A 72089-nucleotide genomic window follows, 5' to 3' on the forward strand; every position below is an offset into this window, starting at 1 on the left:
TCTGGTCTTATGCAAACTCTTTGCACGGGACACCCCCACTCGCATGTCTTCGCATGAATGAATTAGGATCACATCGTTTGTACTAGCTACAAAGTGGGCCGCATCCATAGTGTCCCTAGAATAAGGTGCCCAACCTTATTCCTATACTATAGACCATTTAGACTGTTAACTCAAACTTGATCCATATTTATGTCTCTTACATAGAGTTTGAGTCTCAGGTAACAGTCTAGGATCCTTTATTTTATTGGATTTAGATCTAGTAAGAACATTTTATTGGATCAATAACTACTTATTGATTAAAACCTTCAATAACAACTTTATTGAAAGATAAAAGTATATCTGGCATTTTCAAACTATGAGTTTCAGGACATAAAACCCAACAAATTTTAATTTAGAATTAACTATATATTATAATGTATCAATATACATATAATCCCTTATGAAATTTGAACAATTCAAATTCTTCCAAAAACTTGATCATCGTTTTACCCGTTATGAGCTAGCAAAGGGACCTAATGGACCTACAGATCAAAAGATCCAACGATGCAAGATTAATCAGTCAAACTCATTGACCGAGTTAATCAAGATTCGTTAACTACACGTCGTTCCAGTAAAGACTCGCAGTTGCACTCTTCTCACTGTAGAATGTTTTCGTGTCCATGGATAGGATACCCACATTGACATGTCTCCACACGAACGACCTGGATCGAGTCGTCTGTAACCTTTACAGAGTGGGCCGTATCCATAGTGTTGCCAGGATAAGGTACCCAGCATTATCCATATACTATAGACCCTTTAGGTTATTCACGGGACATTATCCACTTGTATATCAGGGTATATCAAATATATACCTCGTATATTAGGGGTATATCAAATATATACCCAGTACATATACTATCCCGGTTACACTAAAATAACCTCAGATGTTTAGTTTATTGAATTTTGGACAATGCAATGCTATGAATTCAACAACAAACTTATTGAATAAAACTTTATTGAATATACATTTGTTTTTACATAAATACAAACTACGAGTTTAGGGCAACACACCCAATAAGGTTGTCACGAATTTTCTTGAATTTTAGATCTTAATCATCCTCACAGACGACGCCAATTGTTGATGTAAGAATTTGGCTCCTTATAATTCCTCCAAAAATTTGCATCAATCTCCTATAGATGTGAGAGGGATCACAGTGACCTGCAAAACAGAATAGTGTTGAGACCAGTGTGGCTTTTGTTACATGGGCTTCGATGCTTAAGTCAATATCGGGGTAATCAGATATAAAGAGTAAGGTCTTTCAGGTTTACCTCTAGGGTTTGGTTTGTCTTCCTATTTATAGAAGTTGAACCCTAATCTCTTTAGGAATTACCAAAGTTGAGTCCCAGTGACTGGGCGTTTTGCTGAACGCACGCACTAAGCGTGGTAACAATTATATAGATGCAAGCGCACACCTGCCAGAGTAATATAAAATGGATGGGGTATCCAAGTATCGATCCTCAAGGACTTCTAAATAATTTCCAAACTCTAAAGTTTTAAAGAATAGTGAATGTTGGAATGAGTGATTCTTGTAAAATGGAAAGTGGTCACAAATAATGGTTTTGGATTTGGGATTTGGACTTATAATGATAAAACCTAGCCCGAATTACTTCAAGTTAGCCAACAAAGAATCAAGGACATGCTAAGGACAATATGCATTTTACTTTAGAAACCAACGACTACGCTTCTCACTTGACTTATGTCTAAGCAAGTTCAAAGTCCTAAGACATTCCCTAATATGTCTTTTATGAGATATATCTTAGTTTTAGGATGGAAATAGTCGCAACCTCGGGTTAAGGTCCTATGTCTAGGCTACTTAAGCGGAACCCTTATGTCTAAGGCGCTCCTCTCCTCGGTTTAACCACTCAACAATGCAAATAAGCAACCTTTTCAGTATTGACTTGTTAAGACTTACAGTGGCCTTCTCTAAATCCTAACTTTTTGGGAAAACATGTTGAGCAATGAATGGAAAGCAAAAACATTACTTCTTAGCAACCCTTTTTAGACATAAAACGCTAACTATCCATAACCGGGCTAGAGACGGGAATTTAGAAAGACATATTGAAGAAAATACAGCAAGTAAAATGGTTGAATGTGGAATGCATGTGTGAAAAACAAAAGTTAACTAACGTAGAGTTTTTATCGGGATTGAGAGCTTCGCCCTTCTCTTTCAAGCAAGGGGGAGTGTCACGTGCTCTTTCCTCCAAAAACACAACTCTCTTAACTAAAAATAAAGTAAAGGCAAAGGGAAGATAAGCAAAGTGCTAGATTTTTATATATTTGAATAAGTAGAAAATAACTAAGTACAAATGGAAACAAAACAAAGCTCAATAAATGAATGTAAAGTACTCGGGATTTAAAAACCAAAAGCAACTAATGAAAGCAACTCAAAAGTACTTAGAAAGCAACAAAGAAACACTAAAAATGATCAAGAGAAGGAAGCAAGACTTGATGAATTTGGTGGAGAAGTTGCTGGAATTTATAGTTGTACAGAATTGCTTAGGTAGGTCCTAAAACGATGGTGAATCACCCATTTCCAACTCTTTTGACTGACCAAATCGTGCTCAAACTGATAGTGGAACACTTCTTCTACACGTATGCATCGGTTGGAACCACCAAAACGCATTGGAAGACGCGTTTCATTAAGGGCAAAGTTAGAAGAAAACCAGTTTTTCTGCAGGCTTCCTAGGCGCCTAGCGCCTCCCATGATGTTTTTTCGTCTTTTTGCTTCTTTTGATTAATTTCCATTCCCAAATGGTCCTAAAATGTCATAAATACAATATAAGCCAACCACAAACCATAATATATGAATTTTGCATGAATTGGAACTCAAACGACCGAGAAAAATCCGAAACAAAGTTGAAACATAGTAAAAACAGCATCTAAAACCTTCTTTTTACGCATGTAAACAAGCGTAATCACCCAGTGTGCCCAGGAGATCCGAAAACCTGGACTCATGCGTCTCGTCATGGGCCTAGTGTCAGATTCAGGGTCGAGACAAGGTAAACTCGAGTCAAGCTGTACGGGGGTTAGGAGAGAACCATCGGGGTTTCCAACTTGGGAGGCCAAGAACTCTTCGGCACCAGGTTTGCTTTGGAACCGAGGCCTGGTCGGCGCAGAGCAGTGACCAGCCCTGGTGGCCGAACCTCGGTCTCCTTTCCTTGTGAACCCAATCCTTCCTCGGCCCAACTTCTGTCTCTTGTTCGTTCTCTCTAACCTCGCCTTATCTTCCTATAACAAGTTAAGAATTCAAATGTATTTGTAAGAATTGTGAGAAGCATACGAATGAGTGGGAGTAGACATAACTTTTAAAAACAAAAAGCTAAAAACGAAATCATTATCACTGTTGTGGATAACATATGTCACTTACATACATACCTTCTTTTACCTTTTGGCTAATACTTGAGTTACAGCTGTAAAAGGACTAGCCTATTAGCTATATTAAGCTAGCTAGACATGTGAGTTTTGTACTTCTTTTTCTTTTTCCCATAAAATTGTATACTCCAAGAACCTCAGTTAGCACAGTGGATGTGGATCCTACGGGATTGAACAACTATAATCAAGTTTGTCATTCTTCTTTCCTTGTCCAAAAAGAGCAGATTAAATCTTTGATAAAATCAACAAATGGTATCAGAGCCTTGAAGGACAGAAAATCTCGATCCTTTCTTCAGAACTTCTGATATCAAGATTCAAGAAATACTTGAGAAAATTAGCAAGACTCTATTCTGTACAAACCTTTAGTGATCTTTTTTCGTTCACTCAAAACTGAAGGCGCACCTCGTTCAACTTAAAGTCGCAAGAATTCTTGAAGATCCAGCAAACTTGACAGATCTTACAGACGAAAAGAAGAAGGAATTGAATGAAATGGCGTTCAGCATTATGATTCTGTATCTAGCCGATAATGTGCTGCGACAAGTCAACGATATTGAAATTGCTCTAGAACTTTGGAAGAAATTAGAGAAACTATATCTAAGTAAGTCTCTTTTGAATAAAATTCTTCTTAACGAAAGATTTTTTGGATACCGAATGGAATCTTCTAAAACACTTCAAGAAAATCTGGACGAATTTAACAAAATCTGCTTGGATTTAGCTAACTCCGGAGAGAAAGTTGAAAGTGAAAACCAAGCAATTATTTTGTTAAATTTTTTACCTGAGATTTACAAAGAAATCAAGAATGCTATCAAATATGGCCGAGACTCTCTGACGCTTGATACAATAATTGATGCTTTATGATCAAAGGATTTAGAACTTAAATAAAAAAAAAAAAAAAAAAGAGAAAATGAAGCCTTGTCAATGAGAGGCAAATTTGATTCAAGGAATCAACCAAATAGGTACAAGAAGAATTATCATGAATCACAAATCTCAAAAACAAAAGGTAAAGACAACAAGATTATTCCAAAGAAAAAGAGCAAGAATGCTTTTATTGTCATAAGTTGGGGCATATAATCAAAGATCATCGAAAATTGCAATATAAAAATAAGATGCAAGGGAAAAAGGAACAACGTCACTCATCAGAAAATGTTTTAGATGGCTATGAATCCGAAGACGTATTAATGATCTCGCAAAACAACCCTTGTGAGTAATGGATACTGGATTCGGGCTGTATGTTTCACATGACTCCACACAAGCATTATTTTCAAGATCTAAAAGAATTTGATGGAGGCAGAGTTCAGATGGGTAATAACCAGCAATGTACTGTGAAAGAAGTTGGCTCAGTAAAACTAAGATTGGAAGAAGTGGCGGACAAAATTATGACTTTAGTGAGGTATGTTCTAGAACTTAAAAGAAATTTAATATCATTAGGAACTCTTGATCATGCTGGATACACTTACAAATCACAAAAAGGGGTTATTGAAATCAGAAAAGGGTTGTGTTAAAAATGTCTGTAATTTTGAACAATGGTCTTTACACTCTTAGACGAAACATAGTAGTTGGGTCTGGTAATGTTGCAACTGATATGAAATATAAAGACATGGAATTGTGGCATAAGAGATTAGCTCATGTGAGTGAGAAAGGACTTCTAGAACTGCACAAACAAGGATTACTTGGAAAAATCAAGTGGTCTGGATTATCATTTTGTTAACATTGTACCCTTGGTAAGGCTACCAGAGCAAAATTCAGCAGATCCATGCACACTTTAGCTGGAATAATGGATTATATCCATTCTGATCATTGGGGGCCATCAAGAATATCTACTCTTGGAGGAGCACGATATTTCCTACGCATTATCGATGATTTTGCTCGAAAGCTATGGATTTTTACACTCAAGCACAAAAGTGAAGTATTCAAGCAATTTGAGTAGTGGAAGATACTTCTAGAAAACCAAATAGGGAAAAGGATAAAGGTCATTAGAACAGACAATGACCTAGAATTTTTGAATGAAGAATTTTTGAATGAAGAATTTAAGACTATGAGTAGTCAGTCAGATATCAAAAGGCATCTCACAGTCCCAAACACTCCTCAACAGAGTGGTTTGGCAAAAAGGTATAATAGAACTATACTCGAGAGGGTGAGATGCTTACTTTCTAATGCAAAGATGCCAAAAATGTTTTGGGGTGAAGCTGTGAATACTGCAGCTTATCTCATCAATAGGAGTCCATCATCGGCATTGAACATGAAGACACCCCAAGAAGTTTGGACTGGGAAACCACCAAATTTGAGCTATCTAAAATTGTTTGGTTGTGAAGCCTATGCACAAGAAAGGCGAGACAAATTAGAACCATGGGCCAGAAAATGTGTCTTCATCGGATATCCTAAAGGAATTAAAGGATACAAACTATGGCTATTAGAAGCAAATGGGGAAGAGTAGAGACGTGAAATTTGATGAAACTGATATGCCATGGAAAGAAGCTGGAAGCTTGAACTATCCAAAAAATTGAGATCCAAACCTAAATTCATTTGAAATTGAGTTAGAAAATTGTGATAATCATGCCCCTACTCCAAATAATTTACAAACAACAGGACAACCTATATTAGAAATGAGCCAAACCAGGGATGAACATTTGGAAGCAGAGATTGAATCTCAAGTCCAGACATCAGAAACTTCTCAAGTACAGTCTTATCAACTTGCTAGAGACAGACAAAAAAGGTAAATTAGACCACCTACAAGGTATGCTCAAGCTGATTGTACTATTGAACAAACTGATACTTTGGCTTATACCCTCAATTGTTGTGATGATTTTGTAGAGTCTGAACCAAAAACATATAACGAGGCTATAACATCAGAAAATAAGTGTGAATGGCAGAAAGCAATGAATGAAGAAATTATATCTCTTTACAAAAATAATACTTGGGAGTTGACTGAAAAACCATCGGGACACAAACTTGTAGATTGTAAATGGGTCTACAAACTCAAACCAGGTGTAAAAGAGGAAAAGAATCCGAGATTCAAGGCAAGATTAGTAGCTAAAGGCTTCACACAAGTGTATGGGATAGACTATAATGAAATTTACTCACCTGTAGTCAGACATTCTTCAATTCGGGTGCTTATGTCCATAGTTGCTCATTTTGATCTAAACTTAGAACAAATAGATGTAACCACAACTTTCTTACATGGTGAGTTAGAAGAAGAGATATAAATGTACCGACCACCCGGATTTATACAGCCTGGAAACGAAAATATGGTCTGTCAGTTTAAGAAGTCACTTTACGGATTAAAACTGTCCTCGAGGTAGTGGAATAAGACACCTTCATAACCAAATTTGGTTTTAAACGAAGTCGGTATGATAGCTGTGTGTATGTCAAGGTGGTATCAAACGAAGTTTTAGTTTACCTATTGCTTTATGTAGATGACATGCTAATACCGGGTTGTTCATTAGAGGAGCAGTGATGTTTAAGGAGTAAGATGTAACTCAGGGGTAAAACGGTAATTTGACCCAACTTGAGTTACGAACACTCGTGAAGGATTGACTCGTCATTAATGGTCGTATATCCATAGACACGAAAACATTCTGCAGTGAGAAGAGTGCAACTGCGGGTCTTTAGTGGAATGACCCGTAGTTAACGAATCTAGATTAACTCGGTCAATGAGTTTGACCAATTAATCTTGCATCGTTGGAGCTTCGGATCTTAGGTCCCCTTGCTAGCTCATAACGGGTAAAACGAGGATAAAGTTTTTGGAAGAATTTGAATTGTTCAAATTACTTAAGGGATTATATGTATATTGATACATTATAATATATAGTTAATTATAAATTAAAACTATATGTTATGAGAGAAATTATTTGAATGAGATTCAAATAAAATTAATATGAATAAGATTCATATTAAAACTATAGGTTAAAAATAATGTGCATAAGATGTATATTAGAATTATAGGTTATACGAGAGAAATGTTTTAGAATATGATTCTAATTTTATAAATAATTAAGTGTTAATGTATATATATATTTATTAATTATTAATTAGATTAATAATTAATTATATTAATTAATTTGATTAATTAATTATATATATATATTAATTATTATATATATTTTTTAATTATTATTATATATATTATATATATATATTAATATTAATATTAATAATATTATTATTAATATTAACTCCCCTACAAAATTGCAGGGAATGGGAGGAGTTGTGACGTGGGGAGTTACCCCACGTCACCCTTCTTCTTCCTCTCTAAGTGTTGGAGAAGCAGAAGGAGAAGTGAGATACAGAACAGAACAAGAAAAAGAACTCCCATCCAATTTCTCTCAAAAACTCTCTCAATCTCTCCCTCTCTTCGATCAAGGTGCTACCACAAGCACGATCTCGAGACACAAGAGGATAGCGAGGAAGACGTAGTGGTGGTGTTCGTGGGAAACCGTAGAAGAAAAGTTTTTCAAAGGTAATGGTTTCCTCTGTATTTTCCCTCTTTCAATTTCGATTTTGTATCCCTAAAATCAGCAACGAAAATCCGCTTCTGCTCCGGGAATCACATCCCTTCAGTTGGTAGTTTAATGTACGAGATGACGTGTGCCAGACCTGATTTGGCACACACAATGAGTGTGGTGAGCCGCTTTATGTTGTCCAGGAAAGCCCCATTGGGAAGAAATCAAATGGATCATTATATCAGTTGGAAAGCCTCACTCCAGTCAGTAGTTGCTTTGTCTACCACTAAATCCGAATACATTGCACTATCAATAGCAACTAAAGAAGCAATTTGGCTTAAAGGACTGGTTAGTGAAATGCCTAGGAGATGTGCCTACTCCTACAGTCTACTGTGATAGTCAAAGTGCCTTAGCACTTTCAAAAAATCCTTTGTTTTGACGAACGTACCAAACATATTGATGTAAAATTTCACTATCTAAGAGATATGGTACTTAAGGGGTAGATAAACTTTGAGAAGATAGCCTCAATTGAAAATCCTGCTGATATGCTCACCAAATCCTTGACAAGTACAAGAATTCAGTACCTGTGCAACTTACTAAAGGTAGGTATTGGCTGAAGAAATGAAATTGTTTTTTGAAAGCTGTTGAGGTCAATTGATGAACACATTTAAGGATGTTTGATAAGTGCCAAGAGGATGATTGTTGTGGATAACATATGTCACTTACATACATACCTTCTTTTACCTTTTGGTTAATACTTGAGTTACAGCTGTAAAAGGACTAGCTTATTAGCTATATTAAGCTAGCTAGGCATGTGAGTTTTGTACTTCTTTTTCTTTTTCCCATAAAGTTGTATACTCCAAGAACCTCCTTGATCATCATAAATAAAAGAAAGAACCTCAGTTAGCACAGTGGATGTAGATCCTACGTGATTGAACCACTATAATCAAGTTTGTCATTCTTCTTTCCTTGTCCAAAAAGAGTAGATTAAATCTTTGATAAAATCAACAATCACATTGGGCCTAAAAAATTCAATGCATAAAATCAAGTCCAACAAATAAATGTACAAGATCAATCATCAAATAGTCAATCTAAACATGACTCAACTAAACATATATCACTCATAAAAAAAAAATAGAGGTTCAAACCCCCCAGCATATCGTACATCGGACCATAGGATTGATTTTCTAAACAAAAACTAAAAGAGAAGGTAAAAATGGTAAAGCTAACTACTAAGTCGAATTTAATGAAGTAAAGTGAAATGAATGATGTTTGGGGAAGAGAATACCCTGGACACGTGGAAGACCCCTATTGGTGCTCTAAGATGACTCATGAGTCATGCCCAGCTCGGACCGCCGAGATCACCACCACTAGCGTTGACAGATGCTAAGTATGAGGGCCGAGGTGAACCTGGCCGAGGTCCGACCTACCGGGAAGCTCGGTAGGGGCCGATGTGAGCTACTGTTAGCGGCGTGATTATCGGGTGTAACCGTCGGTCCCGAGATTACCGGGTGTAACCGACGGTCTCGAGATTACCAGGTGTAACCGTCGCGAGATTAGTGGGACTACCACCCATAAGTAGAGGACCTCACTCCACGATCAGGGACGATGATTTCTGACCTCGAACTAAGCTGGGAATCCGACCTATACTGACTTGATCGTCGGAGTGCTCACCTTTTTGTGCAGGTCCGCCCAAGTATTCAGATCGGTTCGGAGGCCGAGTTCGAACTGCAATCTGAAATACATTGTTGTGCATATCCTTGCATAAACATTTGGCGCCGTCTGTGGGGACGACAATCTAAGTCATCCCAATCCTTTTAAACCAATACGCGAGCGAAAATGGTTCAACCAGCAAACTCGACCAATACGGCATATCGAAGGACTCTAGCTGCCAGCGATGCCCACCAGAGGGAGGTCGGAGAAGCAGTGCTAGAGGGGCAAGGTCACGATGGCCTAGCAACAGAACCCCTCCGCAGGTCGGCACGAATCACCACGCCTGTCCTACCACCTGCGCACCCAAGGACATCCAAGGCCACCCGTGGCCGAGGTGGGACCTCTAAGAAGGGCGCCCGGGGTCCAGCCCCGGCTCCACCAAGTGAGAACTTTGACGCACTCCAGAGAGAAATGGAGGCAATACGCACACGAATGCGGTCCATGGAGGAAATATATAACGAAATGACACTAGCTGCAGGCGCAGGGTCCCGATCTGAAAATCGAGTGACGCGCATTGACATACGCGAGCAAAGGGGTTCCCACCTCGGCCCAGTCGAGGAGGAACATCCCGAAGACAACGAGAGCGAGGGACACACTCGCCAGAGGGGAGACCTCCGTGAACACCTCAATAGAAAGAGAGGCTCATCTCTCCGAAAAAGACAGTCACCATCCCGCTCACACGGGAGCTCCAACCAGCAGGCTGAATCCTCTCGCAACCCAGTAACTCCTGCAGGAGTGATTACAAGGGAGGAGTTCGACCAGCTGAGGGGCCAGTTCGACGCTCAGGTGGAGGCCTTAAAAGCCAAATGTGAGCAGAAAGAAGGTCCACTGAACGATGGCGACTTGGGAGAATCGCCATTCACCTCGGACGTTTTGGAAGCACCGATCCCTCCGAAGTTCAAAGCTCCTACCGTGAAACCTTATGATGGGTCGAAAGACCCCAAGGATTATGTTGAGGTCTTTGAAGGCCTTATGGATTTCCAAGCGGCATCAGATGCAATCAAATGTCGCGCCTTTCAGATCGCGCTTACTGGCAGCGCACGATTGTGGTATCGAAGACTGCTAGCCAGGTCGATCTCGACCTACTCTCATCTGAGAAGGGAGTTCCTCGCCCAGTTCTCTTCTCGGCATTATGACAAAAAGACAGCGACCCATCTCGCCACCATCAGACAGAAGGAGGGTGAGACGCTACGTGAATATGTCACCAGATTCCAAGAGGAGCAGTTGAAGGTCGCACACTGCTCCGATGACTCGGCCATGTGCTATTTTCTCACCGGTCTAGCCGACGAGGCCCTCACGGTGAAACTTGGAGAGGAGGCCCCGGCCACCTTCGCCGAGGTGCTTCAGAAGGCGAAGAAAGTCATCGATGGACAGGAGCTCCTCCGAACTAAAACCGGCCGACGAGAACGAAAGATCGGCCGGGGCAGAAGTGGAAAAGATATAGAAAGGGCAGATCTAAAGTCCAAGGACAAGGGATCCTTTTCCAGCGGCCGAGTTGAATATCGGAGGGCGGAGAACGGACCTACCACGAGCCGACCTTACGAACGCTTCACCCCGACCACGATTCCAATTTCCGAGATCCTAACGAACATCGAGGACTCTGGAATGGAAAAACTACTCAAATGTCCTGAGAAGCTTCGGGGAGCCCTGGAGAGGCGCAGCAAGGACAAGTATTGCCGCTTCCATCGGGAGCACGGCCATAACACGTCGGACTGCTGGGAGTTGAAGCGCCAAATTGAGGATCTAATTCAAGATGGCAACTTCAAGAAATTTGTGGAAAAGCCCAGGACCAGCTCGGTAGAGAAAAAGGAAGAGCGGAAGCGTTCGAGGACGCCGTCCCGGCGCACTGACCGACCTGTGGTCATCAATACCATTTTCGGAGGGCCAAGCGGGGGTCAGTCCGGACATAAAAGAAAGGAGTTAGCTCGTGCAGCCAGGCGCGAGGTGTGCATCATCAGGGAGCAGAGGCCGACCAGCTCAATCACCTTCGACGGTGCAGACTTGAAGGAGGTCCACCTGCCCCACAATGATGCACTTGTGATCGCTCCCTTGATTGATCATGTGGTGGTCAGGAGGGTGCTGGTAGACGGATGCGCATCTGCTAACATCCTGTCCTTACCGACCGACCCGCCTTGGGATGGACGAGGTCGCAATTGAAGAAAAGCCCGACACCGCTGGTTGGGTTCTCTGGAGAATCGGTCATCCCAGAGGGTTGCATCGACTTACCGATCACGCTTGGGCAGGACCAAACTCGAGTCACCCAAATGGCCGAGTTCGTGGTGATTGACGGTAGGTCGGCCTATAACGCCATCTTTGGGAGACCCATCATCCACTCATTTCGGGCCATCCCCTCGACACTTCATCAAGTTTTGAAGTATTCCACCCCCAATGGCGTGGGCACGGTCCGAGGAGAACAGACCGCTTTAAGGGAGTGCTATGCCTCCGCACTCAAAGGCTCATCGGTCTGCGCCCTTGAAACTCTCGCCAGTAGGGATGGGACGCTCGAGTTAAAGGTCGACCTGCCGAGGAGGGAATTTGCCGCACCCACTGAGGAGCTCGAGCTTGTTCCTCTGCTTAGTCCCGAGAAGCAAGTAAGCATAGGAACCAAGCTGGGGGCCACCGACAGAGAGGAGCTAATCCACTTCCTCAGGTCCAACTCGGATGTCTTTGCGTGGTCCCATGAGGACATGCCTGGCATTGACCCGAAAATTATGATGCATCGCCTCAGCATAGATCCGTCATTCCGACCTGTAAAGCAAAAAAGAAGACCTATAAACAAGGAGCAGAGTGATGTAATTGTTGAGGAAGTTAGCAAACTTTTGAAAGCTGAATACATAAGAGAAATTTCGTATCCCGAGTGGCTCTCTAATGTTGTATTAGTTAAAAAATCTAACGGAAAGTGGAGAATATGCGTAGATTTTACGAACTTAAATAAGGCATGCCCGAAAGATTGCTTCCCACTGCCCAGGATTGATCAGCTCGTGGACGCCACAGCCGGGCACGAACTACTCACCTTCATGGACGCCTACTCTGGATACAACCAAATCAAGATGCATGTCCCAGATCAAGGTCATACCGCATTCATAACAGACCAGGGTCTGTACTGTTACAAGGTCATGCCCTTCGGGTTAAAGAACGCAGGAGCGACCTACCAGAGAATGGTGAACAAAATGTTCGCCAAGCAGATCGGCCGGAATATGGAAGTGTATGTGGACGACATGCTTGTCAAGAGCAAGCAGTCTAAGTCGCATCTCTCCGATCTGACCGAAGCCTTCGAGGTTCTGAGGACATATCAAATGAAGCTGAACCCAGCTAAATGTTCCTTTGGAGTCTCTTCGTGAAAATTCCTTGGCTTCATGGTGAACAACCGGGGAATCGAGGTCAACCCAGAAAAGATTAAAGCCGTGCTCGAGATGGTGGCACCTAAGACGCTGAAGCAACTTCAGTGCCTCAATGGCAGGATTGCGGCCCTGAACCGGTTTGTTTCAAGATCGACAGATAAGTGTCTTCCTTTCTTCAAAGTCCTACGGAGGAAGGGGCCGTTTGAATGGACAGCGGAGTGCGAGCAAGCATTCCAGCAGTTGAAAAGCTACCTCTGTTCGGCACCTTTGCTCGCCAAGCCCATGCCGGGGGACAAGCTCCAATTGTACTTAGCAGTGTCTGACAGCGCCGTCAGCTCGGCCCTAATCAGGCAAGAGGAAGCGTGGCAAAACCCGGTCTACTACACAAGCAAGGCTATGACTGAAGCCGAGACCAGATACCCTCAAATGGAAAAGTTGGCTCTTGCTTTAGTCACCTTGGCCCGACGGCTTAGACCATACTTCCAAGCCCATACTGTGGTGGTGCTCACTAACTTGCCCCTAAAAAACATCTTCCATAAGCCAGAAGCTTCTGGACGCCTGATGAAGTGAGCAATGGAGCTAAGTGAGTACGACATCTAGTTCGAACCCAGAACTGCGTTGAAAGGACAAGCAGCGGCAGATTTCATAGCCGAGCTCACACCACCTTCCGAGCTGAGCGAGTCCGACCTACCGTGGACAATCTATGTCGACGGATCCTCCAATGAGAAGGGGTGCGGGGCCGGGGTCCTCTTGCTCGGACCAGGAGGCGAGCGATTTGAGTATGCCTTGCGGTTCGGCTTCCGGACTTCTAACAACGAGGCTGAGTATGAAGCATTTATTGCCGGCCTGCGAATCGCTAGAGCATTGGGGGCCTATAGTGTTAAGGTCTTCAGCGACTCCCAGCTGGTTGTGACCCAGATCAAGGAAGAGTACCAAGCCAAAGACTCCCGAATGGAGAAGTATTTGGGCAAGGTCAGATCGTACCTCGCCCAGTTTCGAACATACGAAGTAAGCCGGGTTCCCCGAGCAGAAAATTATAATGCTGACGCCTTGGCCAAGTTAGCATCGGCGTACGAGACAGACCTGGCCCCGTCGAGATCTTAGATAATCCTTCGATCTCAGAGCCAGATCTGATGGAGATCAGCGCTCCAGAGTCCTCATGGATGGACCCGATTGCGGACTTCATTAGGGGCAACTCACCACAAGACCCCAAAGAGCGCAGAAAGTTGGCAAGGCGAGCAGCTCGGTTCGTGGTCCGAGGTGGAGCATTGTACCGACGCGGCTTTTCCCTACCTCTATTGAGATGCCTAACCCCTGAAGAGGGCCTGTACGTCCTCAGAGAAATCCACGAAGGAGTGTGCGGCAATCACTCACGCGCCCGGTCGCTATCAGCCAAAGTGATCCGACAAGGATACTATTGGCCGACCCTCAGCCGGGACGCCAAGATGTTCGTAAGAACTTGCGACAATTGCCAACGTTACGGAACCATAATCCACCAACCTCCCGAGCTGCTCACCCCCATCTCGGTCCCGTGGCCATTCGCGCAGTGAGGGGTAGATATCATTGGTCCTTTCCCTTTGGGCAAGTGCCAGACCAAGTTCGTTGTGGTTGCTGTGGATTACTTCACAAAGTGGGCCGAGGCCGAGGCGCTCTCCCACATAACGGAATCCAGAGTCACGTCCTTCGTATGGACAAATATCATATGTCGCTTTGGCATATCGCAGGCCATTGTGACAGACAATGGGAAGCAGTTTGACAACGCCAAGTTCAAAGACTTTTGCAGCAAGCTTGGCATAAGTCACCTTAGCTCGTCCCCCGCACATCCGCAAGCAAATTGGCAGGTGGAGGCAATCAACAAGATCATCAAGCGAGGCATCAAACTTAGACTGGACTCTAGGAAAGGCAGGTGGGCCGAGGAGTTACCAGAGGTTCTATGGTCGTACCGGACCACCCAAACAGAATCGACGGGTGAGACCCCGTTCTCTCTGGCCTTCGGCTCCGAAGCTATAGTCCCGGTTGAGATCGGCATGCCATCCGACAGAGTAGAGCATTACGAGCCTACGACAAATGAGGAAGAGCTGCTCCTCAACCTCGACTTGTTGGAAGAAAGAAGAGCAATGGCCCAGCTACGCCTGGCGGAATATCAGGGCAGAATGGCCAAACATTACAACGCCCGCGTTCGACCTCGGACCTTTCAGGTCGGACATCTGGTCTTAAGGAGGGTCCAAACCCATGTGGGTACCCTTGATCCGACTTGGGAGGGCCCGTTTGAGGTCAAGAGCATAGTCCGACCTGGGACGTACGTATTGGCCGATCTGAAAGGAGACGTCCTCGCGCACCCGTGGAACGCGTTGCACCTGAAGCGTTATTATCCTTGAAATACCAAAAGGGTTTTCAGTGGATCTGTAAAAAACTGTTTCAAAAGAATTATGATCGGAATAAATGTGATGATTTAATTTCATGATTCCGAGTTCGACCAGAAATTAAATGGCGGCCACGGACTCCCACGCGATCACATTCCAGCAGTCGGTTAAAATTCAATCCTCCAAAACCTTAGGGTACGAGGTGCGATGCCAAAACCACTGATGAACATAAAATTCAAACCTTCAAGGTAAAGGGACGATGTGAAAAGTTCAAAATGATCAAGCCTCTGAACCTGAGGGTACGATCTACGATATGAAGAACAGCTACGAACTTAGGATTTTAGCCTTTTAACGTTTTTAAGTTAAGGGTGCGATGTTAAAAAATCCAGAGTTGGTGCAATGCATTAAATGCTAGACAGAGATTCAAGTTCAAACTTTCAAATTATTTTAATTGAAGACGCGACCTCAAAAGTAAGAGGTGCGAGGTAACATTGGCTACAGTTCAAAGAAAAAGCAAAGAAAGGAAAGATGTTGCCAACAACAAAGTAAAAACAAATGGGAGCTTCTTTATTGAATGGAGAGCAGAGCCAAGGCTTATAGACCTTGCAGCTCTGCTCTGACACTTACAAACAAAAAACAAAAGAGAAGAGAAGAGAAGAAAGACAGCGAAAAGCCTCTTGAAGGGTGGTCGCCTAAAAGCCTGCTTGAGGAGCGCCCTCTTGAGTGGTGCCGACCTGATCCTCTTCGAGGTCGGAGTAGTCAGAGTCCAGATCTCTAACGTACTTGTCCACCAACGCTTGGGGGCCAGGGGTGCTGCTAGGCCCAGACGCCCACTGCTCAGCGTACCTCTTCTTCAGACCACCGAGATCGATCTGAAGGTCAGGCATGTCGGAAGTAATGCCCTTCATGAGAAACTTGAAGCCCGCGTCAGAGAAGTCTTTGGCAAATCCATCGAAGTCAGGATGTTGCCTAAACGATTCCTCCAATAGGGCTCCATTGCTGAGACTCTCCTTCACCGTCTCCAGCTCGGCAGTCGCATGCTTCAGCTCCTCCTCCTTCGCTTCAAGCGCCTGGAGCATGTCGTCCTTCTCCTTGAGGAGTTGGAACTTCTCCTTCTCCAAGCCCTTGGTGATAGCGTGGGCAGCTCGGAGCTGGGCCTTGCGTTTGTCTTCTTCCTTTTTCAGCAGCTCGGCCTTGGTCTCCACCTCGGCTTTCAAAATTTCCACCTCAGAGTGAGCCTTCAGCAGCTCATCCTTCATGGTGGAGGAAGCAGCCTCCAAGGCAGCAGAGAACTCCTCTTTCTCCCTCGCTGCCAGAACATCCCTCCCATCCAGCTCGGCCTTCATGGCCAGAGCCGATTGAATGGAAGCAACGAACGCCTGAAAAAAGGTACAAATAAGAAGTTAGACCGAGCTACCTGTTAGGTAAATTGAGCAAAAACACCAATCTTACCTCAGCGACGTAGTCGATGGTCCTCTGCAGAACGGACCCTGGGTCACTTACAAATTTGGACGCCCTCCTTAGGCAGCGGTCCAAACTTGCGGCCGAAATGCGGGACACCTGGTCCCTCACCCCAGAACTTGACGGCTGAACTCTGAACCGTGCCGTCACATCGGACGTCCCGCCTATCCTGGCCTCAGGATCGTCCACTCGATCTGCGAAGCTCGCAGGCAAGACCCCACGAGCTCCGACCTCCAAGGGGGAGGTGGTCTTCTTCTTCTTCCTCCTTCGCTTCAGAGGGACTTCCTCCCTCACCTCCTCGCCCAAGGGCGGGACGTCCACCGCCTCGGTCTGATCCCTGGGGCGCTTCTCCCTCGAAGGACCCCCAGAAGATTTCAGCTCGATCACTGGGGCTGGATCTTCCGAGGCTGGCCCTACCACAGCAGGGGTGACAGATTTCGAACTCTGGGTGGCCTCGAGAGCATGGGCTCGGCCCTTGGACTTGCGCTTCACGTTGCTTTCAAATCCGCAAACCATGGCTGTAAAATAAAAACAGGGGTCAACACAAGGTTAGAGGAAAAATGAGGGAAGCAAGCTCGGCGTACCAAGTTTGGAGTTCGACCTTGAGGATTCAATGGGACGAACTGAGGGGTTGTAATCTAGCAGCCCGGACTCAAGCAACAGCTTGTCGGTCACCAAGGTTCCGACCTTCCTACCCCTCGGAAAACGTTCCTTGTAATATTTCAGCGTGTCGAAGGAGGCTTGCGTAAGCTCGGGGACTGGTCGGATTGAAACTGCACAAAGACAAAATTTGAGTCAGACCTGGATAACAAGAAAGAAAGTTATCACAAGAAGTAAGAACTACTCCGTACCTAGGTTCCCAAACCTAGTGGGAACGTCAAAGAAGGAACGACCTGACTCGTCCTTTGCAAGCCATTCCTTAGAAGCGTAGAACCACTTCCTCACCCATCCCTTGATGGAGGTCGGCCCCTTAACTATACTGCATGCGCCTTTCCTTGCGTACATATAGAACCGACCAGGCTTCTTAGCTATCCTTTTCGCTTCGAAGCACGCGAGGAGCTGGTCTACGTCTAACAGCTCGACCTCTTCACTATCTCGAGCTCGTAGCCAAAAAAGGATGGCCAAAGCGAAAATGACACCCCACCCATTGGGGGCCACTTGAGCCGGAGCCAGCCCAGTTTGGAAAAGAAACTCTTGGACGAAAGGGTGAAGGGGAAGTCTGAGGCCGTACTCAAACATTTTGAAGTAGAGAGTGACCCATCCCTCTGGAGGATTGTCAGCTCTCTCCCCCTCCTCCGGAATCCTAAGGAGGATGTTCTCAGGGATAGCGAACACCCTACGAAGGGATCCGAGGTAGTGCTCAGGTATCCTAGAAGGGTATTCCAAACCCTGACCCGAGGTGGAGGCATCACTATCCTCCCTGTCATCGGAGAACCTAAAGTTTTCTATCTCCTCGAGCTCGGACTCTAACCTACGAGCTAAATCCTCATCGGATCCTAAGTTGCTGCTCAAAGAGGACGACATGGCTACTACGTTCGAAAGAGAAAGTGAGGGAAGAGACCGACCTACCAAGGGTTCGAGCTACCTTCAGATCGAACTCCAAGAATTCAGGGAACGTAAGGTATGACCTGAAGGATTGGGGGTATTTATAGCTCGTCGAAGAAATTTCCCCACCGTACACGTGTAATCAACGAGCGGCTAGGATCCTCCCTAAGATCCGAAGCGTCGGAATATTTGAATATTCCGACGATAAATCTACCGCAACGGTTATATTTTCCCACGAATAGGAAGTCACCATGTGTCCAAAGCAAGTCGAATGAACTTCTCTGCCAGGTCGAGATCGGACCCGACAGAGAGGGGGCCAATGTTTGGGGAGGAGAATACCCTGGACACGTGGAGGACCCCTATTGGTGCTCCAAGATGACTCATGAGTCATGCCTAGCTCGGACCGCCGAGATCACCACCACTAGCGTTGACAGATGCTAAGTATGAGGGCCGAGGTGAACCTGGCCGAGGTCCGACCTACCGGGAAGCTCGGTAGGGGCCGATGTGAGCTACTGTCAGCGGCGTGATTATCGGGTGTAACCGTCGGTCCCGAGATTACCGGGTGTAACCGACGATCCCGAGATTACCGGGTGTAACCGTCGCGAGATTAGCGGGACTACCAGGTACTCAGACCCATAAGACCGATTAAGGAAGACCCATTAAGTAAGGAAGGGGAACTAATTCCAGATATCGATTAACTGCTTGCCAACCACCCATAAGTAGAGGACCTCACTCCACGATCAGGGACGATGATTTCTGACCTCGAACTAAGCTGGGAATCCGACCTATACTGACTTGATCGTCGGAGTGCTCACCTTTTTGTGCAGGTCCACCCAAGTATTCAGATCGGTCCGGAGGCCGAGTTCGAACTGCAATCTGAAATACACTGTTGTGCATATCCTTGCATAAACAAATGACATAGTGAAATTTAGAGATAATGAATGAATCTTATATTTATTTATTCATTAATTAAACTATATATTATATTGACAAGTGTGTGGAAATGGGAAGAGAAGCATGAATATAGTGGCAGTACTCTGACAGAGATCTCAATGCATCATCCAAATTTGGGACTCCTTTTTGGATGCTTCCCAATGGGGATTTACCTGTCACCTCCATTAAATAGATGGCCAATTTCGTCTTTTTGCATTTTTTTTTTAATCTCTTCTTAAAAATAAAATAGTACAACTTTAATTCAACTTTTTTTTTTTTGAAAAATTTAATTCTAATTAATTTTAGCATTGTGTTTAATAGATTACTAACTTAAAATGTCTTTTAACCGATCAAAATTTTAATTGGTGTCTAATAAATCTCTGAATGCTTGATAAATCTTGGAACTTTCAATCTTGTGTTATGTTAATAGGGTCTTTGACTTTCAATTTTGTGTCTAATACATTTTTGACTATTTTTTTCATTTTTTTTAATTAAGCTTATGGACAATATTAGACATAAAATTATATTTTGCGTCTATTGTGACCCTATTTTAATATGTTTCAATTGTGTCCATACAATCTATTAGAAATTTTTAAGTTGAATGAGTTATTAAATAAAAAAATTTAAAGTCTAGGGACTTATTTGATATTTTCTAAAATTTTGAAACCTATTAGATACAACCGCAAGAGTCAAAAACTAAACTTATATTTTTAACTAATAAAATAAACTATAAGACTTTTTTCTCAAGTGAAATTTCAAGCTATTTCTCTCTTCCCTTCCCTAAATCTGTCTCTTCAACTATGATGTCCTTTGCACAAACTATTTGCCTCTGAATAAATTTGTTTCTGTTCACATATTTGTAAAGCTTCCACCATAATAAATAGGGAAAAAAAATCCTTCAATTTATTTTTCTTTAGTTAAGTGTTATAAAATTTGGTCTTTGCACTATTTTATACCATTTAAGATTTTTCATTTATATTCTTTTACTTTGATTATGAATTCTATTTAGTCATTTGGATTAAGAATTCTATTTTAGTCATGAGTGTTAACATTATTAATTTAATAGTGGCGGGATATATTTATTAGATAAATTTGGACTAAATTAACATAACTGGTAGACATTCGGTGTAATACTAATAGATATGAGCATTCTATTTATGGTTTTTTTATGATAAATTACGATGTTAAGAAATATATACTAAACAAAAGTAATGTTCAATTAAAGTTTCTAGTTAATGTTTAAGGATGAATATTAGACATAATACTCAATGTCTTTAGAAACGAATTTATAACTTAGCAATTTTATTTTGTTTGTATTTATGTTTTATGTTTGGATGATGAGAAATGAATCATCCATGATTCATCTTTCATGTACTAAATAGTTTAAAACTCATCTAATTTTCTTTTCTTTGGATGATATGATTCTCAAAGTACTAATCTTGTTACTTTTTGGTTATTAGCTAGTCTAATCTTAATGAATTTTTGGTCTTTAATATGTTATTGGGTAAAAACGAGGTGTCACGCATCAGAAAGCCAATTAAGTCACGTGGCCGAGTTGAGAAACCAACCTAGCACACGGCTAAGCGCGTCAAAGTAGATCCGAGCATACTGAGAATGGTGTCGAGCATTTCTGAACGTCTTGTATAGAGCACATTCAATAGGCAGGATGTTGATAGCATGTACCTAAACCAGGCAGTTGCCTTTTCTTTTCCATATCTATATCTTCCATTGAAAAATTAACACATCAATTATCTTGAGAAGCTTGCTCATGTAGCCAAGCTAAAAAAATAAAAATATGTTTTAGGGGCTACTCAAGACGCTGGCGTGCCCCTGATTACAATACTATATGAAGTAGAGGATGTAGGTGATCACCATTGACCCCTAACACGATACCGCTCCCCTGCAGAAGCCTGAGAGGTGGAGGAATCTCCTTCCTGAACAGGTTCTCTCTCTCCATGTATAAGGAACAGAAGAACCCTACGTAAGAAGGATTTGGTACACACTCTGAACACCATGTTAAGGATGAATAAACCACTACTTGACCAATCAACCCAAAAACTTAATTTAATCCATTTATAAGTATTTCAACACTCCCCTCACTTGTGGACTTAGAAAATAACATCAAGACCGAACAAGAGTGGAAATCAATATAAAATGGGGAGGAAATGACTACACAGAGGCTTAAACACAGGATCTCCCGCTTCGATATCGTATTAAGGATGAAGAAACCACCATTCAACCTAAAAGTTTAAGCTGATGAGTTGGGTAAATTTAATTCACATATTAAATATCTAATACATCATAGCAATGCGAGATTTTTATTTGTCTAAGGCATCAAGTTTTTCAAGAGAAAGACATACGTGGCACCTACGCGAACTACACCAAAAATCGGCATCAACACAATTCTTGCTGATCAACTTATTGCATAGTATAAGTTGACCTCTATTGTATGAGTTTAAGCTCTCAGATAACTTTTCCTGTTTATTCTCATGTGTTAACAGTAGATTTCCGCCATCTTCAAATACGAAACCATGACATCAAACAAAATAAAAAGAATAAAAACAATTGGGAGACGCGTCCAATTTTCCCTTACCAAATCTGTAGTGGATTGAAGAGTAAATGATATAATATTTAGAACTTAGAAGACAGATTATGATACACTACATTATAAAGGGAATCCAATAATAGAGAAACAAAAGGATTCAACAGCCTTTAATGCAAAAGTCCAAAAGTTGCAGATCATATAATAAGCTTTTATTTATATTATTATCAATGATCTGTTTGTCCATTTTTGTGTGGACAAAGTTGCCATAATCTTGAACTTGAAGTCCAACCTAGGTAGCTAGTTTCTTAAACAAAAGAAGAGAAAAAGAAAAGCATAAATCTAAAGGGCTAATGGCCTAATGGGGCGCTCAATATTCCAGGCTGCAGGTGGTAGACACATGAATTCAAAAGGTCATAACCATCCCATCATTTCTTCAACGCGTAGTGATTTTGCAGGGCCTGAAATGTCTTTTCAATAGGCTCCATAGCTCCACCAGTCATCTAAACCACAACAGCATGGCCCTCAGGGAGATAAAACCTCTCTCTCCTCTTACCTCTTACAACAAGAAAAAGCTCATAAGTGTAATTTTAAAAGTTTCAATTTAATCTCTATGATTTGAGTTCAATCGTTTTAATTTGGTCTCTATAGCTATTAAATTTTCAATTTGGTTCATATGATTGAGTTAAACTACACTTATCGACTCTAAATTATCTTTTATCCATTTGGAATATTAATCCATTTCCTTCTATTTCTACTCGTTCCTAGACCATAACATGCAACAAATGTGTAAGTTAAGAAGTACGTAGGACAAAGATAACGTGTCTGTGTTGGATATCTAGTTGTACAAAGTGAATATGAATTTAATACTTGTTAGGTATGTAACGAATACTTCTTAAGCATAAGAAAGACCTCAATAGTAATATAGGAAAAAATAATAAATTTTGAGAATGGAATACATCAAACTCATTTTTTTGTAAGCATCAAAATGCATAAGTTTATTGACTTTGAATTTCGTTCCGGTATAAAAATGATATATACTTTAAAAAAAAGGTATATTTTAATAAACGTATCCTTGTCGTGGCAGTGTCTTAAATTTTAAAAAATTGACGTGTCATCGAATCCGTGTCATGTCATATCTATGTTTCCTATTTGTATCCGTACGTATTTATTAACGTGCAGGTTAGTATCATTATATTTAAGGTAGGATAATTTGTAAGATTTGTCTAAAAAATTCTACTATAGAATCAAATTGAAACAATGCTCAAATTATCGAGACTAATTTATAATTTATCCAAAACCATGAAAATTACTAGAGACATTATAATATATATGAATAGTTGCCATGAGATGATCTTATCCAAAATTTTTTAAACTAGTTTTGGGACGAAAATACAAATAAATACTAAAGTTTAAAACCCATTATTGTTTTTTTTTTTTTGTTATTTTGTTTTGTTTTTCTTTGTGAAATAAATTTATTCCTTCTGTTTTTGCCCTAGTTTTTAGGGATTTGACTTGCTACTCATTTCTCCAACTTCAGTTGGCTTTTAGTTGAAAACAAATTGTACACCAACTTTGACATAAAGGCAACAAAAATCTTGTCAACAATAGCTTTATTTATATAAAATTTCATTGGACTTTAGCCGATGGATAATTAAAACATCCAATTTGATTTGTATAAGTTATGGTATTTAAATTAATGATTAAATTACAAATTTGATAATTATAGTTTGAAGAAAGTTCCAATTTTGTTACATACTTTTAAAAGTTCAATTTAATATTCCTTTGATTTATCAAATTTCACTAATCTTTTTCTTTTAACAATAATTTCACAAATTTCTTTGTTGTTGCCCTATCGACGTATTTTTTACCTAGCAATCAAACAATGTTTTTCTATTTGGCTAAATCAAACGAAACAGGTAGACTTTATGGGTGAGTAAAGAAAATTTAAGTATCATTGTGAAACTAAGCGCCCTAAATTATAAAGACTATGGAAACTAGATTAAAATTATGCTTAAACATGGGTCTAAATTTGTAATTGAACCTAAATTAATCAAATCACTGTTTTTTCTAACAGACGTTGGATCATCCATCTAATTTATGCTAAAAAGACACCTAATAGTTCTAGTTTTCACAAAACTAGCTTTGAATTTTGGAGCAAGCAGTTGCAGTAAAGACTGTCCGTACAACACAATTTCACATCATTAATTTCACCTTCGTTAACAAAGTGCACAAAATTAACAGAAGCTTTACCCAAGTGCTGTCAAAACAAAAGAAAAATTATCTCACTCCATTTTTTCCTCCCCCCCCCCCCCCCCCCCAAAAAAACCCATATAAATAGTTAATTAATATATCTAATTACCCTTTTACCCTCCTCAGCAAAAGTACATAAATTTTTCCAATGTCTTGTTTTCATCCATGTACTGGAAGAAGCCATTATCATTATGAACATCTTCTTCCACATCACAGTTCCACAGTGGCTGCTGCTGCTGCAATTCTTCTCCAAAAACATTACAATAATTACTATCATAGCCTTGATTCTGATGAAACCCCATTATTCCTGAGGAGCTGATCTGAGTAGAACTCCCATCAGAAGAGCTGCAACTTCCTTCACTTCTTCCAAACCCTAATAACCTCTCCTTGGCCTGTGGAGGATATTCATGATGATGATTATGATGCATCAAGCAGCAACTTTCTTGTGCTTGTTGGAAAAGACAAGAAAGGGTTTGGCCATTATTGCTTTGAAAGTGGTTTGACCAATTTGTTGATGGGATTGAAATGAGAGTTTGATCAATCCCTTGAGGAGGAGGAGAGAGGTTATAGTTGTAATTGACATTGAAGTCTTTGCAGATTAATGATTGGAGTGGTTGATCATGAGATAATGGAAATGGGGAAGCTTGTTGATGAGAATTAGGGAGTATGCTCATAATCTGGGGTTTCTTCTCCTCCATTGTTGACCTTCCCATAAGCTTCTTCTTCAGCTTGCTGTTCCAATGGTTTTTTATGTCATTGTCTGTTCTTCCCGGTAACTGAGTCGCAATGATCGACCACCTGCAATTATTCGAGCTACCTAAATTAGTTTCGTAAATCACTACTGAGCCCAAAAAGTTTAAGTGGATAGATTATGTTTGATTTAATCTTTATTCATAATCTAACATTATAGAGATTCTTGTTCTGATTCCATGTCAAATGACCACTTGATAATTAACCCTTTTTTCTTTTCCAGTTGAAATTAAGTTATTTTGAAAAAGGGTATGTGGGGTCATTAATAATATTTAAAAAAGTACACCTGCTTCCAATGGTGGAAAATAGAGTACAGATTATTCTATCTTCCTCCTCTGTAAATCCTCCATGTTTGATGTTTGGCCTCAGATAGTTGAGCCATCTCAACCTGCAACTCTTCCCACATCTCTTCAGACCTTCCCTCCACCAAAAGAAAAACCCCAACTTAGAGAGAAATTAGATGGTAAGTTTGAGATGATTTAAGAAGGAAAAAAATAAAGTTTTCAAAATTTTCATGGGGTTGATATTCAAAGTCCTAATATATATTAATTAAAGATAAGATACCAACCATTTCATTATGAGAAACATACAAAGGGAGCTAACTCAAAGCACTAAAAGAGCGAAGCGAAAGAAGTAGCGAAAAATACAAAAGGGAGGTCAAGTGAAAGCACTCCAGTTGAGTGAGACAATAGGGATATCGTAATTAGAAAGTATGTGAGGCTTAGAGGACCAATTTGAGGCTGTGAAAATCCTAAAAATTACTTAAAAAAACCCTTAAAAGTGATTTCTTTTTAAAATACTAATAGAAGAACTGTTTTCACTTTAAAACATTTGCTTCAACTGTAATTCCAAACTCACCGTTAGAGATTGTAAGATCAATTTGATTTTCTTCAAAAAATGCTTATAAGAAACGTATTTTCACTCAAAAATATTTCTTGACCAAACCCTAAAAAGGGATTAAGAGATATTGTAAGTTTAAGGTGATTTGCTCTCATAAGTGCTTAGAAAAACAGAACTTTCACTGAAAAGCACTTTTTCAACAAACCCTAAAAAGGACTAACAATTAGATTGTAAGTTCAAGCTACATTTCTTTCAAAAGTACTTTTATTCAGCAAACCCTAAAAAGGATTAAGAGAGATTGAAAGCTCAAGGCAATTTTCTTCCAAAAGTACATATAAAAAAAGGCACTTTCCACTCAAAAACACTTCTTCAGCAAAACCCTAAAAAGGGGATAGAACAAAATCTCAGTTACCAGCTTTGAGAGGGAGAGCAATCCAATTCCCACCAGTGCCATTCTTGTGTATAAAATCCTTGAGCTTAGCATCTTCTTCAGGAGACCAAGGACCCTTCTTCACATTAGCCTTATCACAGCAAGGAGATCTTCCCATTTCTCTCTGTCTTGTGTTTCTTCACCAAATGGGAGAGTGAAGCCAGTTTTTATAGAGAAGATCAGATTTGAGGGTTATTATGGGTATTATCATCATTATTATATATAAACAAATTAAACTCAAAAAGTTTGAAACAGTAAGTCAAAATGATGGACAAATGTTTTGGGAACAGTTTTCTAACTCCTATGGGAACAAGCTAGCTAGTCTGTGGAACTTTCCATCACTTCTTTCATATTATGTATATATTAATGGGAAGATATATGTAATTTTGCAGCCTTTAGTACACCAAACCCTTACTCTCTATACTCAAACTTTTTTTTTTTGGGTTGTTTTTTATCACTTCTCTTAAAAGCATCCAAAGTCTCTCCTAGGCCCTAAGAATTAAAAATTCAGCAAAAAGAAAATTAATAATAATAATAGAAGGACAGACAGAAACAAAAATTTAAGCAATGTGGAGAATTTGACAACCATTTTGATATATCTGTATACAGATGAGTGCATGCATTAAATAAACTAAAAGTTCACTTTTATGCCTTTATAAAATAAAGGTGTTTTTGGTTCGAGGGTTTTGAAACTATCCATGTATTTTTTTTAATACAACGTAAAGGGGTGGAAGATCGAACTCACAACCTTTTGGTTGGAGATACATGTCAATTACCGTTGAGTTATGCTCGTTTTGGTTATCTATGTATTTGTTTATTTTGTTATATGGTGTATAAATCAAAAGTTATTTTTAAGAAAAAGGAAAAAGATATCAATTGTTCTTCGTGCAGGTATCAATACCTTTATTTGAGAGTGCATAAATACCCCTCTTTCAACAGTAGAAATGTACTTTGGTACCATGATTTTTGTTCTATTCTATAGTTTATTTGGCTTGAGAAAAACAACCGTATATTTTCTGATAAGCGTAGAATGACTGTCGACTTGGTCCACTAAATTGTCTTTATTTTGTAATTAAGACATTTCCACCCCTTCTTTAAATTTGAGAGTTTTTACTTAACCTTCCTCTCTCTCCCTCTAATGCAAGTATGTTTCTCACATAACGGTATTCCTCTTTTTCAAAAATATCAAAAAAATTATGGGGAAGCAAACTTGTAATTGTTATAAACATAAACAAAAAATGAGACCCTAATTGAATAGGGTCTAAGAGAGTTAATTTGAACCATAAACTTGAATAAACAATTTAAATATTGTTTAATTATCTAATATATTATTTGTCTCACTTTTGTTACCTCTGTATTCACATTTTATTTGTTTGAACTTAAAAAAATAAGTGAAAATTAATGTATGGTTGAATCTCAGTAGAAAAACTGTTCATGAAGCATGCAATAAATCATATTAAAATAACAAAACCAATCAAAATCAACCAATTTGAACATAGCTCATTGACAATTTTCACATCCACATTCTGAGGTAAATATTTGGAAAGAAAAAATTCACTTGAAATCAAGTTAAAAAATACCCAAACTCTGCCACACCAAAACTTAACTACAAATCATTAGTAACATTGCTCAGTTCACAGATTAAAAAAAAACTGAATAGAAATAAAAAAGAAAAAGGTAAGCAATTAATGAAGTGCCTTCAACTCTACAACTTTGTCATATTGGATATAATATTAATATAATTTTGGTTTGTGCACTGTTTAACTTTGTTATATAATATTTTCAATCAGCTTGAATATAAGGTATATGCATAAATATACATTATAGCATATTGATAGAACAAACAACAAGATTTATGGGCTCAAATGGTCTAATTCAATTATCGCTACTTTCAACCTTTAATTAATGTAAGATTTGTTGTCCAACCTAAACCTAGTTCAACGGGTTAAAACATGATCTAGTAAAAAAGTGGTATGTTCAAAACCTAATCCCACATGTTTTTTACAAATATGAGATATTGAAATTTGAACTTCTGATTCTTAAGAGAAGTGTATGTCATTTGCTGTCAAGCTTGAGTATAGTTTTGAAATTGTGTTTTTCTTTTCCTTTATAATTTTTGATTTATGAGTAAGATTTCAAAATTGTTTTTAAAAATAACTGAAAATCCATACCAAAATGAAAAAAAAATTACTAAAAAATTAGTACAAACATACCAAAATGATTTGTTACACGAAGGCTTATGGAAAAGATAGAACAATTATAAAACGTAAACCATTTTTTTGTTCTAAACCACATCATTTAGAACACAACTTTCCAAAATCAACCATGTAGTTTTTCAAATTTCTAAATTTTAACTAAAAATTCAAAAGTATATATATATATATTTTTTAGTCCAACAATTACAGAGCAGAATCGAATCTTCAACTTTAAATATAATGATTGATTTCTTGTCTACTAAATTTGGATGGGGCCGAAAAGTATTTCTAAAACTTAATGAAATCAATAAACTAATTGTAAATAAAAACAACCCTACTTTACAAAAAGATAAAAGAATAGATATAAAATTATCTCCAACATAATCAAACATGAGAAATGAGACTTTTAGAGTTTATTCGTAATGTTTTTATTTCTTGTTTTTCTTTTCTTAGAAAAATGAAAACATAAATATATTTGATAAACTATATATTTATTGTTTTTTGTCCGTTCTTTTCTTATTATTAAAAAAGAAATAGAATCATGTATTTTAACCATTTATTGTTTCTCGTTTTCTAAAATTGTAAATTAAAAAAATTTTGTTTTTATATAAAAATTATTTTTTTAATTAAATATTCAAAATTTTATGTTATTCTTTTTTTCTAAAAGAAATTGTTATATATATATATATTAATACTCGATATGCATTTTGTAAGTCAAGGATGGTGAAGTAATATTTGTTATTATGTTTTGAAAAAAACTGGAAACAAAAATAAGAAACTTAGGCCTGTTTGGCAATTTTCTCATTTCTTGTTTCCACTTTTATTACCAAATATAAGCATTTTGCAATTATTTATGTGTCTTGTTTCTCATTTTTTAGAAACATTCTCGAAATGATAGAAATTTTGAAAACAACATAAACATATTTTTCTTGTTTCTTATTCTCATATTTTCAATTTGTATAACATAAATGAAAACATTTTTATCACTTTGAAATCCATGGCGTTGGGAGTCATAAAGACAAAAAACGAGAACATTACCAAACAGACTATCGTGCTGTTTCTAATATTTCTATAAAATTTCAGTATCGTTTCTAAAATAAGAAACTTAAATAGTTACAAAACAGTTATATTTCTCAAAAGTCGGAAACAAAAAACAAGAAACAAGAAACTACCTTAGCCTTACAAATCCATCAAAGAGCAAATCAAAAGGCTATTACCTCCTCTGGCTTGAATTCATTTTAATTTCATACATCTCATCAGGTTCTAGAGTTAGATTACATGCTCCCTCTAGCCCCATTGACAAAAAACCAAAGCTACACTAAATAATTTGCTGTTGAACTCATGAAATCTTTAAATATATAGGCATTTTGTGACACACCCAAATGCAAGAACAGTGGCCTCAAATTGCCATAAAAACCAAAACCCTAAAATCCATCTCTCCTCTCTTTATATTTTTATACATATAGGGAACAAACCATACATCATCAGCATCAGCAGCATAGGGCTGGTTCTGTTCTGGTCTATCTATATTTCCAAATAAATACCAATCTGCTCTCTATTTCTTAAACAGAGAACTATACAATTTTGGTAATCTCAGACCTAAAACTAGAATTCCCTTTTTTTTCTTTTCTTTTCTCATTTAATAGATATTGATGATGATGATGATTATGAATGATGAATATTCTTTAGGGGTAGCTTTGTAATTATGGAAGTTTTTTTTTTTCTATTTATGCTAATGCCTATGAATAGTAGAGAGAAATTAAAATAAACTTCACTACTGTTTCTGTTTGTTTGGTTTGCCCTTTCTATTTACTACTACTATTCTCCACCTAGATCCTTTCTTTCTCCATCATTTGACCTACCCACCCTTTTCTTTTTGGAGGAGAATTAATTGCAGGGTGACCATATGGATATGGCCTTTACCAGCTATATATAATATAAATATTTTGTTTAAAATCTAAGTATTTAATGTGTCATTCTCTTTGCCAATTGGAAACCTACCCTTTTTTCTTAAAAAAAAAAAGAAAGATTTAATCTTGGGTTGAATTTCTATCTAGTTTAAAACTAGTATTTTGTTACGTTTTATCTTACATTTAGGAAAATTTATAATTTTTATTCTTGTATATATATGGTGGTTTGATAAATTATTTTTAACATTAGACTATTAATTTCCCTCCCGTGTCCAGAAGTCAAAAAAAAAAACATTAGACTATTAATTTAATTTGGATTAAAGTTGATTCTAAATTTGGATACTTGATGAAATTAATTTCTATATTTTTGAAGTTTTGAACCATTTGGGTGGCTCATTGGTCAAAAAGGGTCAAGTAAATCAAAAGAATTTAGAGTGAAATGAGTTCAATTAACATGATGGCCACTACGTATGTAGGAATTAGGGTCAGGCGGTTGTCCCGTGAGATTAGTCGAGGTGAGTGCAAATGAGTCTGAATACTCACGGATATATAAAAAAAAATTAAGAAAATATGAAATTTGGGATTCAAACTTACGATCTTTTGGTCAGAGACACATGCTTGTATTCTGGTTGGCTTGGACTCTTTTGTTAACGCCAGTGTACTTTTAGCATTTTGGATGTGATATTGGTGCTCAATTTTAAATTTTACTCAAACTAGAACAATATTTCTAATAGTATGATATAGATATTAATACAATTAATCATCTTATTATTTCTTTATAACTCTTAAACAGGTAATATTTAGTATTGAAATTAATGTATAAATGGTAGTTCAGAGATTTACTAAAATAAGGATAATAACAGTGTCTAACCATGGTTTATCCATTTATTTATTATCGTCAATATTTAATTTATTATTGAAATTAATATATTAAGTTTATTTATATATTTACTAAAAGAAAAAGGGTAATATTGTCTATAAAAACTATCATAGACTGACCTAATAGTATTAAACATTGTGAAAAAAGTGTGGGAATGGGAGATCGAACTCACAATACCTTTTGGTTGAAGATATATGTCAATCACCATTGAGCTATGCTCACTCTGGCAAGCATTGTGACAAAAGGTTAGACTTTTGGCAACCTACTCATAATAAAATCCAACAAATTTCTTCTCGACTAAATGTTTTCTCTTTTTAATACACCATGTGAATAGAGATTTGAACTCACACGACATTTTAGTTGGGATATATATCTTAACTAGTTAAACTATATTTATGTTAGCCCCAACTAAATGTTAATATTGATTATTTTATATCATAATTTATTGTTATTTGTTTAGTGTATATGTGATAATTTAGGGTAACAATTGAAGTATCTAATATAGTAATCTTTAGTTTCATTATTTGATTCATAAAATCATGAACTCTTTTTTTAGTTGAACTATATGTGGTGAATAGGGATTCGAAGATCGATCAATGATATATGTCTTAAATAATTAAACTATGCTCAAGTTTGCATGTTCATGAAGTTTATATTAACAAGTTTCAGTCACGTGAGATGTGGTGGACTCTTAAAACTTTATATTATATTACAAATTTAGTCTTTAAAATTTCAAATTTGTGTAATTTACTTTAACAGGTATCTAATGGGTCTCTAAATTACTTGTAATTTTGTATCTAGTAACTCCCTATTTTTTCTTTTAAGTGTCTAATTGGTGAATTGTGTGTATCTCATAAGTCCTAGAACTTTTAATTTTGTATCTAATAATTCTTCACCTATTTGATATTTTTCAAGTTCATGGATCTATTAGACAAAATTTAAAGCTTATAATTCTATTTAAATACAAAATTTAATGTTCGGAAACTTAATAAACACTCTAAAGTATATGGGTTTATTTGACACAAAATTGAAATTTTAGGAACCTATTCGACAATTTCTCAAGTTTAAAAACTTATTAGACATAAACCTAAAAGTTTAAGTACTAGACTTTGAAATTTAAACTGTTTATAAAAAATATTGTGCATGGTAGTGGGTGACATTTTAATAAATATATATGGTGCATGGTTGTTGGTGACATTTTATATAATACAATGATCCAAGTCAAAACAGACTCAACTTATTGCCAACTTCCCCCACCAAAACTTCAAGGTTTGATAAGCCTAATTTCAAAGATTTTGGCTTATGTTATATAATTCTAGATTAAGAATTCATGTCAACATTTGATAAAACTATGAGCTTGTTCATCTTGTTACATTAATATAATTTAGACTTTATTAACCCATATTCAAATAAAAATAAATAAAATAAGGCACGTGTTAGTTTTTATATAAAATATACTTTGTATACAATCAAGACATAGACTTTCCTTTCAAAAAAAAAAAAAAAGCATAGACTTTATAAATTCGTCCCCATTAAAATTGTAAGCCAAACATCTTTTACAAATTACTTAGAAGTCTTGAGTGCTTTATTTTATTTTATTTTTTTAATTTCCATCTTTTGAGTGATCAAATTCTAACTTTAAAAAGGCAAAAAATAAAAAATAAAATTACCCTCCCGAATGAGGATTTCATTGAATTTTTACCAAAAAAACTTTGAATAACAGTTCAATCTAGTTAAAAAGGGAAATCAGGCAAGAAAAGTTAAGGCCGTGTAATACAATTTTGTTTTCAGCATTTTTTTGTTTTCGAAAAGTGAACTTGCGAACACTATTTTAATTTATATATTTCTTTGTTTTCCATCTTCATTTTGAAAACGTTTGCAAAATTTAAGCTATTAACCACTCATATTTGTTTTTTAAATTTAGATGAGTTTAAATGTGTTTGAAGAAAGGTGAAAACATTGTGAAAAAACAAACATAATTTTAACAAATATAAAATTAAAAACTAAATGAAACTAGAGCTAAATTACCATTTTAGTTGAGTTTGGTTTCAATTTGATCCCTTAATTTTTAAAAGTTTCATTACAGCTCCTGTTATTTAGTTAAATACATCAAAACTCTATCATAATAATTTTCTTGCGTGACACGTTTTCCTAAGAGACATGATAGAGAGTAGCAATGAACTAGCATTTAGTATAAGGATACATGCGAAGGTTAAAGTTCCTAAGAGAAAAACATTTTGACAGGCATTAGTCGAATTTATTTTTACTTTTACTTCTAATTTGATGAAGAAAGAAAACCAGAAACTATTGTCATTGCACATCATGAAATCTCAGAAAAAAGTGAGGTGTTCATGAATCATGTATAGTTTTATTAACACTTTCCCATATCATCCTTAGCAACAACAGAAAATAAAACTTTACATACATCAAACCAATACAATAACATGTAACACAATTCACAATAGGACAGTGTGTAGATGATCAGTGTGAGAAGCAGCTTTAAAAACAAAGGAGATGAGGAAGAAATTTAGGTGAGGCAATCATTTTGGAGAAACTCTTTCATCTGTCTCATCTAAGGCAAGTTTTCCCTGCATCCAGCCCTGCAGCATTTGAAGTGCAGCCTTTGGCTGATCCATTGGCACCATATGACCAGCATTATGAACCTGCACAAACCACCACACTTTCCCAAATGATTCAAAAAATCCTCTACTTTAGGGTAGAACTAGAAGCTATATGGAGTGCAGCTGAATGACTAATTGTTTCGTCTAAGCATTGGGCCGAAACAAATATTCGAGTATGCATGTGAGAGGGGCATTAAAGAATGAAGGTTAAATGAGAAGTTTAATCCTCGAACTTCCATATTGTGTCTAATAAGTCTCTAATCTTCCAATTTTATGTTTAATAAGTTCCTGAATTTAAAAAAAAATGTCTAATAGGTCAGACCGTCAGAGCCTTATTTGACACAACATTGGAAGTTTAGAGATCCAATCTACTGGACACTCTAAAGTTTCGAGATCTTTTACCTACAATAGAAAGTTTATAGACCTATTTAGATACTTTTTAAAGTTCAAGTACATGTTAAACACAATTCTCAAAAGAAAGGAATCTTCGCATCTTCCATAACACTTCTCGTCTTTTTTAGAATTTTTGTAGGTGTACTAATTTCTACTTGGTGTTTAAATCATAGGAAATTATTTTGTAACTACAGTCTATGATAGACCAAGATTGGAAAGGTGTAATTCACAAGCTGTTTTAGGGAGGGGCCCTCTCATCCCCTGCCCTTATGCTGTTTTATTGCCTTGCCTCTAATATGTTTTATGTTTCCTATCAAAAAAATAAAAAATAAAAAATGGGGCTAGACTTATAATTTAACCAATGAAAAAAGTTAAATTTGCTCTAAGTTTTTTGGTCTAGTTAATTGTCTAACTTCTAAGTGGCAATGTTCAAATGTTTGTTATTCATATCTGGGGGGGGAGAGAGAGAGAGAGACCTTTAGGAAAGAGAGAGGACCATGGCTTTTGAGAAGCCCAGCTTCTTTGCCATCTACTAGGAATGGAACAATTTTGGATGCTGCAAATTCTTTCTGACCAGACCAATTCATTTCATGAACCCACCTTGAATTCCCTTCAAATTTCAAAACAAAAGTAAAGATTCTTTTAGAAACATTTTCCAGAAAATAATGGGACTTCAAAAGGTAAAGGATTTCGAGATACAAGCATCGAAAACTTACCAAGCCAATTGCATATCAGATCATATTCACCAGCATACACCAGCACCTTTATTCCATCATCAATGAGAGCTGGAATCCCAACCTCAAGATTTCTCATCCAATCCACAAGCATGGCACTGTAAACCTTACTACTGCACGACATGAAGTCCAAATCCCCGACCCCGAGCGCATTCCTTACTGATTTTTGGTTGAGGAATTTCTCCATGTTCGAGAAGTCATAACAAAGATTTCCAATGCATTCCTTTCTGACATCATAGTACTGCATAAGAAAGACGTGACAGAGTTTTCATCATAGGGAAATGGTAATATTTTCATCACTAAATTCAACATGGTACTTCAACTACAAGATTTGATTGTTTAGTTTATCCGTTCTTACATTTTTGTCTCCAACGATACTCATGATTCTATTGAATATGTTGTTGCATACGATGTAAGACGATACACAAGCACTTCCACCATCAGTACCTGATGGATTCATTACATAGTAAAGCAGACCAAAGAGAACTTACTTGGTCATATCTCATGACATTAAGTATTCGAAAGAAACTTTTATGGATATTTAGAAAGTTACCACAAATTTTGATTGCTTTCTCACAGGCTGGGACCAACTTGTTGATCTTGTTGAAGTCAGATTTTCCAATCAGTCCCATCTCCAAGGCATAATCAGTGTATGCTTTATACTGAATTTCGGGATTTGTAAGGCCGTTGCCGATCGCAAAACCCTGGTAAAGCACTCGATTTATAAGTTTGGTTAAGAGAATGGAAGAAAGAAAACATGTTGAATCAGGGAAAATATGTAATATAGGTACCTTAAGATTTATGTGGATTCCCTGTTTTCCTTTATTTCCTTCGTGAACTCTGGCTGCAAATGCAGGAATGTAGTGCCCAGCATATGATTCGCCAGTGATGTAAAAGTCGTTTGCAGCAAATTCTTTATGCTCAGCAAAAAATGCCTGAGAATATGAGAACAACCAAAAGGAAAGGGGAAGAGATTTGGTTAATCTCATAGGATCTCTTGCCATCACACGTTGTATCAAAGTGCTGTTATACTAGATGAAAACGAAGGGAAAATGTAGTACCTGCAAGAAGTCATACAAGTCATTGCTAACGCCTTCTTCATCGTGACGAATGTCTTCGTCATCAGAAGTGTAACTGAAACCTGTTCCGGTGGGCTGGTCGACATAGATAAGATTTGATGCCTGCATACAAGGATCCAAAACAACTGAAATCAGATGAAGAAGTATAAGAGAATGATTTCGAATACAAAACAGTAAAGCAGGAAGCGACCTTATCCCAGCCATAGTCATTCCAAACAAGAGACAAGTTGTTTGCAATTTGGAATGGACCGTTTTCATAGAACATAGCAAGCTCACTGCTACACCCTGGCCCTCCTGTTAACCATATCACAACTGGGTCCTTCTTGCTGTTTCTTGATTCAAAGAACAAGTAGAACATCCTGCAATATATGAGTTATGAATAAAGAAAATATATCAGTCCTGTGAAAGTTCCCAAAAACCGAACATTAGGAGGGAGCCGGGAAATACAGAAAGGAATCCCGAATTCAAATGATAACCAACAAATGAAAAGATTCCTTGTTCTTTTTTTAATTAGTAAGTTGTATATCCTTCGCATGAATATACAGGTCAATGCAAAGTCTCTTCAGTTGGAACTAATTAGAATCAAGAGTAATTCATTCACAACTTGAGTTATAAAAGATTCACAGTCAAGATTACAACAGAAATAAACAAAATTTTAGAGACTACTAGTCAAACCAATCTTGTGATAGTAAAATTTATAACAGGCATAAACAAAATTTTAGAGAGACTAGTCAAACTAATCTTGTCCATAGGGTGAATAACTTGTTTGTATCCACAGAAAAAACATCCTTTTTTTCCTTCTTTTCTTCATCGCATTATCAGATTTGGAATGAAGAATCAAAGACAAAGTACAATGGCATCTTATATAATATGTAGCAGGTATAGTTATAAAACTCTGATTGATGTGCTTAATTACCTTGCTGATTTAGTATGAGGAAGGGGATAATACCCAGCATGGTGGCCAAGTTCTTGAACTGATGGGTCTTGACTTTTTCTTCCAAGGAAAGGGAACTGAAAGCTTTTTTCGACGATTCCCGAAGAAGAAAATGAAGGGTCTTCTGTTGCAATGTTAACGGATTCCTTGGGGAACAAGTTGAGGTCTCTAATGAGCTTCTCTGCTTGAAGGATTGGATAGTTGATTGTTGAAGATATGGTGGGTTGGTCTTGGTTTGGAGAAGTTGCAGAAGCCAATGACATAGGAAGGAGCAGAAGGAAAAAAAGACAAATGTGAGGAAAAGAAGTTGCCATTTTTTGTGTACAAGAAGGGATATATCTCTTCCGACTATGGTTGAGGATATATATAAGGTTCTGTTAAAAGCAGATGAACTACCTATTTTACTTGGCTGATAAGGCTAAAACAAACTTGGAGTGAAGAATGTCTAAAGTTATAAAGAGAGAGAGAGAGAGCCTAGAGTGGGTGGGTGGGGATTTGGGAGATGGAGTTGTAGAAAGAAAAAGCAAAGTTAAAAGAAGCTCTACTCATTGAGCAAATACTTAAAAGAGAAAAACAGGAAGAAAAGAAGGAAAGAAAAGTGGGTTTTGATATTTCTCTCCAATTAGCTCTGAAATAACAAGAGCTGAAGTATTATCTATTCATAGCATCACGGGATGAATAAGCACAGCTGCAGAGCCAAAGGGAATCAAACAGGACAAGAATTATAAATGTTCTCTGGAATTATCAAAATGTTAATAATAAACATTAGAATAAGTGGCCTATTCCAACCAATAATCCAGAGCAAGAAGATTATGACAAGCAAAACTTGACGTGCCTTAAAGGCTTGGCCAAAATGCGTCTTCATCTTCATTCTCTCTTTCTCTCGCCAACTTTTCTTTTGCAAAAGAATAGAATCAAATACGTCTATGATAAGGAACTCCACTTTCTACTTGATTGGTCTAACATTCCCGTCACTTACCACCACCACTCTTTCTCAACATCCAAGATGCTCTATCTCATCGGTTCACTTCAATAAATAAAGCCTCAAAACCTTCTTTTTTCAACTTTTTTAACTGCCTTCATCTGAATATGGACAATTTTGACAGGTCCCTGTTACTGTATGGCAGACTATATTGTACTTTTAAAAGGAAAAGATAGATCACCATGTAAATAGAGAAAGAAACGTAATGCATTTACACAGACATTAGATGATAGAACAATGTAGCATTGTTTATATTCTGTTAAGCAGATTAGATACAATATACATATAACAGTTAGTTTCCGTCTCCGCCTCCATCTCCTCCCTCTACCTATCGCTTTAACAAATATACTCTCAGTTTATGAATCTTGATCAAACAAACATGCACAAGAGAAAATTCAATATGACGCTCATCTTCTCTCTCATAAGATACAAGGACAAGTAATGTTGAGGCTCAAATTGAGTTATGGCCAGTTTGACATTGTTACGTGAAATATCAAATTTATGATCTAACTTTTGCAAGCCGAGCCCTTATTTCTTCTAGTTCTTCCTCATCATCGACACCCTCAGCAATTGCTTCTTCCTGAAAAGAAATAAGTATGTCATGATGCTTATTCCTTCACATTTCTATGACCAGAACTAAAACAGGATCAAGTTTCACGGGTACTCAAGAGTATGCAATATATACCTCTTCTCTGACTTCCTGCACATGAGCCGGTTGCTTCATCCTTTCCTTCCTGACGGCTTCTGGAAGCTGTGCAGCGGTCTCGCCAGCTATGGCAGTCAAAACTTTGTCAACTTCCTCTTCAATCTCTTCTTCTATATCCTCAGAATCTAGTGCTGAATCAACCGCATCATTCACAATTTCCTCGATCACCCCAGCCTATAGACATCAGATATCAATAGCACTTTCTAACGAGGGCATTCTAATGAAAACATATAGATTCAGCATTGTAGATTAGTTAAGCATAGAACAGAGACTTGACAGCCGACTAAGAGCAAGTTCCATTTCAATTAATGTCTACAAACAGAAGACAAGCACAAGAAGGGTAGTGTAATAGTAAGGTTTTTTCCCTCATTCTACCAGATGGAAAGAAAAGATCAAACCAGTTATGAGAACCAGGATCAAGAAATCACAACCAGATTAAAACGGATTCTTATTTACACGTGGAAAAAAGTTGATCATTAATAATAATGTTCAACCAACTGTAGGTCAGTGCTATGTTCATAACCTCAACCAAACAGAGAGCTAAAAATTGCTTCTATTCTGAAAAAAGATACCTTGGTCATCTCCTTGCTAAACTCTTGCATTGTAATTGCCATTTCTGGGGCCTTCATCAGGTTATTAACAAGCTTCATAACTTCAGCACTCTTTGAAAGATGCCCCACCGTTCTCGCAATAGCTGCAAAATTGGTAGACTTTCAAACAAGGGTATCCAGAATCCCAGTTAACTGATCATATTCAAACTTCTTAGAGAAATAAAGCTGTTGCACTTTAATACAAAAAGTTATCCTCGTTAAGAATCCCTTCTCCTTCCCTCCTTCTATATATTTATAAATTTAATACACGTAATGTCTTCGCTATTCATTGCCATCCAACAAATGATGAAATACTCAATAAGAAAACAAAAACCTTAGCACATAATTTTTTACAGTATACTTAAATTCTACCTATAGAGCTTGTCATGATCATCAAATCATCTGCTTGACAATATACCTCTATTTCCCTCAACACATTGCCAAAAAACCTAGTCGAACTGCCACATGTTATACCAGCTACACCCTCAAATGCATCTCTCCCTAGCTCATCAAACTAAGAAAATCTCTACATTTAATTAAGTTGTTGGAGCTGATAAGACAGCAAAGAAACCTAAAAGTTACTTCAAATTTTAAGAAATGTAAACATAATACCAACACTTTCGCCGAGGTGCATGGATATCGAATTAAGTTGTGCCTTATTTTCGTGAAGACGGTTCACAGTTTTTCTAGACCTCACAAGTTCTTTGGCAAGTGCCTGAAAAACAAATACGGGACAATATTAAACAGCAAGAGATAGAAGGTTATAATTCCAAAACAACTAGGGATAGACCCAGTGTACTAAATTATGATCACTCTCCAATGTCCATATCCAAGATGAACCCCAATGGATAGGGAGAACATATGAACGCTCAAGATCAAACTGAAACCAGCCACCTTAGACAAAGTTCACAGTGGAATAAAAAGAAGTTGAGCACAACAAATGCAAGCAAACATTGTTCCATTCAAGCAACCAATAGTAGGATCTCTCTCCCCCCCCCCCCCCCCCCCCCCCCACCCCCCCCCCCCCCCCCCCCCCAAAGTGATTTAGGAAAAATTTCCCCTCATTATAAAATTAAACGGAGGTAATCTCAAGTTCTTAACATACCTTTGCAGAGACCATATCATTTCTCTTGGCAGCCTCCCTAATGGCTTTCTGCACATTTTTCTCTTCCCTCTGTATATCTGACCCAAACCCATCAGAAAGAACATAAATCGAATCAATCATTTTACATCTTTACAGAATTATAAGGGAAAACCCATAAAGAATTTTTAAAAGAATCCCTAAATCTAGAAGCTGAATTCATCGCATGATTATAATTTCCACCAAGATTGAAATAGAAGAACGATGATATTTATCTTTACCTCGAATTTGGCGCTCGACGTTGCGGCACTCTTGTCGGAGCCTACGCTGCCAATCCCTCAGCTGCTGCTGCGGATTTGCTTTGGGCTTCAACATACTCATCATTTTCTCCATCTCTCTCCTTTTTTTCTATCAGAAATTTCGAAATCCAAGAATTCTGTGCTTCCTCCAGGGAAAAGATCAATCGAATCTAAGTCAATTGAGCAGCCTCAAGAAGCTGTAAGGATCAAAGCCCGGAAATTATTTCGTCAAGGTGTAGTCAGGGCTGAAGAAAATTCCAAGTTTTTCCGTCGATGGGCGATCAACTGACCATATGAAGAATCTAAATACATAAACGACATGTCGGCCACTGAAAAAGAAAAAGAAAACAAAGAAAAAAAAATATGGCAAATTACACTCGGTAGATTTGTTTCTATTTAGTCTCTCAAATTTCAGTTTTCATTTAATCCCTCAAATCTCAAAAAATGACACTTTTAATTCTCAAGTTTGGATTAAAAAAAACATTTTTTGTTCCCTTAGGTAATTGATGTGGGAGTTAATACACTAAATGAATGTTTAAATGGAATGAGAGATCCTTATCGGTGACAAGGTCATTAACTTTTTCTAGGAAGTTTTCACTCGATTGAGAATAATGATGTAGATCCACTAACAATGACGTAAGGACAGTAATTCAAGTCAACATGTTAATTATCAAGTCATTTTTTCGTTAAATCAACAGATAGTTAACCCAACTTAAGGATTAAGTATAAGCCAAATCTAAAAGTGGTGTGAGATTTTTATAATCTTATAAATTAAATTCAAATTTCAAGAGTCAAAATTGTTAGTTTGGAAATTTCAATGACCAAATAGAAATCATATCAAAACTTTGAGGACTAAAAGTGTAATATGTCAAAAAATACAAACATGCAAGTTTGAATTCATTTTGGTCACTTAACTTTTAAAATGTTTATTTTGGTCCTTGAACTTTCACCTTTGTTCCATTTTAGTTTTGAACTTTCAAAATGTCTATTTTAACATTTACAACCTTTCAAAAATAACCCTTAATTTCGATTCTTATCTTTATTTTGTTTTTAACAAATTAATGATATAGCTCCGAGTGGTCTACTAACATATTAATGAGGACGTGTGTTCAAGCCATACTAGTTGGAAGTAGGCATTGGGCAGCATACAATAAGTGGCAAAATAATATAACAAGGACCAAAAATTGTTATTTTTCAAAAGTTATGGACTAAAGTAAATAGTTTAAAAGTTCAAAGACCAAAATGAAACAAACCTAAAAATTGAGAGACTCGAATGAATATTTTGAAAGTTTAAGGCTAAAATGAAACAAACTAAGAATTAAATGCCCGTTTGATAATCATTTCGTTTTTTGTTTTTGGTTTTTCCTTTTTTAGTTTTTGGTTTTTGGTTTTCTGTTTTTAAAAAACAAAAACTATATATGTTTGATAACTATTTTTTGTTTTTTGTTTTAAAAAAATTAGAAAATTGAAAATACATGAGAAAATTATATGTCAAGTAGAGATGACAATGGTGTAGGTGCGAGTGAGGATGCTCTCCCATTCTAATGTTCGGTAAAAAATTTTAGTCTCCGTCTCCATCTCGTTATTCGGTTCGATAGATGTTCTTGAGAAAAGTTATCAGTTTTATAATTGTTTTTAGTTATTTTTAGCATTTAAGTATAAAAAAAGTGTAATAAATAAATATTAATTATTTAAAAAATGGAATTGGGAACAGGATCGAGACATGCATTTCCTATTTTTGGGCTCAACTCTATGGAAATTTTTTAGAGAAAATAAATAAATGCAAAGATAAATAATAGCTACATTGAAAGAAAATTGAACGAAAAAAAATATAATTTTCAGAGAAAAAAATAGATTACGAAGAGAAAGAAAAGTTATAAAAGACGAAATTTTATAGAGAAAAAAGTTAAGACAAATATTAAAATTTTAGAGAGAGAAATGAAACTGGTTTGTTAGAAAACAAAATAAAAATACAAAAATACAAAAAATTTGGAGAGAGAGCAATAATAATAAATATTCAAAATATGAAAATTTTAGAGAGAGAAGAGTAAATTTTGTAGAGAGAAATTTAGAAAAAAAAAATTAGGATGAGAAAGAAATTTTTTAGAGATAAATATTAGAAAAAAATGAGTATTAAAAGAAAAAACCAGATTTTGAAAAACATAAATAGAATTTCAAAATGGTTTTTGAAAAGCCAAAAACATAAAATTGAATTCGTTATCAAATAACACTATTTTGAAAAAACTAAAAACTAAAAACTAAAAATAAAAAACGAAATGATTAACAAAAGGTTTAAGGATCAAAATTAGAACTTAAACAAAAAAAAAATAAACATCTCTTTTTCCAGTTAAATATAACTTGTCTCAAGAATGGTAGATTTTCATTTAAAAACAAAACTCAAATGTCATAAAATAAATATGTATTTTCGAATACACCAAACGAGGGAGAAGGATATTTTTAAAGTCATTTAAGAAATATCATAAAATAAATATGTATTTTCGAATATAGCATTAAATTTTAAATCTCTGGCTTATTAAAAATAAAACTCAAATTTAAATGTAATATACGTTTTTTACGTTGAATTCTACCCATCCAAGAAAGCACTCTCTTCTTACCTAAACGCTTACATAGATCGAGTTATGCGAAGGAAAACATGTTTATAAGGAGTGAGGGTCCTTTTATGGGCAAATGGGAGGAGACCGGCCCTTCTTTTATAGTCATTCCATAAAACAATTACATAATTGTTGCAGGTCGTTACGCCTCGATTGGTCGGATAGATAGACAATCGAAATCATGGCTTATTGAAGTCGATTTTAGTTCTTCTTGAGTTACATAGGTTGACCTCTTTAATAAGTTGAATTATGTCTCTCAATCTATCTTCGTTGGTCCACGCGGCCTGTCAGATTTTGTCCTCCAATAATGGGCCTAGTTTCATGTCAATGTTGACTTGCTTCTCGAGACTTAGTAGTGGCACAAGCTTTAGCGCTTTTAATAGTATAGCTTGATTTAGGTAGAATGATTTTTCTTCAGCTCATCTTGCTCAGTGATGGTTGCACATATTGTTGAACCCTTAAGGTCGGTTGCATAACATTCTCCTAAAGTCTTCTACTCACCTTGAACCAAGCCAACGCCATTTGAAGTTGGGTATTTCAATTGGGTATTTCACCTTGTCCTGCAAGGCATGAATTATAGATCGACCAAAGATGGCATTATAAGCCGATCTCTCGCGATGACTATGAACTCATCAATCTTCATGACTTGGGCATCACCCTGACCAAGAGTAATAGACAATTTTATGCAACCTTTCGATGTGACACTATCTCTAGCAAAGTTGACCAATGGAGTTGGGCTTTTCCTTAATTGAGCTCTACTCCACCCTAAAGCTATGTAACTTGTAAGAGAAAGAACATTGGTACATCCACCACCGATCGAAAACTGTCAAACTACAGTGTGATTGATCATGCGGGTTATGATCAGGGCATCATTATGAGGCTAATGAATGCCTTAAAAGTAAGTCAGAGAATGAGATAAGGCATGTCGCCGACTCACTTGCAAAGTGTATACCTCGAACTTTCCTTTGGAGCCTCCAAAAATTATGATGATCATTGAAGGTTGGTATGTCTGGTGAGGTGGCGACCTTGAATGCTCACGAGGTTGGTTATTTTTTTGCCTTTAATTTGTTGGGGCATAGCTTTCGGACCTCTTGCCAACGTACTTCTTAAAGTACCATCCGTTAATCAAAGTCTCGATTTGGTGCTTCAAGTCGAAGTAGTCTGACATAACATGCATCTTTGTGAAATCAACAATATTTAGTCTTATCATGTTTGTTGGGGTCTTACCTCAGTTTGTTCGACTGTTTGAGGAGTTCCTCAAGGCCGTTCTCTTTAATGTTGGCCAATATGTCAAATATCTTCACATTGGTGGGGTAAACTTCTTATACTGTCGACCTCGTCTTGTTCCTTGGTTAGAGCGCCTTTGGTCATCTTAACCTGGCATTGAGGTCGAGTTATTAGTCTTCCCCTTTGGCTTGGTCGGTTGAGTAGACTTGTTGTTTCTCTCGTACTTGATGTTTCACTACTTCAATATAATGGGATCCAGGTCAACATTGGTGAGCTGAAAAGAGTCACCATCTTGTGAGACCATATTAAAGATCCCACATTGAAAATATAAGAGATCTAACAAATTTTTATAATATACATGGGTTTATTCCTCTCAATGTCAATTATTTTTTTAGATGGAACCCATGAATACTTATATGGTATCAGGACCTAACAAGCTCAAATGAACTCTCAATGCAAAATTGGGATCCAGGCCAAGATTGGTGAGCCAAAAAGAGTCATTATCTGTAAGGGGCATGTTAAAGATCCCACATCGAAAAGATCAAGGGTAGCTTCTTGACGTCAATATACTTTTTAGCTCGATTCAGAACCTCATTGAAGGTTGTTGGTGGCTTCTTACCCAAAGACTAGATCAAATCTTTGTCCTAGAGGCCTAAGATAAAAGAGGACATAGTTGTGTCATCCGAGCAATGAGAAACTTTTATTTGCTCGTCCTTTGAAGCGGCTGACATAGTCTTTCAAAGACTCTCTTTCCTACTGGTAAATTGTAAGTAAGTGAGTTACCAACCTTTTTTAGTGATGTCGGGATGGGAATTAGGTGATGAACATCTTTTCCTACTGCTTATAGTTCAAAATGAACTTTGGTTTCAACTATCGATACCAAAGCTACACCAAGCCTGCCAATATGATTCGAAAAGCTCGGCATTAAAGGCATCGCCGACATCCTGGAAGTCTATCAGGCCTTTAAAATTTTTGACATGGTTGACGAGGCCACCTAAGTCGTCATACATATCTTAAAGGTCGGCATCTTGCTTTACACAAGATTGGAGTATCAAGGATATCTTGACCGAAGGGTAGCTTATCTTGTTTATCGTCTTCGTCGATTGAGATATTTTTGCCCTCATATTTCTTTTTGAGATCTTTCATCTCACCTTCGAACTTGTCCTTCATTTTATCAAACTGATTAGAACGCACAATTAGATCTTTAGGCTGATATATGTCTACGTTGTTACCCATTTCCTTACTCTTAGCCTTTGTTTGGTCATTAAATGTGTTTTTGAGGTCTCTCGGGAGGGGCGTCTGACCTCACACTAGTGATGGTGATCGTTGAGCTCGACCATTAAGGATATTCTAGAGATCGTGCAGGTTCTTAGTAGAGTCATGACCATGCCTTGGGCGAGTACAACGTGTTTGGCTGTCCTTAGGATGAATAGCATCCTCTAGTCAACGTCTACATAATCTACTCGGGATTACACGGCCTATTCAAGTTCGACCGATCCTGGCTGGTGCAAGGTTGAGTTTGTCCTAAGTTCAACCACTATTATCTTCTTCCACAAGAAGGGTCTAATCGATTTGGACTAGTATAAGGGCTTTATTCACCTCGGTTTGCCTTAGGTTGTGATAAATTTGCTCCATTGCTTCCGTTCGCGCCCACATATAATTCATCACTGCTTGCATAATTATATAGAAGCACGTCAGAGTTCACTGGACGAATAGTATTTTGTCTTGTTCGGCCAATTTGACCTCATTTACCCTGGATTGGTGGTCACCCTTGTGGTGGTGGATGAGTTCTAAAAGCTGAGTTTCAATGTGTCCAAACTTTGATGTTTGCGAGGACATGCAGAACAATCATCGAAAATGCCTAGAGCAAGAGAATCTTGCAGTGTTGGAAGATCTAGGAGAGCTAGAGGGTCGACCCAATTGCTTCGGCTGCTAAACCCTTAAGAATCAATGCGAGTAATAGCTAAGGTAGGGATGCCTTTGTTTTAGTGTCTCCCCACAAACGACGCCAAATATTTATGTTGAATTCTACCAACCCAAGAAGATCGACGTCTTCTTACTTAGACAAGCTTACGTGGAGCAAGTTATGCAAAGAAAGACCTAGTTATGAGGAGTAAGGGTCCTTTTATAGGTAGATGAGAGGAGACCATTCTATTTTAACCGTTCAATAAAACGTCACATGATTGCAAGCAGTTACACCTCAACAGGTCAGATAGATTGAGTCAAGTGTACAATATATCAAATAGGCTCTTGCGAAAAACTCTAGTGCTCCATACCCATTTGCTCCCATTCAAGTTCTAACTTAAGCATTGAAGTACAATCGACAAACACCACACTGATGTTAGATTTCTGTGTGTAGATCCAACTAGAACTTGAGAAAGAAGACTTATGTGACACATACGTGGCACTTGCTTAGAAATCGATATCAACAGTTATTGTGAAGATTGTTGTTAACCTCAAACCATTAAAACCCATTAAACCAACAAAAAAAAATTATGATCTCTCATTGTTTAAAGAAATAAAAGTATTTAAAAGGATACCCTTTCCACTCGCCCCACCTACAATACATGCATTTAGAATGTATATCCCTGACCACTTTTAGCTCTACATCAAAATATAAACATTTTTCAGGTCTTGTTAGAGAAACAACGAACTTCCTCCAATGCAATAGTATAATATTATTCATATTAAACATAGGCTTTCATAACTTATACCATGAAGATATCATCTCTCACTTATATACCATGATTTCTCCTCATCTAATCAATGTGAAACTTACATCGCATTCCTATGAACATATTTTGAAGTTAATTCTTCTACCAGGTTATGTATATGTCTTCAATATTGAGTTCCCCACAAAGTTTTAGTATGGTTGCGGGGAAAAGTGAGATTGCCATGAAGTGAAAAATGGGAAGAATCATATTTAATTTTTACTTTCCATTTTCTAAATGCTGGCCGCCATGAATGAACACATGTCAGAGGAAAGGAGTGGAAAACAGCTCAATCGGAGTGGACCATGATCTGAACTTAGACCACCGGAGAGCCCGACAATATTACTCGTACCATTCATAGCCATATATTGTTCACAAATATTTTGTTTCAACAAGAAAATAATAATAATTAATAATAAATTACAAAATTTTCCATCTAAACTTTCTTTTTTATGTCTAATATATTATACATCTTTCAAAATTTAAATTTATGAGTTAAACAAGATTCAAATTCAGGATCAAGTCCTCATGCGTTGCTCTTACGTTTAGATCATTTTTTGAAACTCACCATTATTTTGTGGAAACATACCGACATGGCTGGGTTATGGACATGGCTCTATATCATGCTTGTTAAGGAGAACGGACCCTCCAATCTCCATGGTTGTGCTATTATCCTCTTTAGACAAAGTCTTCATAACTTTGCTTTTGGTTTCACAAAAAATGTCTTATTGATGAGGATGATGTCCCTCGATTGTATACCAATGATTTTTTTCGTTAATTTAGCCAATTTGCAACTTTGGTCTTATTCTCAACAAATATCGTTAGCTATATGTTTTTTTTAGTACAACATTTGTGAGGAGAGGGAAGTCCAACTTCCAAGATATCGATCTATTATGCACCTCGCCCTTTGTATCTAGCATTAGGTTGATCTCATACAACGATCGTCCTAACTCAACCGCCGTATTTTTTGTTTTATCTCTTCTAGAACAATCATAAACATTGTTTTGATTATGAGCCTACTCCCAGAAATTCCATGTGTAATCTTAGAATTCAATGCGTATTCCTAAATAATATGATCTCCACATCTGTATTTTAAATATGCAGTCACAAATAACCCAATGGACCTAATACGATTTCAGGAAAGAGTTAGATGTCTTAACTACTCAGTTAATTACTACCTAAATAATACTTCAAAAATCAATTTTAAGTGTTTATGTCTTTCTAAAATCAATTTTTTAATTTACCAAGCATGATCAATGAAAATGGGGTGATTTTGACAATGGCAAAAGTGATTTTGTAATGTCAAAATCACTCCTAAATACACCTTAATTATTCTCGAGTAATCATGAGCTCGGGTGTAATAATTCTGCAGATCCAATGCGTTGAAATCTAGAGGGTGTTGAGGTATAAGTTGAAGATCTGTTGTGGTCCTGTGTTTAGTTCACGAGTGCGTAGGGAGCTGCACCCAAAGCCAAAAGACAATTTAGGCTCACGAGTCATTCTCTGTTTTTGCCCTTTTGCATTTTGCAACATACAACACAACAACTAAATTAATTACCTCTTTCAAATGTAATATCCAACACAGTTTTCTTCTTTAGTTTTGATATTTGTTGGGATTTCTCATATATTAATGAAAACAAAATAAAATATAATAAGTAGCTTCTTATAATTGTAAGAGACCAAAAAAAAAAAAAAGTAAGACTTTAATAGACCCAATTTTCTAAATGAATAATGTGTTACCAGCTAAGATACGAGAGGCTTCAATAATTATACGTCCAAAACAACCTTTGAAGAAAAGAATATTAGTGGATATGAGAGTGAATTTTATTTTGCAACCAACTGGTTTTATCTTTGTTACCGTAATGGAGCAAATTCAACGTTCTTCCATTCAAGAGAATTTGTTACATTAAGCATCATCAAAATTTTTAGTTGCAACAATGTTGTCTTTTAGATTTCCACGAGTTAGAGTTAAAAAGAACAGAGAGTAGGAAGTTATTCCTGAAGATCCTAAGTATTCTTTTCAAAATATGGTTCCCACTCGCACATAAGCACGTGTTATATATTTTGAAGTGCACAAACAAATACTAAGGTCTTTAGAAGTTGATATCTGTTAAAAAAAACATGACTTCTTTTTAATCCAAACTGTAAAAGTAAAATGATTACTTAAATGTATATTTTTTCCCATCCAAAAAAAGGAAAAAAAAAAAAAAGAAGAAGAATTTGTTGCAAAATCACTTTATTTTGTGTCAAGACATAGTGACCAAAAATGCATCATAGAAATGGCATCTTCACAGAACCTATGGGACCCAAAAGTTGATTTCATTTATTCCATTGATAGTAAAAAAAAACAAAAACATAACAATCATAGAAAAACCAAAAGACAAAAAACAGCAAAATGGACCAATACAAATACAATCCTTGGAAGAACTTGGAGGGCCTAACACAGAGCCTTTCTCTCTCTTGACCTCTCTCAAATCCCCCAACTGTTTCTTTTTTATAACCATAAACAAACAATCCAAATTCCCATCTTCATAATCATTACAAATCACTTCTTTTTCTGTATTATATTTACTTTTCCAAACACAAAAACAAAAAAAGAAAGAGCTTTTTTCTTGGATCAGCACTCAGGAATTAAGGTATGATCTCTCTTGGGATCATGGCAGTAGTTGTACACCAAGTAATTGTTCTGCACCCACTCCATTGCCTTCTCCTGCTGCTGGCTCAGCCCCTCCCCGCCACTAGCTCCGGTGCTCGGTGGACGACACGATGCTGCCCCATCCACCGTGCACCCGCCCAGCTTGAAGTTGTTGTACCTTCCGATGAACGGTTGGTATTTGTAATCAGCCTTGTACTTTCCATCCTCCGTCGCCCACGACGACGCGTCCCAGATCGACCCGTACACCCACATTGGCCTCACTGGAAACGTCGCGTCACTCTTCCTCTCATACCTCCTTATCGGTATGTCGTCCACGAAGAATCTATACAACATATAGACAAAATGAACGAGTTAAAAAAATTATATTTAGTCTCTGTATTTTTATTGAAGTAACAATTTAGTTTAACTTCCTAGGCTTACATAATTTCTCTTGGAGTCCACGAAATGGCATAGTTGTGGAAATCTTGAGTTGGGTCAAACCAGAGATGGAACCTCATTTCCCTTCCTATGATATTTCCATCTCCACTCCCTCTCATGTACACATTTGTCTGCAGAATATATGGCTTGTCCGACGTCGTCCCGAGGAACTCGATATCGATCTCGTCATGGTACCCCGGGAAATCTTCATTGTTCGAAAGCTACAAAACCCAAATAAAGAAGAGAAAAAACAATTAAATCACCGCTAAACTCTCACTAATGAACTTAAAAATTAGCCCATCAACCAAACTTAATCGAAACACATCGTTGAACTTTAAACATATAATCTCCTGTTATGATATGAAGACCGTAGATTTAATTATTTATTCATATCAAAATCGAATAAGTAATGCTTACATAAAGAGAAATGATAACTCCAGCAGTGTAGTCAGGATGAGCTGAAATTATTTATTCATATCAAAATCGAATAAGTAATGCTTACATAAAGAGAAGTGATAACTCCAGCAGTGTAGCCAGGATGAAGCTTAATGGCAGCTCCAAAGTAGCCAGATTGGTATCGACGGAGGGATTTGAACCCACTACCTATTTTACAAACCAAATTGTTTTAATTATCAGGTTCATAAGAGAGTGAGTTCACTTAAAATTTAAAGAAAGAAAAAAAATCATATTAAAAAGTAAAGATTTTAAAGTTTTATCTAGTATACCCGACGTAGCGTCAAGCCAAATGGTTAACGCGCCATGGTCAAGTCTCTGGTGCTGAGAGCCCCAGAGATTTCTAAAGCCCTGATCGAACCCAATGGTCTGAATTTGGTTGCTTGGGTGGTAGCCAGGGGAGGGGGGGTTCTGGCAAGAGCTTAGAGAGAGGAAGAGAATTGGGAGAGAGAGAAGAACAAGAAGACGAGACATTTTTAGAGCGAATCAGAAAGGGGAAGAGAGAAAAATGTTGTTAATTTTTTGAGGAATTCTATGGAAAAAAAAGTGAAGGGATTTGGTATAAATAGGGAGATTAGAGGACCCACAGGAGAGAAAAAATGGTGATGAATTTGGTTGATGGGAGGATTTGGACTTAGAGGCAATTATTATGCAATTGGGACATAAAATATGTAGGAAAATTAACCCCCTAAAAAAAGTCCAAATTTTATGGGTTTTTTTTATTTTATTTTTTATTTGTGATGGAATTGGTTTTTTCTGTTTATCAACAGAAAACTTGTTGGGTTGGAAAAGGGTAAGAAAAAGAGACTGAAACAGAGAGAAGAAACTCGTTGGAATACCTATACTGATGCATGTTAGTATTACAGAAAGTTTCAGAAACTTTATTATTATTATTTTAACACTTGTCGACGGCTCCAATTGGCACTACTACCTAAATTAGTTAAGAGTTCAGTTGACACTAGCAAAAAAGTAGGATTGCATAAAGTATTTCACACCTCAAGTCTCTCTTATTTTATGAGTTTTTTTGGGTTTGGTTCGGGGTGGACTGGTTCAACCAAGTCCAATCGGCTCGATTGGAGGGCCCAATCTAGCTGACCTAGGTTTAGTGTGGTCGGATAGTCCAACCTGACGGGGTCAAGTTTGGTCTGGGTCTAGTGAGGTGGTTTAACCTGATCAGGTTAGACTAAGTATGTACTCCAGTTCTGATCGGGTCTAGTTTAGTCAGGCAGTTTAATTTGGGTGTCCCGAACCCATGTTACTTCTTTGGCCTACCTTAATTTTACTCTTAACAATACCAACATTTAGATACATATGTACAAGATTTATTTTCTAATTTCTTTCGCATTACGTAAAATAGTAGAAATTGTTGGCATCGTAGTGAGAACTAGAATAATTTTCTTGTAAATTTGATAAATAATGATTAGCCATCTACATCCTTGGATATGGTAGAATCCTGGACCACAACTCACCCAAAAGTCAATAGTAGTTCTCAATTGAAAAACAAAGCAAGCCCTTAAAAAAGGTCATTCTTCATGTTAATAGCAATCATATTACACCTTCATTTTGTTCAATGGAATATTCTTTAACATGGTACCGATATAACTAGAATTAAACATGGCTATTCGGATCCAAAAATTCGTTCAACCTAGCTAAATATGACTCCGAACCAATATGTTGACATTGCGATTAGACACATAAAGTTAATATATAATAATCGATTATGGCCAAAATGTCTCATTCAACCATACACTAGAAGATCACTTTTACAACATTTGATCAACGTAGCAAGAAATAACCCGCTTCATCATGTTTAGATGTATTATTTTATCTAGACTTGTTAAACTAAAAACATTCTTCAATTACCAACTGACCATAGCTCAATCGAAATTAGAATCTACTTATTCTCATGAAGTCGAATGTTCAAACTCCTGTACCTGATCTGTTGTACTAAAAAAAACCTTCTTCCGTTGTATCGACTACAACAAGGATTTAAATGAACAAAATCTTGATAATAAAAACAGAATCCTAGTCCAAACACTAGTGGTCTTTTCATTGAACAGTTTCAAGTAGTACTTTTGATTCAAAAACCTAGATATGATATCTAGACTACACAGACATCTCAATTGATACTATTTCTAAAAATTGTTTTAAATGCCTTCAAAGATACATAATTAATTAGATTATATTAACCATCCAAATGTGTTTAACATGCGTTTTAAGAGTGCTTATTTATACATAATTAAAAGTGTTTCTTTTTAAATTGAGTGTTTGGTTAAAATTTAAAAAAAGTTTTTAACAAATTAAAAACACTTTTTTTTTCTTTTCTTAATTTTGATAACTAAAAGTAGTTTGAGAAATTCTAAAAATAGATCAAGAGAGTGTCTTGATAGATTAATCAGGTCTTGTTTCCATAACCACTAATTTCGGACTCTCGGTTTCTTGTTTCTTTTTTTTCCTCTTTTTTATTGAAAAATATGTGGAGACATATTTTGTAAATTTTTTTTGTCTATGTTATATTAAAAAAACTTATGCCAATTTATAATTATTTATTTTTCGATATATATTATGCATTTTAAAGATTAAAAAATGATAAAATAACACTTTTATTGATGGAAAAATTGGAAACAAAAAAAGGAAATTGGAACACAATTTTAGAAACATTTCTTAAAAATAAGAAATGAGTAACAAGAAACAAAAATAGTTACCTATAAGAAACCAGACAAAAATTAAAAGAGCCCTACTTTTAGAAACTATGTTTTTTGCTAATGTTTTCATATTTTTTTTCTAAAACACATCTAAATTGATCTTAACTAAATTTCATAAACAAAATCTAATTTTTTGATTTTAAAAAAATGGCTTAGATTTTGGAAACATTTTTTTTAAGTAGGCAGTAAAAGAAAGAAATATAAAATAGTATCTACTAACTTAATTTTTAAAGCTAGAAAACCAAAAACAAAACCGTTGTCAAACGGATCTTAATTAGTCTTCTTCAAAAGTGCCAACGAAATAAATGTTTTTCACTTTGAATCAATATTTGTGAAAGTACTTTTGCATTGAGAGAGAAATCAAAATCCATAGGGGTCAAGTTTTTGCTGCTGCAAATCAACAAACAGTGTTTTATATCTGAACAAATAGCTTTGAAAAGGCACATTTTTCATATATTTCATGCAGAAGAAGAAGAGAAAGAAGAAGAAGGAGCCATTTTTGTAGACCATAGAAACAAAAAATGGAGAAAAATGGATGTGCTTGAGTTTGGGCGGCGATGGTTGGGCCTCTTGGCCGACAAGTCGGGTAGCTTTGTTCATTGGTGAATGGAACAAGTCGATGGATCGACAACCATACAAGTGAATAAATGATTATACAAAAAAGATACAAGTGGAATGAATATTATGTCCTATTTTCAAAGAAATATATATATTATGTCCTATTTATGGACCCACCCAGCTTTAATGTTTTTATACTTCAATAGACTTTTCTTTTTCTTTCTTTCTTTTCCATTTATGGAGAAAATAGAGTTTTGATTTTTTTCGTGGAAGGATGCATAGAAGGATAAAATTGAAAGTTTAAGAATCTATTAAACGGTTTTTAAAGTTTATTGATCTATTAAATTGAATATTTATTAATAACACTTTTTAAATTTCATAGATACATCTGGTTCATAGGATTAAATCTCTTTATTTTAACGATTTATTACTTACCTATCATTAGGACTTCCCACTTCTGATGAATGGATTATTTGAAGCTTTACTAATCTTTGAGAAAGGACTAGTAAATAACTTGAGTGAGTAATTCATGTGGGAAATAAATTAATAGGCAGACTTAAAAAGGTATGGTATTTAGTGAAGGGATCAATAAATGAAGTTTTAAAGTTTGTGTATTTGATTTTAATTGTTGTTTTTGTTTTTCAAAAGTGCAACAATATGTGAGAAAGAAGAACAATATGTGAGAAAGAAGGAGTTCGAACATGACTAGTTAGAATTACATGTCTTAGTTAATTGAGTTTCGTTATCTGTTTTCTACATATTCTATTCAATTAATTATCAGATAAATCATAATTTAGTTTCTTTGGTAATTATTTCTATGAAGAAGATTAATTTAGTCACTGTTGAAATAAATGGTATGTATCTGATCTTCTCTAAGTTGCATCTTTTCATGTCAGATCCATATATGTTGTATTCGATTTCTTTGTAGTACAATAAATGGGGACGTGGGAATTCGAACTCATATTTTCTTAATTAGAGACATGTGTCAGTTACTATTGAGTTAAGCTCGTAGTGGCTCTTCCATCATAGGGTTAATTCTCTTTTTTTGATTTTCAAAATGGTAGCCAAACTTAAATGAAAGTCACGACGACTATATTTTGATTTTAATTTTGAGTATTTAAACTCTTTTTAATTCTGAAACAGTCGTATTTATTCACATATTTTGTAAACGATCTTATATTTATGTCTGAAGTTGTATTATTTATGAATATTTCTTTTGAATGACTCTTTATGTTCTGTCTGAATTGATTAAATAATACATATCCATAAATATTGAAATTACTATAACAGCCATTTTTTGTTTCGATTGCTTGTGTGTGATAAGTTACAAATCTGTGAAACCATGTATAGGTGTTGAATCTCTTTATTTGAGGCATTTTAAATATTCAAGTACTCAAAATTCAAATTTCTCCTCTTCCCACTAGAATTCTCTCTTCTTTGTTCATGTTTAATTGCGATTTAAGTGTCTAACAATTTTGTTAGATCGAAGTTGTTCGAGTTTGTGTTCAATCAAAGTTGGTCATTTTGCATCCCACTAAGATGATCATTATATTTTGATATTAACTTATGCAAAGCGAATATTTGTGATCTTTAGGACATCGTCTTTCAAGTGTGCCAACAACTACTTTTTCAATCACTTTTTGGACTTCATTTAACTTCTGCCTCTTGGCTATTGTTCTGCTATCTTTTTTATCAGTTACAGCCATATCAGCTTCTGTATTTATCTTCTAATTCAGTATTAGTTTTATGTGTTTTTAACATATACAAAGTTTATAATTTTATTTACACTTTCGATATGTGAAATTTTATGTAACCAGTTGCATTATTATAATTTGTTGGCTAGTATGTGTACTTAACAGCTTATATAAACAATATATTTTACCCAAAAATTCCCTCTATAAAACATACCAGTAACTTTATAATTGTGAACTCGCTAGCAATCGAGCTTAAGAGTATGGTATAAAATTGGCCTTCCATGACAGTTAAAAAACTGATATTAACTTAATTCGTGATAATTTCTAACACTATCGTGGATTAAGACATTAATTAAATGGATAACATGACAGTTTATGATTTTTAAAATTATGCTTTGTTTTCTTGATATTTGTTCACGTAAAACTCTCACAAACTTGAAATTTCTTTCTTATTTTATCTCTTCAATTAAACTAATGAAGGTTATATTCAATTTCTCTCCACCAAACACTCATAATATTATTTTAAATCACTATTCTATCGAAATTTTTTCATTTTTTCTATACCCTCCTACAAATGATTTGGTTTCCAGAAAATATCCATATAATTTGTTAGTTTAACGAGTCGATTAATTAATGAAGTAAGAAAAGAATCGAATAAATGGTATAAGTGATCTTTTTTTTCCCTTGACATATAGTACAAGTGATCTAATGTAGAGGATAATTTATATTAAGTTATTTAATTGCATTTTTAAATATTTAATCATTAAAAATATTTCACCAACTTCATTAAATTATTTGGTTGATTAATTATTCAATTTAAATAAGTGGATCATCTAGTTGATATATTTTTTAAATAGTAACTCATCAAGAATTTTATTTTAAAAAATCATCAAAATTTTCGTACAATTATTACATATTATATCAAATTTGAATGGATTATTAAATAAGACCTAAATAGTTCAGGTTTATCTTTTCAACTATTTGATTTATTCGTCAAATTAATAAAATGGATTTATTTAAAACATATTGTATTTATTATCGTTGAAATATTGTTTTCATTGTGAAATTTCATCTCAGAAATGACATAATTAGTGACATCTTCATTTGGAAATACAAATAAAAAAATTGAAATATAAAGATGCTTTATTTATTTATTTTATTTATTATATTATTATTATTATTATTATTTTTTTTTGCAGAGTATTTAAAGTGGGCTCTCAAGGACAAGTTCAGTTGACTATATTCCAAAAGATAAAAATATCATTAACTCATATGAACAAGTGATTTTAGTCTAAATTTATGAAATTTTCAAGTATCGTTTTACTAAAATATGTTATATCTTAGTATATACTTTCCAAAAGTACCCTATTTTTGAATCTGTTTTATCAAAGACAAGAAAAGTAGCATGAAAGGAGTTTATAGTCTTTTCATCCCTCTTTATCTATGAGACGAAAAAAATGTGACATGATATCAAAAAAATCACATTGAAATTTTTTGTGAAAAATGTACTCGTTAGTAAAATTAACCTGTACCAATCATATTCAATCAGGAATCACTTATACAAATCATACTTTTTATTATTTTATTCATTTATTTTTAAATAAAAAAAAAGTGATGATTATAACTCATAATCTTTGGAGGAGTCACCTAATATTTTGAAAATTTGAATTATATTTAAGTTGATAATGGATAATCTACTTGTCGAGATTCGTGTAATGCTGGAGAATCTAAAATTAAGTCATATATATTTTTGTCTATATTCCAAAGATAATTCAATGAATCAAATATATATTACCTTCCTAAAAATTGAACGTCTGATTCCCGACATCGTGACTTTTTAAAACAAAAAATAAAGTCTATACATCTTTTTGTCATTCAAGAGTAATTAGTAGGGAAAAGAATAGAAGAAATGTGATAAAGGGTTGGGAGAGAAGTGACAATTCCACAATTGATGTTACAACACATCACTTTCATTTAAATTTTGGCACACATCATTCTCATTAAAATTTGGGTAGTTTATATAACTGCTCACTTTGGTTTACTTGACATGAGAGAGAGAGAGAGAGAGGCCATTGTCTTATGAGAGAGAAAATGTAGTTTCAATTCCAACTATGGAATCTTAGGCAAGGAAAAGCTAAAATATAATCATTTTGTTTTTTATTTTTATTTTTAAAAGTTATGTTGGTTCATTTACAATTTTTTTAAGCATGTTTTTCCGTATTTTAAAAATACATTTGAATTCTTAACCAAGCTAAAAATAAAAACAAAATTTTGAAAATTGTTTTATTTTTTGTTTTCTACTTTTAGCTTATATTTAAATTCTTCCCTTGAGAAAATAGAGAGTAAAATAAATATATATAGGGATGAAAGTAGTATTTTTAAGTTTAATTTTTTAAAACATAAAATAAAAAATTTATTTTCAAAGAGAATCGAAGAACACCAAAACCAGCATAGTTCAACGGTAATTGACCTAATATTTATCTAACACTATTCTTCTCCAACAACTTGTTTTTAACTAATTTCTTCTCATACTTTTTCTTTTCTTTTCTTTTTTCAATACACATATATTCATTCTACATCTCTCACTCTAAACCCACTTTTTCTCTTATTTTCTACGCACATGTCATCTCTTTACTCAAATTTTTTTTTTCTAGCTAATTTGTCTCATTAATTGTATGGATATTGTTTATTCTTCAATCTAATCCTTTAAAAAATAGGAAGATAGGTGTTGAAATGGAATTAGTACATTATTCAAATGGCTAGTTTATTTATATTTGTGAAACGAATAAAATGATGCAATGTTTTAATAATATTATATTTTAGGACCATGACTTTGCCCCAACCATATTTGCTACGCCTACAAATCACTCATAAACATGAACATATATGAGGAAATCTCAAAAAAAAATATATATATATATATGCACAGTTCCTACATAGATTTATTGGGTCTTACTCACGTAAATCTTGGCATCTTATTCAAACCTAAAGAATATAATATCATTTCAAATCTTGAGCATTTCTGTAAAGTTAAATCAGTACTAAATTTGCTTTCAATATTGATTCTAGTATAAAGTCTCTATTGTTGACACCATCGTTTGTTGGTTGTACTAACTACTGTAATATATAATTTGGTACAACATTTGGTACCGTTGGGAAATTAGATGCTGCAAAACAATTTGATACTGTTGGAAGGATATTAAAATTACTGTTTCTAAATGGACATCAAAATCCTCCCTTTTGTAATTATGATATAGTTACCATTTCTCTAAATTTGAGAGCTTTTCTATAAGCCTATTTCTTTTCTATGTTACTCACATACTTTAATGGAGTGGTACTGCTTTTTCAAAAAAAAAAAAAAAAAAACAATTTCCCCTCCTACAATTATATACAGCAAATCACAATCACACAGCACAAATAAGATATTAAAGGGAAAAGTAGAAAACGACACAAGAATTTATACTGGTTCATCCCAACAGTTTATTGGACGTAATAAATCGAGATTGGATATAAAGCCGTCAAATATCTCCACTCACTAAACCCAGACTCCTTTTCACACACCCCATAACCACTTAAAGTCTCTTTTGTTTAGATTTTGTATAAATAAAATCTTAACAAAATGGATTTAGAGGAGGTCAAATATCTTCATCTTTATACGAACAAGAATATTATAATCTTTATAGTAAAACAATATCCTACTCCATGTAGGAATTTGTAATAGTATTGAAAATCTTTTTCTTCTAACTCTATTATCCCAATAGGTACAACATGATATAAGAGAGTAGATTAACCAAATAAAATAATAGCACTAAAATATTTGCTAAAATCGAAATCAAAATTCAGATTCGAATTGATACTTTTTTTAAGTTTTGAAAAAGGGATAATCATCAAAATTTAAATTTATTATTAGCTTTTTTTTCTCTTGATAAAAATTATATTTATACAACTGTCTAAAAAATTGATATTACATCATAGAGTCTTTTGGATATATATTTTTTTTAAGAAAACCGTTGTCCAAAAAAATAAAAATAAAAAATTCTGACTATTAAATATGTTAATTAAAAATTTATCTAATAACTACTCTTGTGTTTAAAAAATTGAAGAAACAGAAAAGACCGGAACAAAACATTATTCAATGTCCATTTTTTAAGTATAAGTGTGTACTACAGGCCGCAGTTCAACTAACAAATTTGCGTAATGATTTTTTTTTATTATTTTAGTACGAGCGAAATGCAACTTATGAATCACCGTTTCGTTCCTCCTTCTTTGAATTCAAAAGATTAAACCCGAACGTTCTTTGAAACCCAAGCGATTGAGCTTCAATCAATAGGCTATTTTAATTTTCTTTTATCTTCAATGGTGTCTAAAGTCTCGAACAGTCTCTAAGATAAATATAAAATGTCTTAACCTATTGAATTATGTTTAAATTGATATAAGAAAGATTTAGTATAAAAAGAAATAGCAAATAAAAATTGAACCCAACGTGTATATAATCTTCTAAATCTAAACAATTATGGACTTTTGATATTTACTATTTAAATTTGATAACTTTTCAAAAAAAATTTAAGATTTAAAATATATATTTTTAAAAAAGCAAACGTTTCTTACCAAATATAATTTGTAGAACATCCATTTTTTTTAAATAAAACTAAATGGCCTAATAAAAAAAAAAAGAAAATAGGTAGGGGTTCAATATTGTAAAAATAGTGATATTAAAAAGTAACTAGATATAATATAAGAAAAAGTATTAACACACACATTTAGGAAATCATCCATACATAATCAACCTAGTAAATTAAAATGCAGTTTTGTTTAATAACACTATATGTTTTTTTATTTTTTTATTTTTTATTTTCTATTTTTAAAAACAGAAGTCACATATATTTGATAACTATTATTTCTTAAACAAAAACTAAATACGTTAAAGCCCGTTTGATAATCCTTTTTAATTTTTGATTTTTGGTTTTTACTTTTTAAAAATTTGATAATCAATTCAATCCTCCATTTTTGGTTCAAAAAAACATTTGAAATTCTATGTAAATTAAAAAGAAAGTCGTTTTAAAAAATGAGATTTTAATATTCAACCCTTTTTTCTTTCCCATATTTATCTCTAAAAAGATTTCTTTCTTACTCTAAATTTTTTTTTTTCTAAATTTATCTCTACAAAATTTATTTTTCTCCCCTCTAAGATTTTCGTATTTTGAATATTTATTATTATCCGTCTCTCTTTATCCAAATTTTTAATCTTTATGTATTTTTATTTATTAATTTTTTATAATAGTTCAGTTTCATTTTTCTCTCTAAAAATTTAATATTTTTTCGAAATTTTTTCTTCCTAAAATTTCGTCTTTTATAACTTTTCTTTATCTTCCTAATCTATTTTTCCTCCAAAAATTATATCTTCTTTTCTCGTTTAATTTTCTTTCACTGTAATTTTTATTTATCGCTGTATTTATTTATTTTCTCTAAAAATTATATTTTTAATCTTGTTTTTATCTCTAAATTTTTTTCCATTATAATTTTTCTCTTTCTTTCTAATTTATTTTTTTATCTTTAACATATCTTTTTCGCTTGACTTTGCTTTTTTTTCTCTAAAACTTTTCTCTTTTTGTCTTTAACTTTTCTTTCATTAATTTTTTTTCTAACTCTTTTTTTTATCCCTCTAAAATTTATCTTCCAGAAATTTATTTAATCTCTCTAAATTTATATTTTCATGTCTCTAAATTAGGGATGACAAAAATTTTTCATGTCACGACCCCATCCTCGATTCCATTTTTTAAATAATTAATATATATTATTACACTTTTTTATTTTTTAAATTCTAAAAATAATTAAAATCAATTATAAACCCGATAATTTTTCTTGAGAACATCTATTGGATGGAAGAACGAGATGAAGACGAGGATTAAAAATTTTCACGGGAATGAGATTATGGAGGAGAGCATCATCACTCACACCCACACTATTGTCATCTCTACTCTATATAAAATTTTCTTATTTTCCATTTTCTAACTTTTTAAAAATAGAAAACTAAAAATGGTTACCAACCATGTTTGGTTTCTGTTTTCGAAAAACAAAAAAACAAAAAATGGTTACCAAACAAGGTTTTTTTTTTTTTAAAACAAAAAACCACGAACTAAAAACAGAGAAACCAAAAACCAAAAACATTAATAGTAACCATTTTTTTTTTGTTTTTTGTTTTTGAAAAGTCACAAGATTGAAGAGATATATTAGAGAGGAAAAAAAATTTATGTTAAGTAGAGATGAAAATGAGATGGGGCTTCATGAGTTGGTCGGGATGCAACCTCCCCACCTTGTCTTCATGGAAATTTTTAGTTTCTGTCTCCGCCTCATTCTCTGATTTCAAGAATCAAGGTCCAAGTCAATGGATCCTCATTTCGGGACGAATATTTTTGCGAGAATTGGTTTAGTAATCAATTTTAATTATTTTTAGAATTTAAAAGGTAAAAAAAAGTAATAAATATATAAATTATATCTATTTACTGAAAAAGTATTACTAGGGTAAATAACTAGTTTTGAAATAGTTACTATTTTATTCATAATTTAGTAAAATAGTTCATAAAATATATATTTATTATTTAAACAATGGAATTGAGGAAGGGGTCAAGGCATGGTGGAATACATTCTTTGTTTTTGTTCTTGAAGCGAGTACGCAACTTTGCATGGTTTTTGTCATCTCTTAAACATGTAAAATAAAAGTTTAGATAGATGAAAAAAAATAAAGAGAATTTAAGAGAGAGTAAATTTAAAGAGAAAAAGAAAGAGAATAAAATTTAGTAAGAGAAAAGTAAAAGAGAAAATTTTAGAGAGAGGTAGTAAAGTTGAGAGAAATAAAGAAAATTAGAAAATAAAGAAAAATTATAGTGAGAAAAAATTGTAGACAAAAGAAAATCAATATATATTTGTTAGAAAAAATAAATAAATAAAGAAATAGAGAGAACAGTTATAATAAAAAAAATTATATAGAAAAAAATTGGAGATATATTTGTTAAATAAAAATAGATATATTAGAAATAAAATAAAATGCTAAATTTTACAGAGAGAAAAGTGAGGATTTTTTTTTAATAATGCTATTTTCTAAAGTAATTACAAAAATATGCCGCTCCCCAAATTATTTCCAAAAGCAAGTCGAGAGACAGACCTGTGAAGTGGCAAATACTGGTCGTCATCTCCAGCCAAAGCTAAGCTCCACGTTAATTTTTTTTAAAAAAAATCTCTTCAAGAGACGATATGTATGACGGGATTTCAAAAGTCTGTCTGATCGTCTCTTCAAGAGACGACAATATTATTCTAAGCAAAAACAAAACTATTATCATGTATATATAACACAACGTGTTAGAACACAATGAATATTGTGGCACGTGGATAAAAAACCACCTTGTAAGTTAAAAGGTCACGGGTTTGAATGATAATATTCGAGTTTTTTTTTTCTGTTTTGGTAATATTATTATTAAATGATTAAAATAATAATAATAATAATAAAAATAATATTATTATTTTATTAATAAGAACTCAGAAAATAAAAAAAACATAATAAGAATTAATAGTAATATTATTTTATTAATAAGAATTCAGAAAATAAAAAATAATAATAAGAATTAATAATAATATCTTTTTTTTACGTTTAATAATAATAATAATATTACTAAAATGAAAAAAAACTCCAATATCACCGTTCAAACCCGTGATATTTAATTTATCAGGCGGTCTCTTATCCACTGCGCAACAGTCTACATTTTATTTTAAAATGTTGTGTTATATATATATATATAAAATTGTTTTGTTTTTGCTTAGAATCATATTATGATCTCTTGAAGAGACTATCAAGCAGGATTTTCGAAATCCCGCCAAACATGTCGTCTCTTCAAGAGACGACCAAGCCTTATTTTTTTTCAAAAAATTAACGTGGCGTTTTGTAAGCGCCACGTTAGCTGGTCCGACGACCTACTATTTCCAAAAATGTTTTGGAAATAGTTTGGGAAGTGACATATTTTCGTAATTATTTTCAAAAATAACATTATTAAAAAAAATCTGAGAAAAGTGAGAGTTATGTCTTAGAATAAAAAAGAAATGAAAATATATACAGATGAAAAATTTGGACAAAAAATAATAGTAAATATTCTATACAATAAAATTTTAGAGAGAGTTATTTTAGGTAGAAAAGATTTTAGAATGATAAAGAAATTTATTGAAAAGAAATATGTGAGAAAAAAAATTAAGTATTATAAAAAAAATGAGATTCTGGAAAACATAAATATATACTTAAGTCATCCAATCTTATCTTTAATATAAATGACCATTATATATTCAAATTTTTTGTCCTCTAGAATGATGCAATAACAAAATAGTTTCTGTGTCCGAATCCAAATTCTATATTGGCCACTCGTCTTAAAAGTACAAATTCCGTGGCATCGATTTCAGAAAATAAAAGAAATATTATATTTTCGATTACTCAAAATGATCAAACTTATTTTATTGACACATAATTACTTTTTATTTCAAAATTTTAATATCAATAAACTCTCGAATCTCCAATATGATGTGCCCGTAGTTCTTTCCCTTTGAAATTAGTGGCACCTCCTAATTAAAGTCTCCCAAAGTTCCCAAAGTTTTATTCCAATATGATGTATATCATTTTCAAACAAGGGCCTAAGGATTTGAACCAACTCAATCAAACTAATTATATCCGTCCATAATTTTTAATTTTTTATAATTCTCAAGCTAATATTAAAAATTATCAACTAGGACTTAGTATAAAAAAAATTTAACTTAGTATAAAAAAAATTTAACAAAGTATCATACAATTATTATTTTATTAACATACTTACACCTCTTTTTTCAAAAAAAAAAAGGAAAGAAAAAAATATAATCACACTGGAATGCTACTTGACACATGAAACCCGTCGTTTCTTCTTTATTGTCTAAAAGTCTAAACATGTTAATAAAATAATAATTTAATGATAAATCATAATTTTTAATAGACTTTTTTTACTTAGAGACCTAACTTAGAATTTTTAATGCACTAAACATAAAATTAATGATCTTTAAAATATTAGACAAAATTACAAATTATTTGAAAGATTAGAATCATCCCACGTATTAATTTAGCCAAACCAATCCAATATGCTTATGATTGTATTTATATATTAAACTAAAAGATCCACGTCAAAACAATTACTCCTTGCATGTATGGATATGAGACAATGTACATACCCTAAATATAGGGGCATAAAGGTCAAAGGGCCGCCGACTCCTGAATAATAAAAAAAAAAAGCTAAAAGGTCCAAGAATTATTTTAGTCCCTATATTTTTTATTTTAGTTCATTTTAGTATTTGTATTTTTCAAAATATTCATTTTGGTTTGTATTTTCAACTTTTGTTCATTTCACAGTCATTTTTATTTTAAAATGTCTCCTTTGGTTTTAAAAAGTGACCAATTTGGTCCCTATTTGTAAAATTTTATACACAATAAAAACCTCTTAGACAAATTTATGACTAAAATAGAAAAAGAAAAATTTTAACTACATGAACCAATAATGAAATTTACTCAAAGACTTGACTAGTAATTTGAAAGCACATGAATAATTTAAATGAACCAAAGTGAACTTATCCAGACTAAAATAGTATTTAAATTTAATTTAAAACAAAAAATATATATAAAAATACAATGTAATAATGTAGAATGATGAGAGAGATTTGGTAGGATGAAGCTCCACTTGTCGTTATTAGAATGATATAAAGACCAAAGAAGATAAGAAAACCAACTACTAAGATGGAAGCTGTCGGGAAAGCTACCTTCTGCTCTTTTCTCTTCTTTTGTCCACTTTCAATTCTATTCTCTAATTTCTTTTCTTCAACTATATTATAATATATATGTGGCAATTTTGATTTTTTTTTTCTTTTTTTCTTGGGTTATAAGGTGAATGCAAACAAAGTCTCACGTTGATTAATGATCCATAATATATAAGAGAGGACAATTATCTTCATTTGTATAAGACCTTTTGGGACAATATCATACCATTGTGGAGATACATGGGGTACTCGGGGTACCGTTGTCCTCAACAACTGGTATCAGAATCATGGTCTAAAACCTAGCTGTGTCGGTGAATCCTCAAGTGCCGAACAAAGAAGTGGTGAGTCTTAGAAGATGTAGTCACGACATAATCTGTGGGTGTGCTCTATCAAAGTGTGGCGCAAGGCTTTGGATAAGAGCAAGCTCTCGTTCCAGTCCGAGAGTAGACAGATGAGTGACTATTTGAGGGAAGACTCAGTGGTATTTTGTTCGAGGGGAGGATTGTTGGGTTTGTATGGTGAATGCAAACAAAGTCCCACATTGGCTAGAGAAGAGAATGATTTATGGTATTTAAAAGAGGATCATTATCTCTATTGATATGAGGCATTTTAAGTGAAACAAAAAGCAAAGTCGTGAGGGTTATGCCAAAATAGACAATATCATACTATTGTAAAGATACTTGTATTTTTTTTTAGGGCACTTCATTGCATGGTTAGGAGGAGAGTTGTAATTTGACAAATAGCATAAGGTTGTAAAGTTTAAGGGTAAAAATATATATACTATTTTGTTAAACTACAGGCATGATTTACAAAATAAAGTTTAGAACTAAATCATTACTTCAACGAAAGTGTAGAGCCAAAAATATCTTTTAACCTTTCCAATATTACTTGGTAGATTAGTGTAATATACAATATACTTAATAAAATCCCAACTTAAAATAGTCAATTTAAATTAATGTTTATACTATCAGAATCTTTTAATAGTTTTTTGAAATATATGATATAATTTGAGTATTGAGAAGTTCTTCCACTTGTAGTTAAGATATTACCTCGTCTAAAGGATTGTAGGTCCAAATGCTATTCACTCTTATTTTTGTAACGTAATTTTTTCAAGAAAATAAAAATCTTTTTTTTTTACAATTAAAAAAAATCTTTTTAACTTAATAGTAGAACACTTAAAAGTCTATATTTATGACCTAGTAAACTTAAATAAAAAAAATAAAAAAATAAAAAGATTCCAACATAGTTTTTTATTATTTTTTCTTTGTTGGTTATATATATATATATATAAGATAGAAATACACGCAAAGAAAGAAGTTTTATGATTATTGAAAATAAAAAAAATTATGAATGCTAATAATTAAATAGAACAAAAAAATTTTGTCACATGACGTCGAGAAGACGTGAATTGTGTTCATATACTCCTCGAATAATCTTTTAAAAGATTAATTACGTTAAGCTTTTTAAAATGAACTTTTATGCTAAGTTTTATATATTACTTGGAAAAATAAATCGAGTTTAACATTCCAATTTAAGCAAATTTGTTTTACAGATTTAATATTTATTATAAAATGAATTAATTTTTAAAAAATAATATTGAACTTTTTTACATAACTAATAAAATAAGTACGTCGTAACTTTTTTCTAGCGATGGAAAATACGAGGTGCATATGTGTTGAGTTTGTAAAGAGTGCAAACAAAGTCTCACATTGATTAGAGAAAATAGTGATATATGGTATATAGATAAGAACAATTATCTCCATTAATATGACACATTTTGAGTGATATCAAAAAGAAAGTCATGAGAGCTATCCACAAAGCGGACAATATCATACACCATTTCTAAAAATACTTGGGGTATAAGGATACTATCAGTTATTTTTATTATAAAGTATGTCGTATCATTTTTATGTTAAATTGGCTAACAAAAACTCAATGCTAAAGACTAAAATTGAGTATTTCCAAAACTTTGGGTTCAAACGTTAACATTTTTGGGTATTGCTAACTATTAGTTCCTAATGGTTTTCCAATTTGATTATTATTTAAAAATTTTTAATATTTGGTCCCTCATGTTTTAGTCTTTTTCAATTATACACTCCCATTTGTAAATACCAAAATTGATTGATGGTAAGTTTGAATGATATGAGACAAAAATTTAGAAAAAGAATTATGCTACCTAACAAACCAAAATTAAATAATTCTAGGGACTTCTTAAAAATTTGGATGAATTAGAAAATCTCCTAGCTTAGGAGACTTGTCGCAATGAGAAGGATATAAATGAATTTTTTTTAATATAATGGACTAAATTGAAAATTTATAAATTATAAAGATTAAATTGAAAAGAAAAAAAAATTGAGTACGAGAAATATGTGTCAATTACCGCTGAAATCTCAACTTTAAGGAGTAAAATATATATTTAGTTTTTTATTCAACTTTATTTATTTATTATTATTATTTTGAAGGGTGATTTTGCAAGAAGTTTAGTATTGTTAATTTTGTTAGTGCAACAAATGTGAGATACGAAAGTTTGAACCTCTGACCTCTAGTAAAGAAGATGCTTTAAACATTGAGCTAGTATCATATTAGCGTCGTATTAGCATCCATGTAATTTTATAGATTTTGTCCACATACACAAATAATAAGCTTAATTTTATACCTAGTTCCAAATTTATTTTTTTTAATTAAATTTTGGTGTCTTTTTTTAATGAGAAGTATTATTAAAGTGAAATTGAAAAATTCTCGTGTCAACTTAGACATAACTCAACTAATTAAGTTATATATCTCCCACTAAAAGATTGTAGGTTCAAATATGTAATCGATGGTGTACCGAACAAAGTTTTCATCCTAAGACCTTAAATTTCCTAATATATATATATATATAAACTGAATTTTAACTGACTGTTGAGAAAATTCTGAAACCATTGAAAATTAAAAGAGAGGCAGACAGCCAGCGATAATCCTGAAAGCATTTAATAACGAGCGACAGCATTTCAGCATCTGAGGGGAAAAAAAAAAACTACACGTCGGCCATGGCCAATTACTTTGATTTCTTCAAATTAAGGAAAAAAAAATTCTATAGTTGAAAGTGGAAAATTAAAATGGACGGTTAGAAAAATTTGTCAAAAAAAAAAATAATAAATTCACATTTGAAATAGGTTGCCTTTGAATTGAATTGCTTCAATTTTTCCAATATTTTGTAACATGCATGAAAGCCCCTTTTGGAGACTAAACTTTGAATGCCCACTATTGCACTGCCGACACTTTTTTTTTTTTTTCCGAAAAAAAAATAATATATTCTTGGAGGCTAAGTCAACGGTAATATTATAATTATTTTAGTTGTAAATTAAATTTATAGGTCAAATTTATAGGTCCAACCATCAAGTCAAACACATTGCATAGCATTTGACCAAATTGGATCTTTAAATAATCATTAAATACAGTATTTAATCAAGTCGAGAAATAAAAGGATGAAACGATAGTTGAATCAAGCATAACTTATCATTCCTAGGGCGTATGATTCGATCTCCTATCCCACAAAATTATAATTACCTATTATCCATGACACCCAAATCAATGTTCCAATTATAAACTATGAACTTAAAATAAGGTAGAATTAGCGAGATGAAATATAACCCAAGTATATTTTTTTTTTTATCATAAGTTGAATCGATCATGAATCTGGAGATGAGAGAGAAAATAAAATGGGACTACAAATTGTCACCAACATGGGGGACTACACCTGGGCTTTTTGAGGTCCAAATTTAACCATAAGTTGGGCTTTTATCTTGAACTTTATGAATGACAAAATTCTTGGGGCTCATATCTTGAACCCTAAGCTCAAATTTAAGCATAAAACCCAAGATATTCAACTTTTTGGGGCTCTAGATTTTCAATTTTAAATTTATTATTTCAACTTTCTCCCTACCATAAAATTTCAAATTCATTATCTTTTTGTTATGCATTACCTTCATTTCAAGTTTTTTTCATCCCACATGAGATAATGAATTTTAAATCGGTAATTCTCTGAACTCGTTCCCTCTCAATTTATCTTAGTCCATTTAGACTAATGAGACACGGTTTTTAAATAGATAATAATTCTATTGACTTTCTTTTTAAACTTTTTAAACTTAAATCCCTTCTTCCCTCTCTGTTTTATACCTTTATATGGTATTGGAGCCCATTCTTCTTCTCCAATGGAACAACACCGTTCATGTGGGACAGACTTTTTACTTCCAATTAACAGAAGAACAAAATGGAGGAAACCATTTCCTTTGATCTGTTTTACTATTATAATTATATTTTATATATACTTTAAGTAATCACGGATTATTTAATCCTTTTAAGGAAAAATTTATTTACAATTCAAATGCGAGAGGGTGGACTCATTGTTTAGGTCTCGAAATGGGTACTCAAAACTACTCATGCACTTACTCTACATGGGAATAATGAATTTGTCCCAAAATATCAAGATGAAGTCACTGTGATTAAAATATTTATTTTATATTTTAACAAATCACAAAGAATATATATATATATATATATATATATATATATATATATTTCCAACCCAGCTGTTGATGCAAGATTTGGCCGAGGCGCGGAAGACGACCTTGGAGGTCGGCTGCGAGCACTTAAAGGGCTACTCAGGGTACCTGCAAAATGAAAGTCACTCCGACGTTCAAGTTAGTGCTCAATCCGAGCTTAATGGGTAAGCATCAAACAGATTTCTCTTACCTGGAGTCATGGATGAAGGGTGTATTTATAGCGGTAGTTGGGTAGATACACGTCCTATCAGTACAATCCGGTGCTCAAGGAGGGGCTTGCTGAATACCCGTCAGTTCCTGGCAATGACCAGTCCGACTCCCACTCCAAAGGATGAGGTGACGCGGCCGCCTTATTCGTACAAGCAACCAAGGTCGAGCTCCCAGGTCGGCTCCCCAAGCCGCACTACGTCCAGGTCGACCGTGTGTAACCTACCCCCAACACCAGCTTATATGAAGACATACATTGTAATATGATACTCACTATCGCATGTCACCCACAAGTAGGATCAAATCAACATTATCCATAACTCTTTTAGGTTATTAGGATAAAACTTATGACCTTGGTATTTTTCTTTTAATGAATAGTAAAATATTTACTAATTCTAAGATTTTAGAGTATAAATCTTTGATTAAATTCACTAATTCTAGGATCAAATCAACATTATCCATAACTCTTTTAGGTTATTAGGATAAAACTTATGACCTTGGTATTTTTTTTAATGAATAGTAAAATATTTACTAATTCTAAGATTTTAGAGTATAAATCTTTGATTAAATTCACTAATTCTAGGATCAAATCAACATTATCCATAACTCTTTTAGGTTATTAGGATAAAACTTATAACCTTGGTATTTTTTTAATGAATAGTAAAATATTTACTAATTATAAGATTGTAGAGTATAAATCCTTGATTAAATTTGAGTCAAATAAACCATTATGATTAAGGTGAGACTCTTAGGAGCCGTTTGTTTCATGGGGATCAAAGATTTCCATGGGATGGGCATCTGGATTTTTGTTTGTTTAAGGAGAATGTAGGATACTCGAGTATCTCTAGATGTTCGGGTATCCTAGGATGTTCATACGGAGGGCATCTAATGAGTTTTAGATGCTTTTCTGACACACGGGTTTCCAAGATTCCCATATCGAGGACATCTACTCTTTATATTTTTGCCCTTCATTTAATTTTAATAATTTAAAGCAATTATATTATTAATAATATTTATTATCATAAATATATAATTTTAAAGCAACATTTTTCTTAAGTCCCACATACACGTGATATTTTCCTGATAATGCGATGATAAAAAATAAATAAATTTCACCTAAGATAACACCAAACATATAATTATCTTTTTGAAAAAATATTAAAGTTGAAAATGAAATTTATATTAAATTAATATGAATTAATTTGTTCTACAAAATACATAATACTAAATTAATTAAAATAAATCTATTATATTAATGAATGTATAAATGGTATGAATATTCGTATGGATATTTTCGGAACATTCTATAAATTTAACACTTGCCAAGAATATATCCTACAAAACAAACGTGACTATCTAAATAGTAGATGTACGGCATCTACATTCTCAACAATTTACGGATATAGGGGATCAAACTTCAAATCAAATTTACATATTAATTACTGTTGAGCTATGTTCATGCATAAATTACCAATGAGCTATGCTCATGCATAATTTTTTTTAAGGATCATATATTTAGTAATTTAAATGTCTATTACTGCTGAGCTATGCTCCGACATAAATTTAACTTTTTCCTTCCTATGTTATAATTTTTTATTCAAATTCAAATTCAAATTATACTTTGGTGTAAAATTTTAAACTTTTTCCTTCTCATGTTATAATTTTTTATTCGAATTCAAATCAAATTATACTTTCGTGTAAAATTCTGAACTTGCTACTATATTTAAAAATAGATATTTTTAGTTTGTCATTTATCTAATTATCTCTTAAATAATATCTTTAGGCAGTAAATATAAAGTTTTAAGTCCTAAATATATGATCCTTCAAAAAAAAAATCCTAAATATACGTGTAATAAAATAAATCAGAACTTTTTATAATTGTTTTAATAAGTACTATTATTCTAATTAAAAAAAAACCTATACACAATTATCATTATAATGAAAATGATAAAGAACATAATCAATTTCAATAAAACTAAATAACAGGGTGGAATTTATCAATCATTGTAAATTAATACACATTACATAATAAAAAAATCTTATACACAATCATCATCATTATTATT

General features: G+C 34.4%; 3 protein-coding genes, 1 long non-coding RNA gene and 1 pseudogene across 4 annotated transcripts in view; all 5 read right to left on the reverse strand.

Moving 5' to 3' along the window:
- Positions 1-24124: 24124 nt before the first annotated feature.
- LOC111020476 (transcription factor RAX1 pseudogene) lies at positions 24125-26140 on the reverse strand (annotated as a pseudogene).
- A 7213-nt stretch (positions 26141-33353) lies between these two features.
- Positions 33354-37418, reverse strand: LOC111020491 (serine carboxypeptidase-like). The gene is made up of 9 exons (XM_022297172.2): positions 36751-37418; positions 36025-36193; positions 35817-35936; positions 35547-35690; positions 35309-35459; positions 35114-35202; positions 34738-34996; positions 34498-34631; positions 33354-33670 (listed from the first exon to the last, which is right to left on the reverse strand). The coding sequence occupies exons 1-9, from the start codon at positions 37080-37082 to the stop codon at positions 33548-33550; spliced, it is 1521 nt and encodes a 506-aa protein (XP_022152864.1). The 5' UTR covers positions 37083-37418; the 3' UTR covers positions 33354-33547.
- Positions 37419-37977: 559 nt separating this feature from the next.
- Positions 37978-40723, reverse strand: LOC111020496 (vacuolar protein sorting-associated protein 24 homolog 1). Its single transcript, XM_022297179.2, has 6 exons — positions 40409-40723; positions 40152-40228; positions 39659-39761; positions 39029-39150; positions 38436-38630; positions 37978-38330 (listed from the first exon to the last, which is right to left on the reverse strand). The coding sequence occupies exons 1-6, from the start codon at positions 40518-40520 to the stop codon at positions 38250-38252; spliced, it is 690 nt and encodes a 229-aa protein (XP_022152871.1). The 5' UTR covers positions 40521-40723; the 3' UTR covers positions 37978-38249.
- Positions 40724-49278: 8555 nt separating this feature from the next.
- Positions 49279-51046, reverse strand: LOC111020484 (xyloglucan endotransglucosylase/hydrolase protein 31). The gene is made up of 4 exons (XM_022297168.2): positions 50775-51046; positions 50552-50652; positions 50053-50270; positions 49279-49954 (listed from the first exon to the last, which is right to left on the reverse strand). The coding sequence occupies exons 1-4, from the start codon at positions 50974-50976 to the stop codon at positions 49594-49596; spliced, it is 882 nt and encodes a 293-aa protein (XP_022152860.2). The 5' UTR covers positions 50977-51046; the 3' UTR covers positions 49279-49593.
- An 18470-nt stretch (positions 51047-69516) lies between these two features.
- The window catches only part of LOC148212449 (uncharacterized), a 6485-nt gene continuing 3912 nt past the window's right edge, over positions 69517-72089 (reverse strand). The window contains exons 3-4 of the long non-coding RNA XR_015789620.1: positions 70007-70245; positions 69517-69924 (exon numbers count right to left, since the gene is read on the reverse strand). This is a non-coding gene — a long non-coding RNA (uncharacterized LOC148212449). The remainder of the gene's footprint in view (positions 69925-70006; positions 70246-72089) is intronic.

Source organism: Momordica charantia, assembly GCF_013281855.1.
Source record: "Momordica charantia cultivar OHB3-1 chromosome 3 unlocalized genomic scaffold, Mcharantia_2.0 BLBB01000003.1, whole genome shotgun sequence".
NCBI lineage: Eukaryota > Viridiplantae > Streptophyta > Magnoliopsida > Cucurbitales > Cucurbitaceae > Momordica > Momordica charantia.

Coding starts and splice junctions, on each gene's coding strand:
- LOC111020491 (XM_022297172.2), bottom strand. CDS start 37,082: ATGGCAACTTCTTTTCCTCACATTTGTCTTTTTTTCCTTCTGCTCCTT. Junction 35,460..35,546: donor GAATCCACATAAATCTTAAG/GTACCTATATTA, acceptor GTGCTTTACCAG/GGTTTTGCGATCGGCAACGG. Junction 33,671..34,497: donor GTCCTCTCTCTTTCCTAAAG/GTCTCTCTCTCT, acceptor TGGTTTGTGCAG/GTTCATAATGCTGGTCATAT.
- LOC111020496 (XM_022297179.2), bottom strand. CDS start 40,520: ATGGAGAAAATGATGAGTATGTTGAAGCCCAAAGCAAATCCGCAGCAG. Junction 40,229..40,408: donor CGTCGAGCGCCAAATTCGAG/GTAAAGATAAAT, acceptor GGTTTGGGTCAG/ATATACAGAGGGAAGAGAAA. Junction 39,151..39,658: donor GCACCTCGGCGAAAGTGTTG/GTATTATGTTTA, acceptor CCAATTTTGCAG/CTATTGCGAGAACGGTGGGG.
- LOC111020484 (XM_022297168.2), bottom strand. CDS start 50,976: ATGTCTCGTCTTCTTGTTCTTCTCTCTCTCCCAATTCTCTTCCTCTCT. Junction 50,653..50,774: donor TTGGCTTGACGCTACGTCGG/GTATACTAGATA, acceptor TTTGTAAAATAG/GTAGTGGGTTCAAATCCCTC. Junction 49,955..50,052: donor TGGACTCCAAGAGAAATTAT/GTAAGCCTAGGA, acceptor TATGTTGTATAG/ATTCTTCGTGGACGACATAC.